The sequence below is a fragment of the Gobio gobio genome, assembly GCF_949357685.1.
Source record: "Gobio gobio genome assembly, chromosome: 14".
NCBI classification, from domain to species: domain Eukaryota; kingdom Metazoa; phylum Chordata; class Actinopteri; order Cypriniformes; family Gobionidae; genus Gobio; species Gobio gobio.
Genome location: NC_137107.1, coordinates 23856889 through 23914966, shown reverse-complemented (window position 1 = coordinate 23914966; position 58078 = coordinate 23856889). Strand labels below are relative to the sequence as shown.

The following is a 58078-nucleotide window of genomic DNA, read 5'->3' as shown; positions in this document are numbered from 1 at the left end:
CACTTAAGGAGGTTATATTATTAGTATTATTTCTTATCATATACGTTATAGAAAAGATGAGAATTGCGTTTTTTTCTATTGAGCTTGATTTCTCAAAATGGTTATGTGTGTGTGTGTGTGTGTGCTTATCGTGGGTGCAATGACAACAGTGCAAGTTATTATAGTAGGCATGAGCACCGTCGCCTACTGACAGCTCATAGTGCACACAGAGGAGCGCGCTCAGAAAAACGGCCGAGCTCAGTGTTTTGACTGAATAATACGGTTTCTTTCTGGCAAAACCTTATAGTGTGCCCCTGAACACTTTCCATATGGCGCGCGTCTCCCTGTATCGTTGCGTGATACATTTGTTTGTTTTGTGTAATGTTTTAGCTGATCGCCATTCACTGCCATAGGAGCGTGTGCAGGAACAGTATTTTAAATGTCATAGGACATAGGGCACTGGGACAACATCAGGGTAAGTAAAAGAAGGCTTTATTTTCATTTCAGGGTGAACTATCCCTTTAATAACGTTGGTTAGCACAGGGTTGCCCGAGGAGGACAGACCTGCGCAGCATATCAAACACGCTACACTCATATTTGTAGTGCATCCTCCCGTGCAAGAAATAAGTTTGTCATATGTGTTGCACTGTGCCGACCCAGGCTTTTTTTTTTTTAAAGTGATATAAAGCCACACTTTTGAGCGCCGCTTACCGTGCTCCATGGCTGCAACAGAACAAACGGGCGCGGCAAGCACTTCCGAAAACTTGCGCGTTTGGAACCGATGATCGGAATCGAAAACAAAATTTCTAAACGATTCCAATGGCATCGTTATTTTTTAAACGGTTCCAAGTTGGAACCGGTTCTCGATGCCCAACCCTAATTATGAGTACCTGTATATTGATGAAGCGGGCTTCAATCTTCAAAAAAAAGGAGAAGAGGGAGAAATGTGATTGGCCATCATGCTACAGTCAATGTCCCTGGACAACGAGGAGGCAACATCACTCTCTGTGCAGCAATTTCTACAACTGGTGTTGTGGCACACAATGCTGTCTTTGGACCATACAACACAGCAAGGCTCCTACATATATATATATATATTTTTAAACCTCCTCAATGAAATCCTCTTTCCGCAGGGTGATCAGGAGCAAATGGTGTGGAATTTTGTAGTTGTTTGGGACAATGTCCAATTCCACCATTCAGCACTAGTGCGAGTGGTTTGAGAATCACCCACAATTCAGGATGGTGTTTCTTCCACCATATTCTCCTTTCCTGAATCCAATTGAGGAATTCTTCTCCTCTTGGAGATGGAAAGTACATGATCGAAACCCTTACAACCAAGTAAGTCTTCTTCAAGCGATGGAAGAGGCCTGTGGAGCTATTGGGGCACAAGCATGTCAAGGATGTATACAGCATTCAAGGCGTTTTTTCCCACGATGCATTACTCTTGAAAATATTTTCTGTGATGTTGATGAAATTCTCTGGCCAGATGTAATTGAGAGGCATGATCAATAAAATAATTGATTCAATGAATGCAGTACATTTATCACTTTTTTTATTTACTTATGTACTTATTTGCTATATATATGTGGTGACAACTTATTGTTATACACCTGAACTCCTCATTAAAGAATTTAATGAAAAACATGTATTTTCATTTCTTTGTGTATCTTCAGCTGAATTTGTTATAAAATCCGAGAACACACTTTTAGTTTTGATGTTAATATTGAATTTTAATAAATGCATTACTAGAATAAAATGCTGTTTCATTGTGCAGTGAATACTTAACGGTTACGCCAGCATAAGAGTGTGTTTAGTTTGCTGTGTTCACTGTTTTGAGAGCTGTTACCTGAGTTTGGAGAAATGTACCAAATCGATTGAGAAAAACTGTAAATGTTTTTGGTGAGTAACTACATTTTGCAGACATGCTAGAGAGTTCTGATGTTCAAGCAAACCGTTGTGACAATTGAGATTACAGTGTAGAGAATGTTAAGACTTTTGAAAAATGTGCCAAAGCGATTGAGAAACTGTAGCTTCAAAATTTTGATGTAACTAAATTTTTTTGCGTTTACAGTGTGTCTTTCCTCTTGCTACTACATCCTGTTCTCTTCCCAACACCCACCTCTCAAGGGTTTGTGTTTGTCCCTCAGTAATCTATTTCCTCTGTGTGTGGGGACACAGTTTTTGGCACATGGTCATGACTCATATCTCCAGCAAGGGCCTGCAGACAGAACCTCTCTCCACTCTCCAGGCATGCTAGGCTGATAAAGGAGGTTGCTGTAGGAGCCCTGGGCACTCTGACTGTATACGACGTCAATGAAGCTATTAGAAGTGCCCTTTGCGGTGCTAATCCATCTAGAACAGAGTTCTCTTACAGTATTCTCCTTTTAGGTTCACTGGCTTAGATTAAACACAGACCATCATCTCGGATCAAAACAGAGTGTCTTATGTCATTTCAGACAACCCATTGATTTGGTGATGCTCTTTTGTGTTTTTTCTTCTTTTTGTTGTGATCTCAATGGCTTTGTGCAAATCGACAACAGAATGTATCTTTTTCGAACACAACAGAACAGATTTATGGCTAGATTCATAATCTCACAATAACTGTCAAAGCAGGTTTTACGTAGCAGCTGTGAGCCTGTTATCAGCCTGGTCCAGGTTGTCCATGTGTCCAAGTTCAGCCGCAGCCAGTTATCCATTGAGACATTATGAAACATGCAGGAAGTGATAATTGGCTTCTTGTTATGTGAATGCTATAGTCACAATTTCAACACCTAATTCTAGGATCCAGAATGCTAAAAGAAATGGCAGCAAAAAAGCCCCAAAAAATGTAGTCTCATGCATTCCACCGATTTAAAAGCCAACGTTTAACTCCTTATTGTATAATCGATTTAACCATGGCAGAGGTATTTAATTTCAACATAAAAATCTGTGTTGTATTTACTATCCACCCCAATCCAGTTAAACCATGCAAGGCATGGTGATTCTTAACTGGTGGATACTGTTAACAGAGCTGTCAACCCTCCCGTTTTTTCCGGGTTTCTCACGTATTTTAGCTCTTTTCCCGCTGTCTTCCCGATTTAGTATTTTCCCGTAAAATATCCCGTATTTTTACGTTCTGATTGTGTTAACTCAGAACACGCAACTATCTCTGTCTGGGAAGTGGCTTGCTCTTGGGTTGATAGACCTCCAGTCAAGCAGGTGGCAGTACACAGACAGTAGCTTAAGCCAGTGTTTCCCAACCGGGGTGCCGTCTGACGAGAGCAGGGATGCCGTGTAAAAAAATGTTTTAGTTTTTTTTTGTTCAAATTTTTCAAATAATTCTCTCTTTGTAAACTTTGTTCATTGCATGCCGTATGTTCGAATATGACCAGTCATTTTCGGCGTCATCACCCGGGTTTAGTGCCAGAAGACGCAAATGAGAAGTCGCGCGCGCTGTGAGAAAATTTGTCTCTGTGCACTCATCCGAAAGCGCGCACACGTCTCACAGCGCGCAAATATTGAGTTCTCTTTCAAATCTTACTTTTTGCGTGAGTTTGTCCATTCAAGAGCATGTCAACATGTCCATCTTGATGAGTATTCTAGCAGACATAGTCTGTATATGCCTAAAGTAAACTTTATACAGTCGAGAAAGACGACACATATCCGTGCATTAGGTCTTAAAGGGGCAGTAGCCTTTACTGCTGTCTGTTTAATGTCAAACAACAAAAGACAAGGACATCACTCACTGCTCTTGATTGAATAGCTTTTGTAAGTTTAATAGAATTAATATTTAATTTATACAGTCAAATATGCAATGTTATTTTACATTTGATCAGTTTCTGTACCTGAAAACTAATGTTAGACGTACCTGAAAAACCTGAAAAGCATAGTTTATTTTATTAGTATCTTTGCTCGATAGCATTTATTTGTGCTGCTGCTTGTATTTAAATGATTTGTTCTTATTATTTTCTTTATTTTTATTTGACAGTAGTCCTTTTTTCCCTGAACATAGCAAATACTGAACCGTACCGAAACGGTGAACCTAAAACCGTGATACAAACCAAACCGTGAGCAATCTGTACCATTACACCCCTAGCGTAATGTATGATAGGGGGTGCCACAAAATGGAGAACATTTTCAAAGGGTGCCATGACTGAAAAAAGTTTGGGAAACACTGGCTTAGGCTTCTATCGAAGAAGACAGTTGCAGCAGCGGGCGGGAGGAAGAGGGAAAAAGTAGCGGGAAGTAAACTTCAAGGAGAGTAAAGTAGATGAGTGTGATGTGTGATGATGGATCAGGACGCTGACGGCCAAAGTCAAAATGTGTAGTTATAAACTCTTTTTTTTTTTTTAAGTTTGTGGGTAAGAATCGTGTAAAAAAAAAAAAAAAAAACATATTTTGTGGATGGATTCCGGGAAATCTCCCTTATTTTCAATGTTCAATGTTGACAGCTATGACTGTTAATGAAAAAAATATTGAATAACTGAAAAAAAATGTATATTAATATGAATGAATTAAATTAATATTAATAATACAATGCAACTAACCATATAATGGAATAGTGTATATGATGGTAAAATAAACAGGCCTATCGAACTTTACAAGGGAGGGAAAAATGTTTCCTGTATCTTTTATTATTGACACCAAAAGCAGATTTTCTGACTTTTAATTAAATCAAACTTTAATTAATTAAACAATTTTGGCACATATTTATCTGTCACTTGGTATAAGCTAGTAATACTTCATGAAGCATACACACAGGATCAACATGATTTATGCCAAGAACAATGTGTTTTTGAGCAGGTAATGGTGAGATAAAATGTATGAATTATATGTTATAAATAGTAAATCTTTATGTCTCAATGAGTGAATACATTTGGAATTATGAGAAATAAAGTCAACATTTTCAAAATGTTGTTTGTTTTTGTACAATAAACAATTTTGGTTCTGTGTTGAGTCAACACTTGGGGCCATTTAATAAACGGGGCAAATTGGCGTGAGAGCGCAGTTAAAAAGCTCAGATGGGAGTGGAAATTTTTGTGCGTGATCTACTAATTATATGCAAAGTAAAGAAAACAGACGCAGCCGGATCATTTCCATAATGTCCAACGCAATCTACCCGTTAGCGTCTAGTTAAAGACGTGCTTTTTTTGGTAAATAATGGCGCAAATACCAGTAAATTGACAAGCACAAACCTTAGTAAATCAACTTGCATGATTCATTTAAATACTCTCCTCACATAAATTTTGCGTATGAAAGGAAAACTCCTACAAATGCATATATGCAATAAGGTCAGCAGCAAAAAAAAAAACCTCTATCCACGCCTTTTCAGCGCTAATTTTTCACTGTGTGTCTTTAGTAAATCCTGACTGTAGTTTTTAACGCCAAAAGAGGGTTTGCGCTGAAGCAAGCTGTTAGTAGACCTACATCTTGGCCCATAAAGTCTGATGTAAAATTTGGGTCCCAAAAGAAAATCCAAAAAAAGGACCACTGCCCTATAGGCTATATACTCCCTCCAGGATATGTATAGTAAATTGAATTATGAGGTCATGAGTGTAATGTTCAGAGCAATCAATAGCCTATGTAACCAGGCAGATTAGAAGCATATGTTATATGTAAGATAATCTGCATACTTTTATTTGTCACATATGCTTTTGATTCAATGGCTTTCGATTCAGTCCCCTGCAACTTTAAATACAGGTATAAGAACATATCAACATGATACCACGGTCACAAAAGGTCAAAATTTGTAGAAGTCTAAAATAAAAGAGTAGGGACCGTTGTGCAAGTAGGAAGCGAAACTGATGGTGCAGAGTTCAAAATGTGTTGCTGTGTCAGATGTATTTTTGCCCTTAAATGTGTTTCTAACGGGTCTTTTTGATCCAAATCAATGGATAAACTACCTCTGCACTGCATGGTGCTGCTCCTCTGGCAAAACACAGTGAGAGCTAATTCCCAGGAACAGCATAATTAATTCAGGAGCATGGCATCATTTAGGAATACACAATGTTCAAGATTAAGGACAAGAACAGCCTGTTAAATTGAGCTCAATGTTTCATTTAGGATTCTGTTTGGTGAAGCGTATAAGACACGATTGGACAACAACAGGTTTGCTTCAACCAAAATAATTACTCACATTGAGCATACAGAGAATCTGTACAGAGGCCTGTTAAATGAGAAAAATGCACACTGCTCCGGATGGTAGCATCTGTGTCAATTATATCCATTAAAAAATGTGGCAGAGTTTCAATATCCAGCACCAATCTGTGTCGTAAAATATGGATATCCACGCCTGACATTCTTACAAGATGCTGACAGGGCACAGAACACTGTAATCTTTGAACTAAACTCCCACAGATTTATAATCGGATGAAAAAAGTAAAAGTATTAAGTGCACTGCAAATTTGTATCAATATTGTCTGCCATGTTTGTAATAATGATGACTTGTGATAGCCTTGAAAGCATCAGTAAGAATGTGCACAACACTACAAACCGATCAGTAATGTTTTATGTCATTGTTTTCCAGTAATGAATGCATGGAGTTACACATTATCCACCTTATCTTGCAAAGCAGAAGTAAGCTGTTTTCTTATGTGAATGTGTGGGCACGGATTCATTAGCCACTATAGGTAAATAACTGAAGAATAACAAAATGCAGTAAATGGTCAAATAATTTGCGCTACAAACCAGTGTATTTATAGCCTGGATGCCAGCCGAACTTAGCCCCGCCCTGCCGCCCACAACATTTGAGGTCGGGAAGTTCGGTCTGGACTTGATCCGTTGTGGGGCAACTATGCTCGAACCAGAGCTGTTCGGACCAATCAAATTGTCAGGGCGGGCTTTATACGATGATGGACAGATGCTCAACAGTAACGTAATCATCCACGTCACCAAAGAGCGCTTGGGTTGAATTCGTTCAAATCCTAAACGGAGAACTTGTTCGTATATTCATTCACCTTTACTATTTCTCTCAGAAATGATGATTGTGTTGGTAAGTACTGCGTGTATCCTTAAATTCTTTTTTACAACACTGGCAAAGATCATTTACACTCATCTTCTTCATCTACTTCTTCCAGCATGCGTGTAGTTGAGTTCTGTTGATAACTATGCGTCGCTCCGTTGCTCTGATTGGTTGTAGGTTGAGTGCAGAGGCATTTTCTTTCCTGGTTCGGTTGAAACACGCCCCCATAATCACAGCCCAATGGAGCAGTATCAGACTCTTATTCTGACTAGAATTGAGTATGACGACGTCAGGCTAGTGTCTTTATGATTACGATAATAAAATAATATTATAACAAATAACAAATTGCAATATCAAGCAACATAACAAACTGTTTTTGTACAGCTAAAATAACTGGAAGTGGAAGAGCCTGCATGGAATCCTCGACCCATTCAAGTTACAAATGGCCGCACCTGCTCCTATGTTAAAAATAAAGGGAATAATGTTAATTTACAGCTTGCTGCATATTTTCTTTCACGTTGCTAAAACAAAAATCTTTTTCTCAGATTTTTTGTGTGGGTAAAGTGAAAATTCAGGTCTCCAATTGAACATTTTCTAGTGACCGATCACATCTAAATTTTTCAGTTGGCCAAATTGAATTTCTGTCAATTGATGCAATTTAATTCAATTAAAATTCAAGAAATTCAATTTGCAACTAAAAAATGCAGATGTGATCGGTCACTAGAAAATTTTCAATTGGAGACCTGATTTTTTTTATAGTGTAATAATCGGAACTACTGGCAAGATTTGACAGTAGAAGAATCACTCCTTACTGTTTAGCCTTGCAAGTGTGTTTTTAATGGCATAAATGATGTCTACTTAGGGGACATCAAAGGGAGAATGATCATGGCATCCATGTTGAACACCAGGAATCGTTCCAAACCCAAGTTGCCAAAAATGACCACTTAATGGTGCAGTAAGCGATTTCTTACAAACACTGTTGAAAGTAGGTCAGACCAAGCACTACAACAAACTTGTAGCCAATCAGCAGTAGGGGGCGTGTCCACTCATGATGGGGGAGGAGAGAGGGTGTGCAAGAGGGAGATTTGTAGAAAGAGAGATGGCTAAGAGACATTACAAAAGAGAAAAGTTCAGTGGAATATCACTGGAAAAAGAAGGGTGATGATAAGACAAGAGCTTTATAGGACCCGCATTAATATTTGAAAAGCTTTCCAGCACTGGAGAGACCTAAGCGGGAAGATCCGTTATTTCTGCTCCATATGTGAGTACCATTGGCTTTGCTTTGTTTCACAGAACCAATATGTGCTGTTGTTGTAATGTTAGCTATAGTAACAGGACAGTTTTGAGCATCAATGCTTGTCTAGAGCTGGTATGCTGCTGGCCACTAACAACCAACTTTTTGGTTGTATATACTCCTGTGTCGTTTGTTCATCATCTTCACATTATTATTTTGCTTCACTTCAGCTATGATAAAGTGACATCCACTCTTGCATTGCGTGCGTGTTCATGCATTTTGGGGGCGGATCAATGTGTTTGTTTGGGGCCCTTGGAATATTTGAAATATTTGACATTTTTTCCGGGTTCAACTGACAGACACTCTCAGGCCGAACTAATTAAGCAATTTATTATCATAAAATATTTGCCATAATAATATATTAAGTATTCCCAGGGAAACTGTCATGAAAGTACAGATTACAAAGCTAAATACAAAAACTCACCACTAAAATCTGACAAAATTCTATAACTTTTAACTTTAAGTCTATTGAAAGGCATTAAATATTTAAAAAATGTTGTATAAGCTCCCATCCATCAGAATTACATTTTATCATTAGCACACTTGTATGTAAATATCAATCTTCCAAGGAAATTCAGCTGAAGTCTAGTTCAGCAGATTAGCTGCATATCATAAATATATGGGGCACATAACAGAGCACATTACAGGTGTAAACACCATTGATACTAATACAATTTTGTATCCCAGTATTGTATTAAACACATTGGGCTTTTAATGGAGACCTAAGTTAATGTTTAAGTATTGTTCAATCAACAAAAGAAATGTGGATGAGGTCAGTTCACATTGACTGCTCTTGATTCGTTTAAGGATCCATAGGCTAATTAAAGGGTTAGTTCACCCAAAAATGAAAATTCTGTCATTAATTACTCACCCTTATGTCGTTCGACACCTGTAAGACCTCCGTTCATATTCGGAACACAAATGAAGATATTTTTGTTGAAAGCTGATGGCTGAGAAAGGCTTCAGATAGGCCTCCATTGGCATTCAGTACATTTTCACTCCCAAGACCAATAAAAGGCACTAAAAACGTCGTTACAAAGTCCATCTCACCACAGTGACTCTACAATAATCTTACGATGCGACGACAATAGTTTTTGTGCGCAAAAAAAAAAATCAAAATAACACCTTTATCCAACTTGTTATTGCCTTCCGTGTGTGCCTCCACGGCGCATGCGCGAGAATATGACGTAGCGCCGGGGTTCGGGAATCCATGAAATGCGCACTTTAGTCCCATTTTGAGAACTATGCCGAGACCTAAAGCACGATCAATGTAGAATCCAGAAGCTTAGACACGCGCATCTTCCTCTGATTGTAAACAAATCGCTTCTGGGTCATCTGTCCGAACGCCGGATCTGCGTCATATTCTCGCGCATGCGCCGTGGAGGCACACCCGGAAGGCAATAACAAGTTGGATAAAGGTGTTATTTAGATTTTTTTTTGCGCACAAAAACTAATGTCGTCGCATCGTAAGATTATTGTAGAGTCACTGTGGTGAGATTTTTGTAACGACGTTTTAAGTGCCTTTTATCGGTCTTGGGAGTGAAAATGTACTGAATGCCAATGGAGGCCTATCTGAAGCCTTTCTCAGCATCAGCTTTCAACAAAAATATCTTCATTTGTGTTCCGAATATGAACGGAGGTCTTGTGTCGAACGACATAAGGGTGAGTAATTAATGACAGAATTTTCATTTTTGGGTGAACTAACCCTTTAACATAGATTAGAGAAGTGCTTTTTAAATGTCCAGCAGGACCAAACTGCTATAATAGGTTTGCTTTGTAATATATGTTTTCACACAGAAGTGTATACAAAAAAAAAAAAAAATTGTTTCTGTTTGGTCACACTTAACACTGATGTTACCGTTGTGACCCTGTTTCAAGTGTTTAAAATTGCAACAATATTCTAACAGTATATTTTAATCGCTGTATTGTATACCACCCTACTATAATCAGCTTACTGATTAAAATCAAATAAATTAATGAAAAAAAAGCGATAAAGTTTAAAATTACACTGAGATATTTGTATTTGTGAAATAGAAAAAAAAGTCACTATTGTGAGAAATTCAAAATGCAAAACAGTTACAAATAAAGAAACAAAGGCTCAGTTGAGAGAAACAAGAAGCCTGAGCATGAGACTGAACTCATTTTTTAAGTTCTGGACATAATTAATTAATGTAAAGTTAATTAATTGTAGAAATAAAGGAGATTTATTATTTATTATAAATATATTTATTTATTTATATTTATTATATATTTATTATTTATCTATTTATTCCTAATAGTGCTTGACAGTGTGGGATGCTGCTGTTGAATGGATGACAAGACAATAACTAAAGCCTTGAATACCAAAAACGCGAGTGTGTACAGGTGCGGAGTATCCACAAATAAGCAAATGGTGCCTCTCATTATTATTAAGATAGGATATAAAAAATGATATATGTAAAACAAGTCATATATAAGCCCATGCATCTGCTTATGTTAGATGAAAGGGAAAGAGAGATGCCTGAAGCCTTGTACAGCACATGTACCGTGTCCACTTTTATATTGCACTTACGTGCATTTACAGCCTTAAATAAACCTCCTGTCCTGTCTGCGGAATGTTCCTCTGGAAAAGTGCAATTACCCAGCAGGTGAGTGTTATTCTGGATGGTGGTCAACCTGCAGTCAACTCAGATAAGAGGTGATCTGAAATTGAATCACACGCCAGAGTGCGCCTGCATTTAAGACATATTGACTAGGTTGTTTTCTCAGAGGAAAGCAGAAGGTGCATGAAGCATTCAATGTCTACAAGATTAGAAATAAACCTGTTTACTTGCATCTGTTATTACATTAAACAATTACGACACGCTGCCCTGCGAGTCTGTGTTCAACTTTTCTTGGCACTACAGGGTTATGCCACTGGAACAATACTCTCAGAACAATAGTTGCACTGATTATGATCAGTTCATCCTGTTATATTACATAAAATGTGATTAATGACTACAACATTTAAATAGTCTGCCTCGTGGTTTTGTGGAGCACTCTCCTGATCTACTGGCAATTACAGAAAATGAAAAGAGAGCTCTTAAATGACTGGGGGTTATGCAAAATAATTACCAGCACCATGAAAAAGGATAATAATAAATGCACTCGTGGACAACCATGTGTTTACCCTTCCAGCCACCACAGTTAAACAGCTGTTTAAGTGCCTTTTTGATTATATAGGATTTTTAGATTGCATTGACCTCCAGCCAAGCGAATGGCCAAGCTGGCAGTATCATTTAGAGGAATTGTCTCCCAAGTAAAATAAAAAGAGTAGCAGCATTACAGTAATGCCCTGAAAGAGACAACCAACAGAACAAAACTGCCAACTGGGCAGGACTGCAAATAATTCGATTTTGTAAATGAGCATAGCTGATGTCTTTGTTCAAAAGTAGTTGTCTTCATTTGATAAATGGATTTGATTTGTAGAGTTAGAGAGGATTCTTTTTTGTTTTCTGCCAGATAGCATGAAAATCTTTGAATAGCAGCCATGCAATAAAACAGGACAAAAAACCCTGATTCCCTTTCGAAAGGGAACTCGCGCTGCGTCAGCTTCGACGCTACGGGGAACGCCTCCGGCGTGACAGGTGCCTGAAATCACATTGAATCACGTCAATTCCACTGACCGGCGACAGCCTCTGATGTCATCAAGGTGCGACCAGGAAGTATATAAGGGCGCCTTGCCAACATGACAGTATCTCTTCGTCTTCAGTGACTGTTTTGCCTGGATCCTGAAACGTCAAGCAATACCAAGCAATATGAAGTGTGCAGAGAAACAGCGCCACTTCCGCAGGTGCGCAGAGCCGTGTACCAGGTATCTTACACCTGACGACACTCACACGCTCTGTGTATACTGTCTGGGGGAAGAGCATGCACGGGAGGTTCTCGAGGGAGCCTCCTGTGCGAACTGCGAGCGTTTTCCGTTGAGAACGCTCCGCTCTCGTTTGGCTCTCTTCTCGAGGGGAGAGATTTCAGCAGCTGGGAGCGGTCCCGCTCGCGCCGAGGCCGAGCGGCGCCTTCAATCCTGGGGCTCCCAGCTGGATCTGGCTCGTCGTCTAGAGACTGGTGTAGTGCTTGTGGACAACGAGCCAGATCGCGAGGGGCAGACTTTGGAGGCGGAGCAGGATCTAAGCTCCTCCTCCTCGTCTGTGGCTCTTCCAGTGGAGCAGAGGATGGTTGAGGAGTCGAGTGAAGTGTTTGAGGCTTCTCAACCACCTTGTCCCATGTATGGGGAGCTGGTGGAGGTTATGGAGCGCGCCGTGGGCAGATTGCAGCTGCCTTGGCGGCGCGCTAGGGGAGATGACGTTCGTCAAAGTAGACTGGATGACCGTTATCTCCCCGCCCATGACCAGCCAGCTCTCGGGAGTCTTCCATTCTTTCATGATCTCCATTATGAGATTGCGAGAGGATGGAAGAAGCCCTATTCAGCGCGAGTCCATCGGCGTCAGCGGGCTAATTTTGCTGACGTCGAGGGATTACCGGAAGCTGGATATGTGTCGCTGCCGCCCGTTGACGAGGCGTTTGCAAACTACCTCGCTTCCGGGCGGCCATCGACACTAAGGGCTCCCACCCTGCCGTCAGATCCCCTTAGGACAACATCACGTCTGAACGGCAGGGCATACATGTCGGCGGGTCATGCTGGGGCGGCTTTACACACGATGGGAGTGTTACAAGCCTACCAGGCAGATCTGCTGAAGGACCTCGATCAGGGGGTGGGACTAACCCCTGACGCGGTGGCCGAGTTGCGTCGCACCACTGATCTCTCTCTTAGGGCCACCAAGCAAACAGCTTTCGCCATCGGTCGCTCGATGGCGGCTATGGTGGCCACGGAGAGACATCTGTGGCTGAACCTGGCGGACATCGCGGGGAAAGAGAGAGCCTTTCTCCTCGATGCCCCGGTCTCGCCCTCTGAACTGTTTGGCACCTCCGTAGAGGCGGTGGTGGATAAGTTCAGGGAGGCGAGGACGCGCTCGGCAGCATTTAAAACCTGCATCCCGCGGAGGTCCGGGACCGCGCCCAGGCAGTCGGGTGTCCCTGGTCCGTCCCAGTCTGAGGACTGGAGACAGGAACAGAGAACCAGTGTTGCCTCTCGAGCGCCCCCACGGAGGGTTATGGCGCAGAGGAGGCGGGACACCCGCTTCAAAAGGAGGAAGGAAGCTGGAGCTGGCAACCGGGACCAGCGTAGGCAGCGGACTCCGCCCCCGAGGGGACGCAGGTGAACGCTGCCTTTTTCCCTTCCTCTGGAAGAAGTTTCCCCAGGCGCTTTTAACATCAGGCCGGTGGGCCTATGATGAGCAGAAATGTAAGAATTCTGACGGCCCGCCTGGCTTGGTTGTGAGAGCGCCCCCCTCAGGATGGCGGGCGGATACTAGCCTATGGCTGGCTGGAAGCACCGCTGGGAGCGATTGGTGAGTCCCCTCGCTGAGGGTGAAACATTTTCAAAACTATGTTTTTCAGAACTCCTATACCTTCGCTCGCCTGAGAGGTTTTCTGGGGAAATTTGCATCGCCGCTGGATCTTCGCAGGGCCTGCAGCTCCCCGTGAGTAAGCTAAGAACGATCTTCTTTGCAACATTATGATGGTTGTGTGTGAATACTTCACTTTCTGCTAGAGAGTTTGTTGCCTCTCCGTGCTATATTTTTTCCCCATTGTTTGGGTAACTGAATCGCGCTCTCGCCTGAGGGCTTGTAGTGTAAGGGGTGAGCTGTGTTTTTTCCTAGCGTAAAGTGAAAAGTAGCTGAAGACCGGGTACGCGCTAATGCACGAGCTGTAGTGAGATCTGCGCCCAGCTCTGCGGAGCTTTGAAAAAGGGTTTTTTTAGAGGTGATAATATTTCTTTCCCGGGCCCTGAGTAGATCTAGTGCGGACTTATGTCGCACCACTTGGCCTAGGCTTTGTCAAGGATGGGGGCGTTTCCCTTTTAATAAAGGTGTTCGCCCCTGGCCTGTCTTTTCATTTAAAAACATGGCGTTGTTTATGCATCCTTGTTTCAGCCTCCTCTGTTACAGAGTCGTCAGGCCAAGGCCCGCCCCCTTCTCTGCGTTCTGGGGTCACGTGCAATGCAGACGAGGATGTTGCAGGAGACAGCGACTTTGTCAGTAGTCGTGGGGTGGAATTAAGCGTCTTTCGCCGGTTTGCGGTTAGACTTTATCTGCTGTTTCCGCCTTTCGGAGCTTGGTGGCCGCCATCTGCTGGCGGCCCCCGGCCTCTTCCTGGAGGATGGTACGGCCGGTGGTTTTTCACATTTCTGTGATATTGTTCCTTTGCTTTATGTCTCTGCTTCACCTCCTTTAGGGCCCGGGTTGAGCAGAACATCGGATAATCCTTCTGTCGGTATGGTTCTGGTCGGATGCTCCCCTGAGGCCCGAGCATTGCCAATGACTGACGCCCTCGCAATCAAGGTTGGCCGCTGCATGGAAAGAAAGACAGCCGCCCCGATGCAGGTGACGTAAGCTGTACTCCCCTCGCTTTAGAGGGTCTTTGCTGAGCACTTCTGCTGAGTACACTGCTGTTGGCAATGTGATTAGGTCCATGTTTGTAGGCCCTGCCCAAGAGACTGCGCCGTCCTGGGGGCCCTAGGACACGACGAAGCAGGTTGTCCCTAGCTGCCTCTGGGATGGAGCCAGCCCCAGGTGCGGGTATAGGAGCCAGCTGGCTCTGAGGGGCCAGCTTGGACGGTCTGGGCAGTTGGACTTCAGGACAGGTAGTAGGCGCTAACCGGCCTCCTTGCAGGAAAGTCCCGACACTATGGCCCACGAGTGGGCCTCGGAGGCTCTTCTCCACTGGTGTCGACGTCAGCAGTGACCCGTCATTGGCCCTGGGGATGAGTCCCCAGGTGTTAACTGGTTTTCCAGGCCTTCGTCAGCAGTAGACAGCTGCCGTCAGCCCAGGTAGCAGCAGCCAGCATTCTTAGAGTAAGGCTCCCAGTCTGGGTTTCCTTCGCTCAGGAGTTAGGCCCTGTTTGGCCTCCCTGAGAGCCTGCTGTGGTCAGCAGGCACTGTTTGGTCTCCCCTGAGGGGGCACCATAGGCATTAAGTCCCTCGACGGCTGGTACGAGCTGCTGAATAGGTGGTAGGCGCTACTGGGCCTCCCTATGGGCCTGCTGTGGGGTAAGCAGGCCCACTTGACCTCCTCTGCGGATGGCGTTCCTGGGCCTCAGTCACTGGATGGCTAGCACGAGTGTTAGCAGGTAGTAGGCCTCATCCGGCCTCCCTGAGTGACCTCCCTGGAGGCAAACTCCCGGAAATGAAGTACTATGAGTAGCAGCTTCTGCTATCAGGTGGTAGGCATGGTGGCCTCCCTGACGATGAGCTCACGGTTCCGGTTCCCAGTCACTGTGGTAATGAGCGTGATGTGCGAAGCACGACGGACGGCATGCTCTGCTACCAGGTGGAGGCATTGCGCCTCCCTGGAATCGTTCCCCGGTCCCCAGTTTTGGTAACGGATCGTAGCATGGGTTGCTATCAGGCAAAGCTGCACGGGCTTCCCTGAGGGGATTCGCTTTGGAGTAGTAGGCCCACGTGGCCTCCTCTGAGGGCACGCTCTGGTCTCGTGGTTCCTGGATAAATCCAGTCAATGAGCAGAGGCCGGCTCCCCGGCCGCTGTGGTGTGCATAAAGTGCTATAAGTGGCACTTTTTTTGCTATCAGGTGGTAGGCATGGTACCTCCCTGAAAGCGAGCTCCCGGTCCCCAGCCGCTGTGGTGAGCTTGAGGCGCTATGAGTAGCACACTCAGTTTGGCTATGAGTGCCCGATGTCTTGCAGTTGGTAGGTCCGCTTGGCCTTCCTGATTAAGCGAGTCCCTGGTCTTCCCAGCTACCTCGAGGGCTAGCACGACTGCGATCAGGTATCAGGCCCGTTGGCCTTCCTGAGGACGAGCGCTGCTTTGGATGCGCGAGCGGTCTATCAGGTTACCAGGTGGAGGCCTCTCTCGGCCTCCCTGGGGGACGAGTTCCCTAGGCGGGAACACACAACTGGCTTTTTTGCTGACAGCTAGTGGCTACCCGCTATCAGGCACCGGCCTCTGGCCGTTTGCGAGACCTGAAGGCGGTGTTCTTACCCTAGCACGACGAAGTGTCACTGCGGCTATGTGGTCCCGACAGGACGGGACCTTCATAGTAGGCCTACGGCATGGTTGCCTACCGGGCAGGCTTATGAGCTCCTCTCAAACGAGGGTCTATTGTGAGCTTACAGCCTCCTGGGGCTGTTCTATTGGTGGTAGGTCCCGAGGGGCCCCTCCCGATATATTCAGCCTATAAGGCCTTTGGCCTCCTAAGCACGTTTTAAAATAAGTGCTTGGTAGATCCGAGGATCGAGCGGCCCCTCGCTAGCAAAGGTTTGAAAAGCACTTCGCTGAGCGCTGCTCTCCGGGATAACCCGTCCCTGAGGTTCGGCTAGTCGGTGATGCTGCCCTTTCTTGCAGCACCCTAGCGGGATGTCTCTTCGGAGGCGAGTACCAGAGGCTCTGTACTGTACAGACAGGGTTGACCGTATTACGTGTCCCATACTAGACTGGGTCACCTGGTCAGGTCTCCCTGGTGGCATTCGGTGATAATCTCCCGAATAGTGACTGGCATAGGGTTCCCTCGTAGTTCCCTTGCCACGTTCCCTTAAAGGAACCCCTTCTGAGTCGAATGGGTTGGTTCCAGGCCTTTGAGCAAGGCCTGGGAAGGAACTCATACGTGTGAAGTTTTCCTTCTCAGGCGATAAGCTTGGGCTTTGACCGTAGGGAGCGCTGTCACTGACAGCCTAACGTGACCAGAAGGGGAGTGGTTCAGGCTTTTCAGCAAGATTTGCTTGTCTTGACAGTTGTCACTGCCAGTGGGCATGCACTCCCGTCGGCATGGCGGCGTTGGTATATCGTTCCCCGTAGCGTCGAAGCTGACGCAGCGCGAGTTCCCTTTCGAAAGGGAACGTCTCAGGTTACGAATGTAACCATTGTTCCCTGAGAACAGGGAACGAGACGCTGCGTCGCTGTGCCATGCCACAGGGCCTGCCTGCCGAAAACAGTCCCTTCAGACGATTAGATACTGTCATGTTGGCAAGGCGCCCTTATATACTTCCTGGTCGCACCTTGATGACATCAGAGGCTGTCGCCGGTCAGTGGAATTGACGTGATTCAATGTGATTTCAGGCACCTGTCACGCCGGAGGCGTTCCCCGTAGCGTCGAAGCTGACGCAGCGTCTCGTTCCCTGTTCTCTGGGAACAATGGTTACATTCGTAACCTGAGACGATTTTCCTAAAGCCAAGAAATGGGTTGTCAGTGAGAGTCCAGGATGTCTAAGAAGAACGGGGGATTAGCACATCTTCCCCCGGTTTTACAGACAAGGCTTAAGCAAGTCCTAGACTAAAATACATGTTTGAAATTTTTTAACTGAAAGCACTGTCACTGCCATTATTTTGTCTTAAGATGCACACCACTAATGTTTTGTTTATAAAAGCTACTTCAATGTCCTAATTGATCTAAGGCCTTATCCTGGCTTAAGGCCTGTTCACACCGGGACGATTTTCGCGCGCGTTTATCGCCGACGTTTAACGCCTCGTGACTAAACAATGGGCGCCAATGTGAGTGTTCACACCGACGCGTAAAACGCCAGGCGTAAAAGCGTCATTTAAAAAAAAAACGCCTCGGGTTTGTTTTTTTATTTTGATGCGGCGCGTTAAAAACTGGCCGACCAATGAGATCAGCGCTTTTGTTCACGTGCCTGGAGCTGCTGTAGTTACAGTAAAACGCGACTGGGTGGCGCTCAAGCACAAAATCGGTCTTGCCGAGCACACATTGATACGAAGAAGAAGTAGTAAGTAGACAAAGAAGAAGGAGCTGCTAATGCTGCTTGCCAGTTAGCAAAAAGTGTGTGAATGGTTTTGGCCATAGACATAATATATCTGTGGTTTTGGCAAGCACGTAAATACTGTCTCTCTTCTTCTTCTGTGTGACAAGCGAGTGTCAGAAGCGTAAAGTGCCGCAGCACCACCTTGTGTACCGGGAGCGCATCTACTGAATGTGCACGTTCACTCGGCGCATCGCCAGTGAAGATCGCTTGGGTGTGAACACTAAAGACGCGCCGAAAAACGTCACGAAAAACGCTGGCGATAAGCGCGTGCGATATTCGTCCCGGTGTGTACAGGCCTTTAGTCTAAGCCCTGTCTGTGAAACCCGGCCCTTGTGTAATTGAGACCCAGACTGATACTTCAATAGAACAAAGGTTAGTTAATGCTCAGTAGGATAAGAAGTTGATGTGGATGATGATTTAAAGAAACAACTTCATCCACCTCTCATATGTCTTAAAAATGTTGAATACATATATATTAAAGTGAAAGAATGGGTCGCTCTCAGGAGCTCAGTGAATTCAAGTGTGGTACCGTGATAGGTTGCCACCTGTGCAATAAATCCATTCGTGAAATTTCCTCACTACTAAATATTCCACGGTCAACAGTTAGTGTTATTATAACAAAGTGGAAGCAATTGGGAACAACAGCAACTCAGCCACGAAGTGGTAGGCCACGTAAAAAAAAAAATCACAGAACGGGGTCAGCGCATGCTGAGGCACACCTTGTGCAGAAGTCGCCAACTTTCTGCATTTAATAGCTAGACCTCTAAACTTCATGTGGCCATCATATTAGCTCAAGAACAGTGCGTAGAGAGCTTCATGGAATGGGTTTCCATGGCTGAGCAGCTGCATTCAAGCCTTACATCATCAAGTACAATGTAAAGCGTTGGATACAGCGGAGTAAAGTACACCGTCACTGGGCTCTAGAGCAGTGGAGACGTGTTTTCTGGCCTGTGATGGACGAGTCTGGGTTTGGCGGTTGCCATGAGAACGGTACTTGCCTGACTGCATTATGCCAAGTGTAAAGTTTGGTGGGGGGGGGTTATGGTGTGGGGTTTTTTTCAGGGGTTGGGCTTGGCCCCTTAATTCCAGTGAGAGGAACTCTTAATGCTTCAGGATACCAAGACATTTTGGACAATTTCATACTCCCAACTGGGAACAGTCGGATGGTGAGCCAGAGGCCAGCCAGGACGAGGCCCCAGGGCGGAGATGACTTGATGTAATGCACCCTGGGGACGAGCGACAGAGATGGAGATGGAGACTCTGGAGACAAGGAAAGGCTGATGAGCCCACGCGGCACTGGAGACCGATTTGGAGCCGCGGTGACGAGTGTCTGAGGTGGAAATGGTGAACCAGAGGACAGAGGTGGAACTGATGGGACCGAGGATGAAGACGGAGCTGTGGAGAAGGCGAAGCCAGAAGGAGCCGAAGGAGTAGGCAGGTCAACGCCTGACCAAGGCGTAGCTGGAGGAACAAGGGAGCCCGGTGGGGCCGTATGGCCGATGGTTTCCGGTGGAAGTGAGGAAAGAAGGAGCCAAGGTGGAGACAACGTGTCTACAGGCCGAGGTGGAGTGATGGGCGAAGAGGTTGGAGGCAGATCTGGACATGGTGTAGGAGATGCAGAGGGGCTGACGGATACCAGAGGAGACAGGGCCAAGGAACTGGCTGATTGTGGAGGTGGGAGAGGGAGGCTGGGCGAGGATTCAGAAGAGACAAAGGGCGCTGGAGATGCAGGGACATTGTGTTTAACTTCCCCAAACCAGTCAATAAGGTCCTCATCGAAAACCTCCATAAGTTCCTGCAAATATCCTCCAGAGATTTTATCCATGGCATCCACAGTGGCAGGGTAGCGGGTGTGTCTTCCTCCATTCCCTTAAGCTCCACTAACACTCCCTCTGCGATGCATGGTGTTGCCAGCTCACGCACCTGGTCGTCAGACTCTGTCGGTGGTCCGGGCTCTGAGGCGATGAAACTCTCCATCCTTATCCTCAGTATGGGCTCGTCTCTCACGGGTGACCAGTCTCTGTCTGTGATGGGCTCAAGCAACTCCATCATGCTGGTCACAGTCGGTGGATGGCTGGTCTGTTTGGAGTGGGGCTGGTGACGATGTTATCCTCAGCGGGGCCGATGGTGTAGGCTGATCCACAATTCACCAACACCCACTCGACAAACTCGCGAGTGATCCTCGAGAACCCACACTGTGCCTTCGTTTCCACATTCAGGCTTACATGGAAGTAGACACACAGCGATTGGTGCTGGAAGTTGGTGAGGCACGCCAGGTCTAGATATCTATTGGTGTGGGTCTTGAGGCTTTTCTGCTCCTGCTCCAGGCAAAGCAGTAGTACAGCAGGTGAGTCCATGCTGATTGGTATTGGTTCGTCCTTCTGTTACGCTTTGGTGTGGTAAGGAAAACCCACAACGAAGAGGAATACACAGGAACAGTATTTAATCATAAACTTGGATTAAAATATAGAAATACACAACCAAACTCTAATATTAACGAGGACAAACAGAAAATTGGTGAGAACTCAGGGTTCAAATGTACAGGGCAAACAAAGGAACTAATGAGGTGATTAAGGAACACAGGTGGAACAGAATGACTATCATTCTGTGTTATCAATTAACACAGGGAAAGTAGGTCATCATGGGTAGAACACAAAGCATAATGGGAAACGTAGTGAAAACAAGACAACACAGAGCATACACGTAACAACATCCAAGATATTTAATTGTTTTGTGTAAAATTCAAGAAATTCAAGTCTTAATTCGCTCAAATATACAAGAACGTCTGTTCGTTTACGGAAGAGCTGCCATTGAGTACGGTAGACACCATAAGGAGAAGAAGGCAGAAAATAAATTGCTCACAAACTGCTCGCAATGGTGAGTAACCACTCAATTTGATCTTTTTTATCAATGTGATTATTCCCAGATATGATGATGTACAGTATTCCTGTTCATCCATAAAAGGTCTGGATCCAAAGAGAGTCATCTCAGTGTGAAAAGTGAGATTTGAGAATTAGAAAAGTATATTGCACCCCTTTTTGAGAGCCAGCCACAACAACCACCAATTAATGGTGAAGTGTGTATATTTAATATTATTGGTCTAATTGTAATGATTTTAATGCTAGCCTGTGTTTTTATTGGAGGCTAATAGACTTGGACATCCAGTCTCTGTAAAAACATATGACTTTGCAGCTATGTATCTGATTGATGATGCCATGCCATGGCTTTCTTTTTTGATTTACTGCATTTGACTTTGAGTATGAAGAGGAGGGTTCTTGGAAAGATGAACATCAGAAAATGAGAACATTTTCAAGTTGAAGCTGTGTTCGTGCCTGAATTATATCATGACTATTTTGAAGTGGTGTAATGATGTATCTGTAGAAACATTAGGTGCGTTTACATGGAGCACTGTAATCGGTTTAAAAGTCCAATCCGAATGAAAATGCTCCATATAAACAGCTCAATCGGAATAAAAATGGCCAAACAGAATGAAATTGTAATCGGTTTGAGAGGGGTGGAATAAACCTTTTCATGAATCGATCAAACGAAAAATTCCACCATGTAAACGACCTGATCCGATTACTTTGAGTGCACGTCTTTCTGAGACGTGATATATAGCGCTCGCGCCTCCACAACTGAAGAGCGCGCGTTGTGCTCACACCAGGTTAATGTTGGCAAGAGAGGAAAGTAAATTTTTCTGAGGTATTAATCTTTTTATTTCGTAACATGTTATGAACTTGATGTTGGAATAATGACACAGACAGTCTGGCTACACCATCTCATCTTGACAGCGTTTGTCCTAGGCTTCAACTGCGCCTGACAGAAGAATACATTTTTCTGAGGTGATTCTTACACTTTACAACAAATAATAAATAGCTTTTATAAAACTGTTTAAGTCCTGGTGGCCGTTGAGAGTTGCCATTGCAACGGGGAACATTCAAGCTGCTGGAGAGGACGTGTCGACATTTTGTTTCTCGTAAGTTAGATATAAAAAAAAAAGTTAAACAACTGCATCAGGTTAAGTAACATTACCCACAGTCTACTTTAATTACTTTTGTTAATATTTATACCTTTGTGATTATGATATCTTTCCTTAATCATCTGAAATATATGCGTTTAGTAGGCTACTAGTACTGATGCGGAGCACGTCTTGAATGCTTTCATTCATGTTTCACCGTACATCCTATGTTTTTATTAATAATTTGGGTGCATTTTATAGTTAATTTTGTGTTTTTCAAAATAAATGAATTTAATTAATTTTGATTCCGCATTCATCATTCACAGCTGTTGAAATAGCCATTGTATAGAACAAATTAGTTTAAACTACTGCATGTCCGATAAAAAATCAAATAAAAATTACCAACACAGAACTATTGATCAACGAAACTAACGTTACGCATCTGATGCGGCAGACAAACTGTGTGCGCATGTCACAAAATGATTCCGACTGAAAGTAAGCACATGTAAACACCAGATCGGTTTAGATAACGTCTCATGTAAACTGTCCACCGAATCTTTCAATCGGAATGATTTTAATCGGAATGACAAAAAAAGTGGGCATGTAAACGTGGCTACTGACACTGAAAGACGGAAACCTTTTCGAATGCAATTTGCAATTTGCAATGAGGTTAATGACAGCCACCAGTCTCAAGGAAACATGACTGTCTAGACTTGAAATGGCCTGTCAGGAACTGTCAGCGGTCAGTGTAAAAAAAAAGAAGAAATTCCTCCTTAAAAGGAAGTTGACGAGGGTACTTTTGTGGCCATGGCATTTCTTTTAAATCTTGTTGAATTAGACACTTTATTGACCAGCAAGGGAAAATATGGGGGTTTTCTGTAACAGAATAATGCTGCTTTGTTGGAAATTGAAATATAAAGATTGCACATTTAGTCCAAGCATTGACAGCTAACAATTCATTTTCAAACCATCTTTTATTAATCATTAATAATCAATACATGCTTTTCATGCATGTACACAAACTGACACATGAGATATGTTCCCAACAGGTTTTAAATAATACTAAAGTTACAGTACATATTTTATCATTAAAGATTATCTCTTATATATTTAAAAGATTGGGGTTGGTAAGACTTTTTCTATATTTTTGAAAGAGTTCTCTTTATTTGATCAATGATTTGTTTGAAATCTTTTGTAACTTGCCTTTACTGATCAATTTAATTCTAGCTTCTTGAGTCCTTGCTGAATAAAAGTATTAATTTCTTTTAACAGGACCTTCTATCATACTGACCACAAACCTTTGAACAATATCTATTAAAATACATCACATTCACAATTACAACAAGAATACAAATACTCTGTCTGGCTTTGGAACCAATAGCATGTTGAAGTTATTCCTATTGGCAAACAGACGTCATGGAAAAGAGAAGTTCTTTTCAAGTATTTTTAGTATATGAGCCATTTACACATGGATTAGGGACTTAGTGAGTGTACTACGGCAAAGAAAATGATTGTTTTTCTATTTATCTCAACAAGTATACATGTAGCAAGTAAGTACAAATAATATTTATTTTAGTAGTGCTATAATGTATAATACTGTGTACTATATTTTATTCCTGTGCAGTGCAAAACATAGTATCAGTATTTTTTTGTCTTGTTTTACCTCTCTTTTACCAGTTTATTTTTTATTTTAAGCATAACTCTAGCAACATTTAATAAAGGTTATGCTTACAAGGAGAAAACATGCCTAAGGGATACAAAAAATAAAATGGGTCGTACACAATTTACAAGGTTTAAGATTTTCAGATATTTTACTAAATATTTTGTGTATTCTTTTGTGTGTATTATTGTATATCCTGTGCTGTTTTTCCACCAAGACAAAAATACCCCCTTTTTTTTCTCTGCCATGTTTCACTTCAACTTTATTTGATTAGTTTGATATGTAGCCCATAGTGAAAGTTGCACCTTTTTAAGGAAAAAGATGTGCAAAATGCATGTGAAATCTAATAATTTGTTGCCTTATATACGATGTTATATAATAATATAAGTGTTGATACTTCTCTGTTTTTGTGCTGTAGCCTGCAGCGAGTCATCAAATTTGGTGTTTGGACAGGTTGGGGATACAGTTACTCTCCCATGTAAATACGACATTAATGCCAATGGCCTACTGAACGTTTGTTGGGGGCGACATCAGTCATGGTTCAGCTGTGAGAACACTGTTATCTCCTCTGATGGCTTGCAAGTAAACTACAGAGAGTCACAAAGATACAGCTTGGTCAGTGGACTCGACCGAGGAGATGTTTCACTTACCATAAGGGCTGCTCAAACGAGGGATGCTGGGATGTACGTGTGCCGCATCGAGATCCCTGGACCTTTCAATGACATAAGTTACAATGTTTATCTTTTTATCAGAAATGGTGAGTAACCACTCAATTTGATCTTTTTATCAATGTGGTTATTACCAGACATGATGTATAGTATTCCTGTTCTTCCATAAAAGGTCTGGATCCAAAGAGAGTCATCTCAGGAACACAACTGGTCCCTGCAACAGCAAAGCAGGAAAAGCAAGGTATGAAAACCTTTCAGTATTTACTTTTGCAGAAGTGCTTCTCAGGTGGTCGCAGCTCTAATCTGAGCAGGGTAAAACAATGGTAAATGCTAATGCAACTAGCTGTTTAACCATGCATATTGTCTTTTATGGCTGAAGTCAGAGGCCGTACATCCAAGAACATGGTAAACACAGGTTGCCTGACGTCCTGACAAAGAACTTAATACTTTTATCCAGAAAGAATGCATTAAATGTATCAAAAGTGACAATTAAGACATGATTTCCATTTCCAATAAATGCTGTTCTTTTGAACTGTTTTACTGTATTTTAACTTCTATAAAATCCTTTTTTGTCCTTTTCCATTCAATAATTTCAATAAGGAATCAATAATTTATTATTAGCCAATACATTGATTTACTGGATTATTAACCATAATGTACTGTATATAGTATGAATTACCAGAACTAATATAATAGTTGGAACACAATGTGCTGAAAATTTCACCAGTGGTCAAAAAGCATGCATCATACGAGGTAAAATAACCCTGACTAACCATTTTTGTTTTATACACACAGTCTACTATATACCAGACCCTACCACACTCACTACTGAGCTTTATATCATATCAGAAAAGATAACTGCAGGTATGAATATATAATCATAACCACACTTAATAAACATTGAAGTGATTCAGAAATATGAGGCAATATCAGACAATAGTAAATGCAAATATTGATCCATTTCAGATATTACTGACATCTACATAGAAGAACCCATTGCAGTGGTCCATACTGAGGTATTGCAATCATCTGTCTGACAGAAACATTAACAGTTCTGCTTTTGCGGTCAGTCTATAATTTGGCTTTAATGTGTTGTTGGTGATGTGTGTATGTAAATGTATATGCATATTGATTTTATTTGAAGGTGTTTCACGCATCACATACATGTTATGTGTCATTTTAGGAAACAATGGAAACATTTGTCATAAATACTGTAAAAGTGGGAGCCATTGTCTTTATCCCGGGTTTAATCATCGCACTTCTGTTCAGTAAGTACATGGTCTAGATCTGGAGAAATATTAAATACTTGTAAGAAGCAAAAATAGGTGAATCTCATGAAACCTCTAATGAACATGTCCAGATCACATTTAATTCTAAATATCCCAACAAAAAAAAAGATAAGAAAGAAGACATTGTTTTCATAACGAAGCATATTTTAGCTTGGAATTCTTATTACTGTAATGTGTTGTAAAATATTTACCCCCGGTTTCACAGACAACGCCCAGACTAAAATGCATGTTTGAGCTGTTTTAACCATCATGTCAATGCCATTTTTTGTCTTAAGATGCACATCAGTAATGTTTTTTCTAAGGCATGTTAAATGTCCTAATTGAACTAAAGCCTAATCCTGGCTTAATCTCTAAGCCCTGTCTGTGAAACCAGGCCTTACTTTTTTATTAAGATTTGTTGTTCGGTCTCAATAGTGATTATCAATGTAATTAAAACACAACTGTAATAAAATCATTATCTTTTAATTCCACATAAACTTAAATTAGAGGCAGTGCAGCAAATCCTAGCAACAGAATTGATGAATGAATAATTCATTCATTTTCTTGTAATGTATTTTGTTAAAGGGTTAGTTCACCCCAAAAATGAATATTCTGTCATAATTACCCTCATGTCATTCCAAAACTTTCATTCATCTTTGGAAGACAAATGAATATGAGAGCTTTCTGTCCCTTCATTGATGGCTACGCAACTACTACTTTCAAGCCCTAGAAAGATAGTGAAGACATCATTAAAATAATCCATGTGGTTTAATCTCAATTTTATGAAGCAAAAAAACACAATTTACCACTTTCATTTACAAAATATTAATCTCCAATGCACGTTCACTCTGCTCTCGCATCAACACAACACGTGTGCGCCAAGGTGCTCTCATGAATGCACGTTGGAGATGAATATTTTGTAAATAAAGTGGTAAATTATGTTTTTTTTGCATAAACAAAGCTCTTGCGTCGCTTCATAAAATTGAGGTTAAACCACTGGAGTCACATGGATTACTTTAATGACGCCTTATGCTCTAAAGTGGTAGTTGCGTAGCTGTCAATGGAGGGACAAAACTCTCTGATTTTATTAAAAAGATCTTAATTTTAGTTCCGAACTAAATCTTACGGGTTTGGAACTACATGAGGGTGAGTAGTTATGAGTAGGGATGAATAACTTGTCAGGTTAAAGGGATAGTTCACCCTAAAAATGAAAGTTCTGTCACCATTTACTCACCCTCATGTTGTTCCACACCTGTTTGAGTTTCTTTCTTGTGTTGAACACAAAAAATATATATTTTAAAGAATGTTGGAAATCAAACAGTTGATTTAGTATCTTTTCCATACTATGGAAGTCAATGGGGTCCATTCTTCAAAACATCCTCTTTTGTGTTCAGCAGAAGAAAGAAATTCATACAGGTTTGGAACAACTTGAGGGTGAGAAAATGACGAATTTTCATTTTTGGGTGAACTATCCCTTTAAGTCTTATTTACCGAAATAAACCTTTACCCAACAGTATAGTCTAAATATAAGTACATTTTATTTAGTGCACGAACAAGAACCACGAAACACTTGCTGTGTGGAAACCTCTGTGAATTCTCGTGCTGCAGAGCGTTAAATTTGTCTCTCAGAATGTGTCTCCATTGCTGAGTGGAAGTGAAAGAGGTGACTCATGGTCCGTTTTGCTTACTGTGCATTAACACATCCCTTTGAATGCTCTGCCTCAGGACTGCGCTGCAGACAACGCACCAGCAAAAGGGGAAGTTAAAAATCTGCGAGCTCTCCACAGCCCAACAACAACCACATGTGGATATGGTGTGATATTCAGATCCGAGGTCACTATGACTGTATATAGACCACATGTATGGTGACGTGTTTTTTTTTTGTGGGCTTGTTCTCGGTGCCTAATATTTATAGCCTATTCTAAAATAATTGACCAATTATTAATCTAAATCTGAGATAACTTATTTACAATATGTTGTTTTTGCTGTTGTTTTACTTTTTCATTGTAATATGTTTGTAGCCTGTATCTTCATTTGCCTTACAAGTCTTTTTGTAAAAAGCTTACAAAATATAACTAATCATATGTCATGCATCTCTGTCTCAGAAATCAATTACTGAATGTTTCTTCCTAACTCCACGTGGGCTTAAAGTTTGAGCATTTGTTTGGAAACAAAATCTGATTTATCACATAACAGCATGGTACAGTAGCGGCCTCTAGTGTTCAATGCAGTCGCATCAAACAAAGTTCCAATGATCCTTAAAATATGAATAAAAAAGGTACAAACTCGCATGTGATGTTTTGTAGAAGCGTGTGTTTTCCCAGTACAAGGAGATGTTATTATGTTCTCAGTTCTAACAAATCTCTCTTTCGGTTATTTGAAGTTGACCAGAGAGTAGAAGGCCATATATGGAAGTGAAACTTTAAAAAAAAAAAAAGAAGTCTGATTGCACATTCAAGAAAAGCTGAGAATGTGTCATGTGCATGTTGACTTCCGTGAAAAGAGCAACAATGTAATAAGAGAGATGAGGTTTTCTTGATCATTGCTTTCAGGGAGAGTGAAACCTATTCATCATGACTGATCTTCACAGCTGGTTCTTTACATGCTGGATTCTTTGTTATCTGACAAGTGAGTTTAACATTTATATTGAGATTTGTGGCAAAGAGTAAAATGTAATATATATTTTTAACGTTTTTAATATTGATATTTTAAAATATTATGTTATATGTAATATTTAATTTTCCAGTAACCCTTGAGGCCACATTATCTAGAACAATTTGCACACTGTGATAAAATATGACATAATATGTATTTTTGTTTGTTAATTTAACTAAATATTTCAATATAGATTATTTGATATTATATAGATTATATTTTTATGATCTAAATTTCAAATTCAAGGGTATTTCAATAAAACCACTGTCTCTCTCTATCAGTTTGTAAATGCAGCGACGTCATCGTACAGAGTTTCGAGGGTGAGAGTGTCACTTTGCCATGCAAATATGACAGCAAATACCATGGAAAATGTGAAATATGCTGGATAAGAGGTGACATTCCCAATATGGGTTGTGGAGATGAAATTATTGGAAGTGATGGGGATAAAGTGGTGAGGAAAAAAGCATTCAGATACCAGATGGTGGGAGAAATACCGCGTGGAGACGTGTCCCTGACAATCCTTAACATTGGAAAAACAGACTCTGGCAAATATGGATGCCGCATACATGTGCCTGGATGGTTTAATGATGAGATGTATTACGTTCACTTGATTGTTGATGATGGTAAGAAAAGCCAATGTCAAAAAACTATAAATGTCACTACAAATTTTTTTTTTTTTTTTTTTTGGTTTGGGGTCAATAAGATTAAAATTTTTAAATAAAGGAATAAAAGTTAAATAAATAATAAGAAAAAAGTAAAAAACTTTTTTGATAGTAAAAACATTTTAATTTTTACAAAAAATATTGCAAAAATTTAGTGAGCAGGATCATGTGACACTGAACAATTGAGTAATGATAATTAAAATAATAATAATAATAATATTTCACTATATAACGGTCTTGAGCATATGAGACTTCTTTCAAAAACATTTTTTAAAAATCTTACGGACTCCAAACTTTTGAACGGTAGTGTAGTAGATTTAAAAAAAACATTGCGTAGAGATTTTTTTTACATTTTTTTAAAGTAGTAGTTTTACATTGAAATACACTTTCTTCAAAGCACTTATTCCAACAACATGGGAAACTACATCCCTGTCGAGCAGCACATCTGAGCATGAAATCACAGGAGTATTCACCACTGCCATGACAGAGGGTACTTGCTTGTGTTTCTATGTGAATATATATGCTTTCATACTGTCTTTGGTAATCTGTCATGGCTGAATCATGAAAACGTACCCCACAAAACCAGATCAATACTGTTAATCGAGTCTAAAAATAAGTAAGTAGTTTTGGCGGATGGCAAGTTTGACATTATTTACCATCGTTCAGTCATCACAGATTATATCCTTTCTGTGTAAAGTCAGTACTGTCAGCAGTTTTCTGATAGCCCATGCACATTAAAAAAGGAAAATTCTACATCCTGTTTCAAAGCACCTGGTCCAACCACACAAGAGCCTTTGGTAACCACTAGTTCTGGGCTTATAACCCCTGAATCACAGACCACTGAAACATCAGGAGGTATTATGATTTTAACCCTGGCAGTGAATCTATAATGACTGAAGAAAAATATTAATTTACATTAATAACCATTTCATTGTCTGCAATTTATCATTATTAATAATGATCAAGTGGTGCGATTTTGGCGTTTGCATGTTTTAAAAATATTTAGTCATTAAAGATCTCTGCTTTCTTTAAAGACATAAATTGGTAGAGTAAAAAAACATTATGTGACTTTATCCTCTCTTTTTTATTAGAAACAAACAAAACACGAGAGAATACTTCATTTGTCAGTTCTTCAAATGCTCCCCAGAGTAGCACTATTGAACCGTGGACCTCAAGCACAACATACGGTATAACACAGCACATGATCTGTGCTATTTTTAATCGTTTGTATGCATTTCCAAATATGCTGATTGATTGTGTTTTTCATTCTAAAGCAGGAACCTCAGTTAAGTATCCTAATTCGTCCTCTGTGGATAAAAGAGATGGTGTGAGTATTTCACCATAACAGAAAGCCTTACATGTATTACGGTTTGAAAAAATGACTTCATATCTTGATACTGATTTGTTCTTAAAGGTAAATGCAAATGCAGTTATCGTGCCTGTTCTCCTGTTACTGTTGGCTTTGATAGTCATTACTGGCATTCTGATTTGTGAGTCCAATATGCAAATTCACACTTTCAAATTGAACTGCAATATTTTCTCGTCGCGTTTATTTATAAAATTAAATTGTCGTTTTCTACTTTCAGGGAGGCAAAAGAAGAAAACCAGAGCTGCGTTAGACATGTAAGTCAATCCTTCAAGTGCTACTAAGGCTTAATTTAAAATAATTAAAAACATTAATTCCAAAGATTAAAAACAGATGCATAAAAAAATTGACTGAAATAGGAATTTACAGATTGTTTTATGCTGACCAAATGCTAAAATGTTCCTATTTAAAAACACAACCACTCACTTTAAACAGTAGTGTTTAAAAGTTGGGGTCATAGCACATTTATAATATTCATAAATGTTTCTTGAGCAGCAAATCAGCATATTAGAATGATTTCTGAAGGATCATGTGACACTGAAGACTGGAGTAATGATGCTGAGAATTCAGCTTTACCATCACAGGAATAAAGTGCATTTTTTAATATTCAAACATAAAAACAGTCATTTTAAATTGTAATAATATTTCATAATATTACTGTTTTTGATCAATTAAATGCAGCCTTGGTGAACATAAGAGACTTATTTCAAAAACATTAAAAACTCTTCCAACCCTAGTCTTTCGAATGATAGAGTATTTTTTTTTTCTTTAGGCAATAATATTGTGCATAATTTAAATAAAATGTAAATGATGTGAAAGATGCAACACATATCACAGGTAGCATCAAAAAACGAGCATGATCCTTCCATTAGGTCACATTTTATGTTTGTATTGAGGCCTGATCATGTCATGAGCATTCGCTGATCACTAAAAAAAATGTTTCTTATCATTTTTCCCTCGTTCAGAACCCAGAACTCAGAGAACTCGGTCATCTACAGTAACTCTGGCAGCAGTGTGGGCCTGTACAACAGAGAGATGGCTGTGGAAAACATCTATCAAATACAGACCGAAAATGAATATGAACAATGGCATTAATATCTCATCAAATTCACATTTACTATTAACGTTTAAGTTGATCAGTGTGGAGTCTGTTTTCTGTTGGATTGTTTGTAATAATGTGACAGCTATCGCTGATCAGAGAAATCAATGCTCTATCCTTTCTCTGACATCTAGAGGCTAACTGCAACACTATATCACTATTAAAACTAATCTGATAACAAAGTTTAAATGATTCATTTACCACAAATGTGTTTTTGGTAGGTACAGCTGTTTCTCATATCCTTCATATGACCAGAGTCTTTGGCAATTAGAAGTGGTAATTTGGGTTCAGAAAGATCATAAAACTTAATTAAATAGAAACTAGATTGTAAAGATTGTTCATAAAAATGTTCTGTTATCTGTAATTCATATTACCCCTCCATTGCTGGTTCACACCTCTAATAACATTCATCAGTCACACCTTGGAAACTTCCGTCCCCCATAACAAAAAAACCTCATTCTTCTGATTAACAAATGCTGCGTTTTTTTCAAAGGTATTAATGTTGTACAGAGATTTGTAAATTTTGAAATAAGCAGACTGTATGTGCTTACTTTTTTTCATAATTTTTATAATAATAAAAATGTTTATTGTTTCCAGTACATAGTCAAACATATACAGTAGGCTATACGACTCTTTATGAATTAATATCATGAAGACGGGGCAGTTTGACCAACCAGATGAATAGAGTGTTTTAGTGTCACCTATGTGCCATAAACCGCTACCATAAACAAAAAAGGTGATATCAAGCCAAAACCTCATTTTCCATTTGTTAGAACAAAACGAAACACTGTTCGTTTTTCATTTGTGAGACTGGATAGAATAATTGAATGATCGGATACGGGAAATAACTGGTAGGCTACAATCCACACTTACCTCCAAATAGCAGGATTTTATCAAGGTCAGGCTGCGATGCCACGTGATTGGACTGGTCTGAATTCCCAAGAATGAGCGATGTACTCTGCATATATTGAAAAATGGGTGTTGATGCATTAGTCATACATTTTAATATTTTCTGAAAGAAATGCCCAAGTAATGCTAATTTTGAGCATATAGGCTAGTTTAAAATATATTTTAAAGAATTTTAAATTTATTTTTTAAAATAAGAACACTTTATAAAAAAAATACACAGAACTTTAATTTCAAGTATAAGATGCTAATATACTTTTTCTATATTTAAAGGTAGCCCACAAATTTTTGTTAATGGAATTTACAATGGATAAGGGAATATATTTGAAATACAAGAAAGTACAGTTTTGATATGCTCGCAACTGCAACTAACGATTATTTTGTAATTATACATTACATTAATGGGCAATACCAACAGTGTCATTATATTTACTGCTCTCGTAAATACGATAACTTCTGTTACATATATTTTTTTAAGCCTTAATTTTTTCTAACAAAAATTATTTTAGCAAACTGTGTATTTTAGTCAGAATGATTGCGCTCCGTCTGTTTGACGCGCATGCGCTCACCGGCGCTCGTTCATTGAACTAAATTGTGCAGTTTATCAAGACTTGTTCGTTAGAATATGCTAAATGGAAATACTCGTGGGATTTTCTAGCATATAGCTACATATTACCATAAATTATGCGCTGAGGAAAACACGTCAAAGGCATTAAACAGCACACGCGTCTGTCAAAACACGGTAAATAAAGTTAACTTACTTGCTTTTGGTTGAAACGCTTAAAAATATAAAGCCCTCTCATGTTTCGAACATCTTGGATCATGTAGTTAACGTTACCTTTCCCGAAACTGCTCACTCTTGTGTCCTCCGCTGTTTTCCATATGCCATAGAAATGGCTAACGTTACTGTAAAGCGACCTGACTGGCTGATGGTTTCCCGGGCACAACGCTGTTGACAGTCGATAATCAAATTAGTTTAGATTATATTTATTATTGATTAGTTGTTGAAGCACCTTACATTTGTATAAGCAATCTTATATGGCCGCGTCCGAAACCTGGAAAATGCTGCCTTCGGCGGACACATGGTAGGAAGGCACGTCCGAATCTGATGTTAGCTTCACTTCCTGTCTCCTGAGATACCTTCATCTGATCGATTTTTGAAGGCAGCACAGATGTATCCTTCGCTGCCTTTGATATCCCACAATCCTGTATGTTCCATTCTGTGACAGTTGAACTGGGGGGAAAAGATGGCGTCCAAAAGTTGCGTTTGCTGGTCAGTTTGTGTGTAAATATACGTTTTTTTTTAACATCATTTTCCACTTCTGATGTCATTTCTAAGGAGAAATTACTAATGTAGTAATTGAATATTTGTTTAGTTCTCACCAAAGCTCTCTATTTTGCTTTAGGTCATTAAACGGTTACACTGCTGTCCGAAATTAGTTTCGTGAGGTACCTTCATACACAAACGCTCAAGTCATTGCAGAGCTGCCAACTTTTCAAAAAAACTTAGAGTGAGATTTGGTGGGGCCAACCAAAATTTTGCCGCGAACAAAGCAAAAATTGCAACAAAAAATAAAATAAATAATAATATTATAATATATATATATATATATTATATATATATATATATATATATATATATATATATATATATATATATATATATATATATATATATATATATATATATATATATATATAATAGCTATATACACACACATCACAGAAAACACTCTCTCTGCATCAGCATTTGAATGGGGTAGTATTGGTTTTTGTTGTTGATTTCTTTTTTGCCTTTGATAGATAAGGTTGATAATTAATTATTTCTATTAAGACAAAATGCATCTATATGACGCTTTGTATACAGTATATCCTATAGACACACACACACACACACACACACACACACAATTTTAAAGCACTATGTAGAGGCATGGTTTTGTCTAAATAGAACAAATTGATTATACATCAACCTACTGCATACTTTTACAGGGAAGAAAAAGGAAAATAACTGTCTGTCCTGTCTGTTGCTCTTCTGTCTGTTGTGTGGTTCTTTTTTGCTGTGGCTGATCTAAAAAAACATTGTAGTAAAAACTGAGTAGTTAAGTTATATTCAAGCTACCCTTTTGAAAATAGCTACACTACAAGTTACTATCAAAAAGTAGCTGGCTACATTGAAACCATGTTTCTTTTTCTTCTTCTTTTTTACAATGAGATTGTTACAAATAACTGAATAATTGTTCTTGAAGAATGTTATAATATTTTGGGTTTCAAGCTTCATAATGCAATGTAATTATGATTTCAAAGAGTATAGGCATTCAGGGTTATTGGGACACTTTTCCCCAGTCATTTCAATGGAAAAAACTGTCAGAATCATTACACACAATACTCAAATATAGCCTATATCTCAAACTGGCTGCCCAGTGCAAAATGGCTACACATTTAACATCAGTGCAAGAACAAAATGTATGCAAATCAACTTTGCGATGCTGTTTGCGAACGTTCGTTGGAACTATGGTTTCGGGAAACACGACTCGTTTAACTATGCTTATAATGACGGAACTTGTGACCATAGTTAGCGAACGACACTTTGGGGAAACGCACCTCTGAGCGTCACAGCGCTCCACTTCGCTCGTCAGAACCCAAAACGGAATGTAGCTTTAGGTCGCGCAACACCGTATTTATTTTCCCATTTATCTTGAACCCCCTCACCGAAAGCATGATCGGCTCAACATGTAGATATAGATATATAGATAAACTCATCTTTCAGGCATTTGACAGACAGACCGGGTTGGCACTTCAGCGTGAGAAATCGGGGGTGTGGCGTGTGAGCGTGTGAAACCAATCAAATGCGTGTGTCTCACGGCCAATGCGTGAGAGTTGGCAGCTCTGTCATTGTATGATAAGGCAGCAAGGCAACGAGTCAGCGGCCTAGGTTTTCGGTCGCAGCCTATCACTTGTTTCTGCTTCTTCACTTTGATCAGGAGATGTACTATTTTGCGCCCCCAGCCATATAATAGTGAAAACATGGCTAGTGGGGAAATTAATGGCGGGCAAAGAGTAAAGTAGATTTGAAGTAAATCCCTATGTACGCAGTGGACTAGCCAACAAAAAAATTCAGATACTCAGAATTAGGAACTTAGGCCTATCTGTTTTCTTTATAAATCAATATTTTCACAAAATAAGTTTATAAGACAGTAGGCCTATGTAAAACTATGTGGAAAAAGGATTAGGGTTACTCAATCAAAAGAGTAAACGCAACTACAAGCCAAGTATACTGAATACGTAATTATACTTTTAAGTAGGCCTATATCTCTATCAAAAGATTGAGTACAAGTATAGGCCAAACATACTTACGCTGCATCCAGGGGCGTAAATTTTATCTAACAGTTGGGGGGGGCGATAAACATGAAATTTCTCAAGAGCAATTTTGAAGGGGACACAAATAATACAGCCAAAATAGTACTTGTAAGGATATGTGTACCACAAAAAAAATTAATTAATTAAAATAAAATAAAAAACTATTTGTGCTTATTTGGCGTTTTGGTGCACTGAAAAGTTATCTAATGTCTGTTTTTCTTTTCTCTGTCATTTTATCTGACCAACAATACAAAGCAATAGTTGTTTAAATATGAGTAAGGTTCACCACACAGTCATATTATATAAAATTATCTTGCATCCTCCACATAGTATTTTATACTATGATATTCAGATCTTTAGCTATTCAACTGCAGCAAGCCCTCTGATCTGCCACTTATTATCATATTGAGCAAAACCCAACACAGATCTGACAGAGCGCCGTGCGCATATACCTTAGATTTAGAATTAGCGCCAATTCGAGGGCGGGTTGTTTGAATTATGGGTTCATTAGCCTATTATTCTTAATGAAAAACACAGCAAGAAAACAGTACAATGACACACTCCCTTAAATAGGCACTTTTACATTTCGCTTTGAAACCAAAACTTGGGACTCAAAATGTTTCTAAACTTAAACGCATTTTTTGTCCCGTTTGCTTTTGTATTGTTTTACTACTTACACATTTATTTATATATCATTATATTATTTACAATACTCAGCATGGTTTTTAGGGGGGGACAGCCCTCAGATTGGGGGGGCCCTGTCCCCCCCGTGATTTACGCCCCTTTAAATCGTGATTTAAATCGAATACTTCTCTACTATATAGTATGCGAGAAAAAAAGTACGGCAAAAAACAGTAGGCGAAAAGTCTGGATGACTTACTACTTCCGGCGAGATTCTGAAGTGCTCATTCGATGGACACTTTACTATCCCATGAGGCCATGGGAGAGGATTTATGAATGGAGGCGAAGCGACGCAACTGGCGGATGTAGTACGTACGTACTATCATACTATAGAACATACTTTTTTAATGGTTGCCAAGTAAGTTCAAATTCAAATGTAGTACATACTCAAGACAGTAGGCTACGCGATTTCGGACGCAGCTTTAGACTTTTTCTGTCAGTAGGCAATAAGTCAAGTAGCCTATAATTTAGTGTATATTGCTGAGAAGTAGAGTAGGCTGAAAGTATATCTTTTTCGAAAGGGGAGCAACATCACAAAATCATTAGGCGTATATTTTACAATTTAAGTACTACCTGTACAGTCTTCTAGCGGTTACAGCTAGTCTCACTCATAGTGTCCATGTTTGTTCAATAATAATTCAGCCAATTCCTTGACTCTGATGAAGAATTGGCTGGTTTATTTATCAGCCAGCTGTGACTGCATGAACACTGTTTACCACCAATAGCAAACACACGTGCCACCATGGACATGGCGTGTGCTGTGTGCAGGCCCACCGACTCATTCATGGAGCCTGTTTACAGACAAGATAAGATATTCAGATAAAACTCCATCACACAATTGCCCTATTATTTGCTGCATGACTCCACCTCCAGATGAGGCCTGCAGATGGGTCAGTGGCCCTGTCCTTCTTGGAGATGTCACAGGCGCAGAGCTGGAGAACACAGTCACTCTTTCACATGTCCTCCTCTGCATATCCCTGGTGCCGCCCAGCACAAGGCAGTGTCGCCTGAACAGCACACTGGAATGGCTGCTCCTCCCTGGTTATCAGTCCTTCGCTGGATCCTCCTCCTCACCATTTCAGGCAAGAAACGCACTATAAAATTAACAATTATGTAAGGCATGTGCTGTGAGAGATTTACCTTATAGTATAATTAATGATCTAAAACAACAACTGAAAATGCACTGCAAAAAATTACACTTTTTTTTTGTAAGAATATCGAAATTCTTTAGTCAAGGTAAACTTACAAAAAAGCATGAGATATGAAGATTAATTTTCAGAAAATCTGACATTTATTTTTATAATCTCATTAGCAATTTTTGACAGATTACTGCAAAACAAAACAAGATAAAAATACTTATGAAATAATGTGAGAAGTGCTGGTATGTAAGAAAAAAGTAAGGGTACACTACAGATTAAAATATAGTAGAAAAAAAGCTAAATCGAATAACGAACTGATGTGATGTCATTTCGAACAAAATCAGGCCAAAATGAACTTCGTTTGGAGTTCGTTCTGGTAGTTAGAAACAGCTTACCAAAACAAACTTTCTGGAAACGTTTGCTACGGCTGGTAAACACTTTTGTACTACCATTGGTCTGTGGCGATTACGTAATAGGTAGAGGTTCTGCCTCTTTCACATCCAAATAGTTTCATTTCTCAGTCTGTTGACGTCAGACGTCTGCGAATGAAAACATGAACACACTAGAGAGCTGATTTATAGTAGAAAATGAAGTTGTACTTCTAATGAAACGAGACACTGAAATTGTTTTTAATGTTTAATAAGGTAAAGCTGCTTGATTTAAAGCAATCTATTGTATAACATGCTATATAAATTAACATGATGGGATTTCAAATATTGTGATTTCAAATATTGTTGTGGACAATGGTTGAGATCCACTGCACTAATACATTGTATCCACGTTTATATCTAAAGAAACCTCTGAAATGTTGCTAATTTTTGTGCCTTGCAGCTGAGAGGTGCTCCGTGTTGGCGTTTCAAGTGACGGAGGGCAGCACAGTGATTTTGCCATGTCATTACTCAGTGAAACACCATGGCCTCAGCCACGTCTGCTGGGGACGGGATTGTGGAACGTTCTGGTGCAACGACATCATAGTGCAAACAGATGAGTATGGCGTCATCTCCAAAGTCTCCGACAGGTACAGGCTCATTGGAGACGTTTTGTCAGGACAAATGGACCTCGGGATCCAAAGAATACAGAAGGCGGACAGTGGGCCGTACTGCTGTAGAGTGGACATAGAAGGATATTTCAATGATAAGAAGGTGTCCTACACATTGACGGTCATGAAAGGCAAGTCATACAGATGCTTTAAAATTGGACAACATTTGGAGAGCTTCATATTTGAATAAATCTTCATGTATGTTCATTTCTGAAGCCCCAACGACCATCCCTCCAACAACCACCACCCCAATTACTACAGAACCACAGGACACACAGACAGGTAAGGGGCATTGTTCATGCAAGACACTACAGATGAACATGGTAGATATATAAATGTTTTGTATTAAAAGTATGTGAAATGTTATGCGTAAACATGAGGCATTATGTAGTTAAATATGCACTAATTTGCATAAATCTCCAGAACAGATATGAAGCCGGGATCAAAATTTGTTGGCATATTAAAGGTTTTGACATAGGTGATTTTGGATATATTTTTTGGTAACACTTTAGAATAATGGTCATTAGTTAACATTAGTTAATGTATTAACTAACCATGAGCAATACATTTGTTACTGTATTTGTTCATCTTTGTTAACTTTAGTTAATATAAATCCAGCTGTTCATCGTTTGTTCATGTTAGGTCACACTGCATTAACTAATGTTAACAAGATTTTAATAATGCATTAGTAAAAGTTGAAATTAACATTAACAAAGATAAATAAATGCTTTATAAGTGCAGTTCATTATTAGTTCATGTTAACTAATGTAGTTAACTAATGTTAACTAATGACCATTATTCTAAAGTGTTACCTATTTTTTAGTCACTCCATAAATTAGAAAATACTGCCAACAACCAGAAAAAAATTGACCCTATTTTTAGGAATCAATTGTTATAGAAATCATGATGAAAAAACCCTCTGTACAAACCTTCAGAATATAGAGAGGAATAAAACTGTAAAGTTTGGTGTATGTAAGTGCTAATAAATGGAGGTTTCTTGCTCAGAGCAAGAGAAAAAAAAAGAGAAAATGGCCTTTAAAGATATGTATTGCATTCAATTTTACAGATGTAAATAGGTCATGTGTAATTGAACAAACCCTTAAATAGCCCAAAATATTACAATTGAGCAGTGCATGAAAAAACAATGTTTTTTCCTTTGACTTGCCTTAAAAAAAAAAAAATTCTGCTGACTGCTTTTAACGGTTTTATACTTGATTTGCACAGTAAGTGTCATGCAAGTTTTTCCTTAGACAAACCACAATTATATGATGAATCACTAGTTGCATTTCAGTCCTTATATCTATTTGTGCACAACAGTTCATTAGAGACCACATAGTGCAGCAACTCAAATGTCACAGACCCTTGTGGGTAGAGATAATGTTTCTCACGCGTCAACTGGCATTAGCAGCAAAAGCAATTTCCTGTGTTTCACTCTGAATTTCATAGTGTCATCACTGTCAGATCAGTCCAGAGGAGCAGATTCATCATTACCTGACATTTCCTGGCAGAATGTCACTCGTGTGCAATCTGGGGCTATGGTGAGTTACTGGTGCTCAAACACAGTATATGAAACATGGACATTATTCTTACGGTACTCAATCTATCTAATCAATTAATCTATCTATACAAAAGTTAATCATTTTATTCAGCAAGGATGCATTAAATCAATTAAAAATTACAGTAAAGACATTTGTTGTAACTGGGGTGGCTATAATGATGAGCAAAAGAGCCATTGATGAATAAATCCACAATGGAAAACTCAGAAGATCGCAGGAGAATAAACCCAACCACATTAAGACATTGTCAATACCAGGCAGGGAACAAAGGAAATCTCAGGGCTTAAATACATGTGGAGTAATCAGGGAGAACAGAAACAAACCCGGAAAAGTGCGTTCCTAAACTGACAACAGTCCAACAGAGCAGGGAGGGTGGGGGCTCTGGAGGTGTATGAGGGGCTGGCAAAGATCATGAAACAAGTTGGTGGCAGGAGAAACCAGGGGGAGGAGCCAGGAGCAAGTGTAGTCATGCAGGGGAGGGAGGAGCCATGGTGGAGTCTTGGTTGACAACCAAGCGGCAACCTCCCGCAGTTTCTTTTGAAGCCAATATGGAAGTGGCATATACTGCAATTCATCGACTAGCCGCTAGGGACAGGCTCCAGAAGGGAGCAGAATCTCATTGAGCCCCATGTTAAAATGGCCAACTTTACAGCAGATTAAAACATGTTTTCAGCCTGGTACAAATTGTGGTTTTGGTCTATACGGCTCATTTTACCCTTCATGACAACTGTGAGGGGGGTGAATTTTTTTATAACTCATTCGTTTACATTATATAAAGCCTTAAAGTTCTGCATAATTAAGGGCGTGGCCACTTCGAGTGACAGGTGGATAGCCATTTATCTGCTGTCTGTTAGTCATCGCGTCACTTCAGCTCCGCCCACGTCCCGCCTTTTTGCCCATTTTCTGTTATCCGGGAGTGACGCGCGATGACGCGTTGCCAAGATGGCAACAGCCATCTCGTTCATACTTTACGCTTCAGAACGGCTCATCAGAATCCTATGGGTGACGTCACGGACACTACGTCGATATTTTTTTACAGTCTATGTTGACAACACAGACCCAGGTAGAGCTGAAGAGCCGATGAGCCGCTGCGACATTGATGGCCCTGGAGACCGAGGCCTAGCTGCAACGACGAGAGTCCGAGGTGGAGCCAGGGTGCCAGAGGACTGAGGCGTAGCCTGTGGGACTGAGGTGGAGCTGGAGGGAAACGGAGCAGAAGGGATAGAGAGACGAGCGCAGTGGACAGCTCAGAAAGTCTGTGGAGCTGGCAGAGAGACGTCTGACCAAGGCAGAGCCAGAGGGATGCGGGAGGCTGGCCAGATTCTACATGTAGCTCAGGTTCCGTGGGTATGGTTTGCTCAGTCCTCTTAGCTGGCTCATGAATTGCGGCAGGCTCAGGCTCACTGTCTGTTGTGGGCTCAGGCATTCGCTCCATGCAGTGGTGGGCTGGACTCTGAATCTGGAGTGGGGCTTGTGATCTGTTATTCCCCATCATCCACTCCACAAACGCGGTGGATTTCCCCCAAGGACTGACACCGGGCAGGCCTGCTTTGGTTTCTGCATTCAAGCTGGTAAAATAAAAGGTGCGGAGAGCTGTCCGGAAAATCTGTTTAGCACGGCAGTTGTAGGAATCCTCGGGTGTGGTCCTCAAGAGATTGCTGCTCTTACTCCAGGCAGAGCAGCTGGACAGCTAGTATGTCCATAACTACTCAATTTGTGGGTCTGGCATTCTGTAACAGTGGTGGCTACAAGCCTACGATGATGCGCAGAACAAAGTAGATGAAAACAAATGAGTCTTTAATTAATAAATCCACAATGGAAAACTTAGTAGATTGCAGGAAAATAAACACAACCACATTAACTAAGTCATTGTCAATACCAGACAGTGAACAAAGGAACATTTTTAACTGAATTTAAACCATGTAACTTAAAATGATGAAACCCTTCTGACTTTGTGATTTAAAGATGGAAGAGCCGATCTCTCGGATCACACTACAGATAAACATCCCGGTGCTGTCTCTGTCTCTCAGTCTGCTACTGCTCCTCTTGGGAGCACTGGCCCTTTTGACCTTCAAACGTACGTATAGCTATGAATCTACAAAACATTTGTTTAATGACATTCCTATGAAGAGTTAGTTAAATTGCGATGTACATCATACAAGGAAATATGTATTTTCTGATTCAGGTGGCGTTTATGGGAAAGCATTTGACAGTGGGTGGTAAGTATGTGATTCACTTCGAGAATACTATAATGCTCTTTGAAATGCAGTGTAATCACAATGATTGCTGTGTTTTGAACTTCAGTTTCTCAAAGGAGCCCCGACACATTATATATGAAATACGCACAAGAAGACCAGTGGAGGAGAACATCTACACCCTGGAATAGAAAACAAAAACCACCTGATTCTCGTCGTTACTCATATACAAATTGGGTTACACAGTCTTGAATATTATTCAGTTTTTGTTTTGAGAAAGGGATTGTTCAATCACAAATTAGTGGAACTGGTGGTCACATTCTCAAAATGTGTATTTTGTAAGTGCCGGTAGATAATGACAACTTTCATTTTTGTATAAAGTATCCCTTTAAGTATGAAAAATGTTTTTTGTTCCTTCACATATAACATTTCAAATAATAATAAAAAAATACATCTGGAATATTTACTAGTGATTTTGTTAATTTGTTTGTTGTTGTTGTTGTTGTCACATTGGATTTAAACTTAATGACTTTGCTCACACAGGGAGGGTATAACAACTTCCAAAAAATAATCTTTTTTAGGGTGGGGGCTGGATGGTTTGACCTTGTTACATCTGTGGTGAATAAAATTGCTTATAAATCTCTCAATATGCTATGTTATTGGCATTTTTTGGAATAAATCTTTTTATCAACTTGTTTTCTTTCAATTAGGACAGGTTTTGTATTTCTTTTTGTAACTATAGGGCTAATTGTGAACTTTTTCACTCAAACACTGAGGTGCATAAGCTCAGATCACTGAAACCTATGCTCAGTCAAAAAGAAATAGAAAATCTGTGAAGGAATCAAGTTGGCAAAAAGATTTAACCCAATATTTGGTGATAATATAATTGAGAGATTTACAAGTAAAAGGCTGGCCATTTTTGAACGGGAACACCAAATTAGGTAGCCTAATGCATTTTCAACACAGCACAAGGGTTTATTGTATTTGAGTTAGCTGCCCTTTCAACCGCTGTGCCACTGCATGCAGTTATGATCTGCATTGTAAGAGTACTTTTCACCACATGATGGCATACTTTCCTCAATTTACATTATAATGGCTTTTAGTCAGTTTTTGTAGGGGAGAGCCACAAACAGCCCGGAGGATCAATGATGAAGAGTATCCAGAAAGCTTTGAAACATTAAATGTTAATTATTTACCAAAACCAAAATGAGTAAAGATGTCGCAAGGGCAATATCTCACTAACTATAAGACTTTGAGACAAAAAGTTCAATTAGACAAATTACTTTCTTTAGTAGTGGTTTCATATGTTGGTTTCAAACACTAAAACATAAAAGGATAATAACTAACACTGGTGGTGGATGAGGGGAGACCACCGATATGATTGCAAAACACTTCTTGTATACAGTAGCCTAGTAAAAAGCGCTATAGGTTAATGCCTCATTCATTCATTCTATAATTCCAAATAGGCTATCATTATATTTTTATAATGGCTTTTGGGTAAATACATCCTGGAATGCATTCATACAAGAGTACATTTTTGTGTTTTACATGTCATTCGGTGGCCTCAAAAAGTATTTGCTGAGTTCAGCCACACTTAAAATGTATGCCATTGCATTATCTGCAAACAGATTCTCATTGTTCCCAGAAACTAACTTCACTTCTCTGAGCCATTCATTCTTGCATTTACTTTTAACCAATTAGTGAATGTGTAAAGTCAAGATCACACAAGTTTCCTATTGAGTGTCTACATCCGTGGGCAAATATTTTGGGAGCCATTGCACAAATTAAACATGCCTTAATGCTTCCTAGCTATACAAAATTATTAGGCCTACATTAAAAGTTGTGCCCTATTAAACGTTTAAAATGAAACCTGTAATAATAATATTAGGCCTAATAACAACAATAACAACATATTAATTTATGCAATAAGGCCTATTATACATTTTGAATCACACAAAGATTAATAAATAAAAAATGGTGAAACAATATATGAAAATATGAAATTTTAAAAAGTGATGTTCGGAGGCGAGAATAGAATAGAACGAATAGAACGTTGGCGCGGGACTATATAAAGCATGAAATTCACCTGTTCACTTTGTAGCGAGTAAGGAGTTGTGTTATCAGCAGTGTTCACCGTGTGTTTGCAGTTGTTGATAGCGTTTTATCGTGTTCATTATGGGACAGCGACAATTTCGTAAAGTGAACCCGGAGGGAGGAGGTGAGTGTGTGCACGGGGTAAATCCCTGTACGCCACTGACACCCACCGACCACAAGGCGGAGCACCATCCTCGTCCTGACGAGACGCCTGTGGTTACCGGTGAGGGAGACGGGCAGGAGAGAGGGGAGGACAAGACAAAGAAGAAGAGGCAGAAAAAGAGGAGGTTTCGAAAGTTTGTTGCCTCTTTATTTTGTTTGTCTCGTCCCGAATCCACCAACGCTCAGGGTGAGCAGCAGGTGGAGCAGGGTGAGGTGGAAGAGGACACTGATGAACCCCCATCCAGGAGCTGTACTGATGGTAAATGACAAGCAAAACATCAAAAAGTCTCTTTATCATTTACACACAATATTTATATATGCCTTATTACAATCATAAATACAAATGCAGATCAATGACTTATTTTCCAAGACATGTGATAAATAGATGAACCATAGTTTGAAGATTAATCTGTCAAGAAACCAAATGATTCTCCAAAATGAAAAGGGCATATGTATGTGTATCAATATTTTATTGATATTATTTGATTAAAACAAGCTTTTGGTTGATATTCCTCTTTAGGTCAGACTTCTCTAGTACAGGACGTCATATATACTGCAGAGGACAATGATCATCAGGAACCTCCTTCCAGTAGTCCTGAAGTCTCCCCTGCTACTGCCGAGGACCAGCAAGTGGAGGACCTCCGGCCTCAAGATCAGGACAGTCTAGCCGGTCTGTCAGTGGGTGAGATTTCACCACATCTGCTGAGACAGCTGGACTGTGATGAGATCATGAGGATCGAGGGTGAGTTTACTGTCATAACCCAAAATAAAACACGCACAATATATTATTTAAGGTGTGTATGTATAAACGAAAGTTTATGTTTTAAATAATGCAGCTGTAACATTTCTTTTAGTTTTTTCCCCCAAACGTACCCATTAAGCACAGCCAGACTTTTTGCATTTAATGATGTAGCCTACATCTTAATTGAAATGCTTTTGTCATTTAAAATAAATAAATAAATAAAATATTATTGTGTGAGAGATTAATATTTTATTTTAACATAACTTATTGTACTGAAACCAATACCCTGTGCACTAAAATGTCTCAATGTAGACTTTGGTGAGCTTAATAGGTACGTTTACCCTATTTCTCAATTAATATTTGATTAAAAGTCATTCAAAGTATATTAATTATATGAGAATTAGAAACAATGTTCAAATATTTTTAACAGCATTTAGAATAAATATGCCACACTGTAGCACACTGCTTTATTAAACAATACAAAAATAAAAAATAATTATAATGATTTTTTAATAGACCACATTTTCTGGAAATACACTATCGGCAAGAAGATGGGGAAAGGAGGATTCGCCACTGTTTTTAAAGGGATCCGTTGTAAGGATGGCCTTCAGGTTGCTGTGAAAGTCACAGCAAAGACAAAGAACACGCCTTACATCCACCTTGTAAGTAGACTGCGCTGTCTATATCATCTCCTCTTAATCACTGTTTGCAATTTATAATATTTTAGATGAATGTAAATCACAAATATTTCAATAGATAAACAGACTCAAAATCCTCATTTGAGAAACCACTTCCATCTGAGTATCATGAAAATTGTCTGTCTTCTAGCCTGACCATCCCAGACCAGTTCCTCTTGAGGTGGCCCTGACAGCCAAGGCCAATGAAGGCCCCAGCTGTCACCACATCATAAAGCTACTGGACTGGCAGGACCGTCCCAACGAGTACGTCATGGTCTTGGAGCGCCCATTGTCCTGCATGAACATGCACCGTTTTTGGAAGCATCACGGCAGACTCTTCAGCGAGGTGTTGGCACGTCATTTTATGTGTCAGGTGATTGGCGCTGCTGCCGTCTGCTGCTCCCGGGGGGTCTTCCACCGGGACATCAAGATGCCGAACCTCCTGGTCAACACGAAGACCCTGGAGGTCAAGTTAATTGATTTCGGCTGTGGGGACCTCCTGAAAGCCTCATCCTACGAAACTTACTCTGGTATGTATCTTTCAAACTTATAGTTAGGGACTTAAACTCAAGTGTCCAGTTACACCATGTCTTAATCAGATGAGACACAGCGAGATATTAACAATGCACTAACAACATTCTCAGCATAAAATTGTTTTTGTTGACTAAAATTAAATGCCATTTCAGTCAGAGTAAAGTAAAAAAACATGCAGTGGTAAAGCAAACTTTGACACGTGACAAACTCTTTCCTCCAGGAACCAGAAGGTACTGCCCTCCGGAGTACTTTGAGAAGGGCGAGTACCATGGGAAGGAGGCAACAGTGTGGTCGCTGGGGGTGCTGCTGTTTGCCATGATAACCAGCACATTCCCGGATAGCAGCAATATAAATCTGATGGATGCTGGTGTCTGGTTCCAGCCGGGCTTCTCAGATGGTGAGAATTTCATTACAACACAGAAGGACAATGGAACTCTTAAACATGTAAAAGAGAGAAAACAGTGGCTTTATAGAATATGTTCTTATGGATGATGCAGGATTCTCCCGCAGTTTTACAGCTTAGAGAACAAGTGTAAAGTTGAAGGTAATAATAAGACATCTCTCCATCTTTCTGCACAGATTGCTGCAGTTTTATCCGGGGTTGCCTGAAGAGCAAGCCAGAGCAGAGGCTTCATCTGGACGAGATGCTCTCCCAGAACTGGTTCAAGGTACTGAGTCTAAGAGAAGTCAAATGAGTTTGAAGATATATTGACATTCTCTTGTTGTTGTTGTTGTTTTTTCTTGTCTTTTTGTTTGTTGGGATTGATTATCTGAATATAGAAATCAGCTTCCTTTCAATACCTGCTTCAACTGCTTCATATAGTCAATCCTCATCCATTGCAGATGACAAGTTGTATTTGTATACCTTATGAAAAATGTTTGTCTAATTTGTACAATTTCTAATTATGTTTCAGATCCCCGTGTAGGTCATGAAGAGGGTCAGCCTTGCGTCTGGCGGGCTGACATCAGTGGCCACTTCATCCCTCCAGCCTTAGCGCCTTGCGGGGCTGGCAGGCCTTGGTTGCGTCTGGCGCCTTGGCTTGAGGCAGTAGGTCTAGCGTCTTGCGGATCTACTCGTCTAGGGATATGTACATATTGTAAATAGTTCGTTTAGTTTAAGTTAGTCTTTCCATCCCTCCAGCCTTAGCGTCTTGCGGGGCTGGCAGGCCTTGGTTGCGTCTGGCGCCTTGGCTTGAGGCAGTAGTTCTAGCGTCTTGCGGAACTACTCGTCTAGGGATGTGTATATATTGTAAATAGTTCGTTTAGTTTAAGTTAGTTAAGTTAGCCTTTCCATCCCTCCAGCCTTAGCGTCTTGTGGGGCTGGCAGGCCTTGGTTGCGTCTGGCGCCTTGGCTTGAGGCAGTAGTCTAGCGTCTTGCGGATCTACTCGCCTAGGGATGTGTTTGGCAAATGGTTTATTTAGTTTTAGTTAAGTTAGTTATGTACTACACCATCCAATCATATTTTAGTAATGGAGTCACACTCAGCTGTCCAGAGGTCCCTGTCAAGCCGTCTCACAAGTTCCTTGCACTGCCACCTTAGAGGTTCCTGTTCCTTGCATCCGGTGTTCCAGAGATCCGTCAGGGATGCATCAGATTTCACTCATGGCCACAGAGCTCACTTTCTCCCCCGCCTTGGGCACAGAAATCCTGTCGGGCCACTCCAGAAATGCCAGTGAAGGCCATAAGGTTCCTGTCACTGCTGCTCCAGAATCTTCTGAGGCCCCACAGAGATTCCTGACTTGAAAGTCCCAGGACACCCTTTTCACCAACCAGAGCTGGTGTCTAAGGCTGCTCCAGTCCCAGAGCTCCTCTCTGAACCTCCCTGGTCACTGAGATTCCTCCCAAAGCCGCTCTGGTTAAAGAAGTTTTTGACTTGACTGCATCAGAAGATCCTTTCACGGCCCCAGTGTTTTTGTCACTGGTGTGATTGCTCCAGGAAAATAGTATACCTGTGTGCCACATTAAACCACAGTGTTTGTGAAAATAATCACAAAATGTGTTATTTTATTGGGAAAACTTATAATAATATAATAATAATGTGAATTATTCCGATTATGCTTCAGTTCTACAGAGGTTAAGTATCTAATTTTACCAGTTTGACCAGGTAAATAATAATACCAGATAAGTAACATCTCAAAGAGGAGTTATACTATGTGACCCTCCATTAACTATTTGAAGCTCAAAGTATCAGCGTGTGATAACAGTCAAATTTGAGTAAAAACAGGATTTGAAAAGGAAATAAAACTGGGTTGGTGGCCGATATGTTTATAAGAAACTACAACCAAATCAACATACAAAACGACCCAATTTTCCATATGTTGTAATCACTATGATCACAATGTGTAATTGCTTTTAAGTGCTCATTGTTTCGCTAACCGTATGATCTGTATTATCTTTGAACTGTACAGTTGTGGTAAATGGACATTACTTTGACACAGTCACCTCTGAGAACAGATTACTCTTAATTGTAACGTAGAAACATGCATTTTCTGTAAAGCTGCTTTAAAACAATTTGCATTGTAAAAAGCGCAATGTGAACTGAAAAATATGTGATATCACTGAAACTGTAGACTAAAGACTTACAAACCGTCCACTAAACAAAGGGTTTCAACTTGCATGCCATACAACGTACCTCAGTGGGAAATTTACCGTCAAAAGGCATGTGACATTCCATTTTATAACGTGATGTTTTATTAACAAAGTTCGGGAGGAGCACGTTCAGATAATTGACACAAGTGGAGAGCACTCAGCTAATCAACAAGAGGTATATATACGCAGCAGTCTTACCTCCATTCGTTGACAGTCTAACAGCATCCCTCCACCACCCTTTCTCCACACTTTTAGTTCGAACCACTTACATACACTGGGGGTACTCTAGGTTCGGGCCAAATACGCATTAAAATTTACTCTCCATAAATGATATGCAAGTGTGAACTCGTGAACCAGGAGGATATTTTCACTCAGTTGCATTTATGTTATATTGCCATTGTGCAAATAAACAGCAAAGATTAATTTTAAATGAGGGAGAATGCAACAAAATCTTGCATCTTGAAAAAAATCCTATAATTTTGCTATCGTTATGTTAATTATTCCAGTTTTACACAACTCATTCGGCTTAGTATGTCAACTCGCTGTAATTTCAAATAATTTCAATCACTGTCAGATCAGTCCAGAGGAGCAGATTCATCATTACCTGACATTTCCTGGCAGAATGTCACTCGTGTGCAATCTGGGGCTATGGTGAGTTACTGGTGCTCAAACACAGTATATGAAACATGGACATTATTCTTACGGTACTCAATCTATCTAATCAATTAATCTATCTATACAAAAGTTAATCATTTTATTCAGCAAGGATGCATTAAATCAATTAAAAATTACAGTAAAGACATTTGTTGTAACTGGGGTGGCTATAATGATGAGCAAATTGATGTTTTATAAACAAATTTCGGGAGGAACACATTCAGGAAATTAAAACTGTTAAGTGGAGCAGACCCAGATAATTAAACCTAATTGAACACAAGAGGAGCTCATTAAAAAAAAATCAACGATAGGAGGTGTATATAGACAGCCGATTTACCTTCCTGTCGTTGACTGTTTCTTAGCATGGACTTCTACAGGCGCAGAGATGTTTGGGGCTGGGCCCACAGGTCTCCTCTCAGCCTCTGAGCTCATTCCTCCTCCAGTTCCTAATCCTTTGCATTTTCAGTGGCCTCCAGCTCCCACCGCAGATGCTAGCGCGAGCTTGCTAGCGGTCCAAGCTCCAAGTTATCAACAATTTACTAACACTCATTCTTTTCAGTGGCCTGCAGCTCCAGCAAACGCAGGGCTACCTCTACCAGCAGCACAAGAGCATACGTCTCAGATGCATCCTTCTCTTTCTCATGCCCCTAACATTTTTTCCTTCCAAGCTCCAGACGCAGCCCCGGTTCCTCTCTCTTCCAACCGCCAACTGCAAACTAAATCTTCATTCTCTCTCCTCACAGCAACACCGATGCCTGTCCCAGCTAACGCTGTTTCCTCTGAGCTGCCTCCAGTGGCCCAAAACAGGGCACAGATCCTGGCAGGTTTGGACATTGATTTGTCATCACTCTCTCTGTTTCCTGTGTCAGACATAAACCGTCAAATAGACTGCGGGGACTTTTCAGTCACTTTAAAAAAAAACCAACCCACATTCATCCCGCTTACTTTCTTTTCCTGAATTTTCGATTGCTTTTTTCCGTTTCACGGACATCATATGTTCAGTTTTCCCCCAAAGGCGCCGCGAGCTGAATGATTATCTGGCAATCATAGCCGAGCTCGCGCTGTCCTATGGAGGAGGTCATTTTTACACATACCACAAACTCTTCTCTGAGAAGTGTGCCGTGCGGCTAACCCAGTGGAACCAGTGCGCTTACTGGGTCGCTCTCGACACGGACCTCCACAGCAGGATGTTCTAGGCTGCAGGAATATTTCGCGTGCAGTCGGCAGGTCTATAGCACATGCTACTGTGTTATGTTCTAAGATTAACCCTTCCCTTCCCTGCCCGGTTGTGATAGGAAGTTTGGTTCTTTTCCGCGAACCGGTTCTTTCGGACAGTTCGTCCAATGAACCGGATCAAAATCGGTTCACCAGTTCTTTTGCGCTCAAACGTAATGACGTCATTTCACAAGGACGTAATTACGTCATGTCTATTGCGGGCTGGATAAACACACTTTACACATTAAAATATATAAAGTCAGTAATCATAACATCAGTCAGATAAAATATCATCATAATCTGATAGTTTATTACAAAGTTTTACACCTAAAGCATCCAAACAAATGCAGTGTTGCAAACGATCTTTACAGTTATAAAATCAATAAATCAGTTTTCATCAGTGCAGAAACCACGATCCACTTACTATGTTTTTGTAATTAAATAAATACGGTTCGCCAGATTTTCTTCTCATTCATGTCGGAGTCGTTTCACAGACACGCGCTCATATCAGCTGATGTTCGTTCGGTTCAGAGAGACTCGCCGTGCAGTCAGTCGCTCAGTATCATCAGCTCATTGGTTCTCAATCGGACATGTCCGAAATAAACAGTTCTCGGTTCAGTGTACTGCTGATCCGAAAACCGCAGCAACCGATTCTTGACTCAACAACGAGAACGAAATTGAGATTCGAGAACCGCTAGAGCGATTCAAAAGGAGTCGCTTGCTTCACCTTTGCTGTAGTTTGATTAGGCTCCATCATTTTTATCTTTATCACCTTGTTTACAAATTAAATACAATGGAGTCCTAACAAAGTTAGGCAGAGTGTTCTTCTAAATTAAAACCTATTATAAGAGACAGTCAAGCTGCATATGGTAACTTAACCTCTGTCTAAAACTGCTTTGCACCTTGTTTTTGCTATCATTATTTAATTATTTTGGATAAAGCACTATAACTTTTTCATTTACAAACAACAGGCAATACCTGTTAAATATAGTGTGTAAGACAATTACAGTGTGTAAGTGCACTTTTCCAGCAATTGTTCTTTTTAATATGTGTGTATTATTTGAACTGTGAATGTGTCCTCAATAAATAAATAAAAATAAAATAAATAAATACTTCAATCATAAATAGTCAATCACATCCTCATACAGTGATAAGATGAACTTGAAATGATGAAAACATATTTCCACAATGTGTTAGAAATTCTACTTCGCCGTTCGGTTGTAAAAGCAGCCCCAAGATTTTCGACATACTATCGAGAAAATGGATCGGATAATTCTCATCGCACCTACTTTTCTAGGTGACTCCCACCGTTCTAAACACAAACTCCTATCACTGCTAGGTCACTTAAATTTCGCAATGCGCATCATTCCGCAAGGCCGCCCTTTCATCTCACATCTTCTCTCACTTGCATCTTCGGTTCACGCGCTGGAGGACCAAATTCCAATAACCACGGCGTGTCGCGACAAACTTAGGCTATGGATAACATTCCTAAACCAGTGGAACGGCTTGTCTTTTCTATAACAATCTCGTTTCTTCCCCTGTTGACATCCAACTTTTCACAGACGCAGCCTCTTCAATCGGCTTTGGGGGATTCTATCAAGGACGCTGGTTCGCGTCTCCATGGCCACCACAGTTCCAAGATATGCTACAGTCCTCAGCTCTGTTTGAGCTTTACCCTCTTGTAGTCGCGGCTTTTTGTGGGGGAAAGAATGGATGGCTAGTAGCATATTTGTGCACTGCGATAACGAGGCAACAGTCCAGTGCATTAATAAAGGCCGCTCTCATTCACCTGCTCTAATGCCCTTTCTAAGACGTCTCATCTGGATCTCTGCTTGTGATCAATTTATTATTACTGCAAAACATGTCCCAGGGTCCGAAAACCTAATTGCTGACTCTCTGTCTCGTTTTCTGTTTCAGAAATTCAGGACATTGGCTCCAGAGGCGGATATTTTCCCAACTCCAGTACCTCACTATTCAGAACTGATATTTCCATAAATCACCCGCTAAAACCCCTCTTGGATGCATCACTCAACAGTATCCTCCAAGCAGTTTCCCCCAGAACAATCCAATCATATGTGACAGCTTGGAGATGTTTTAAAGCTTTCCACTTCTCATATAGCTTGCAGTTCCCTGATTTTTCTCTCCTCTCAATTACCTCTTTTATCTCCTATCTCAACAATATTAAGAGTTTCCAAGTTGAGTCCATCAAAGGCTACCTGAGCGGTGTTCAATTTTTCCACAAATTAATTTATGGCACTTCATCTCCGGAGATCAAAAACTCCCAAACCTCCCTCCTGATCAAAGGAATTCAGCGATCACAACCCACCCGCCCTGACAGTAGACAACCCATAACTCTAGATTTACTCACAAAATGCATTCATACCCTTCGTACAGGATATCAACCCCTTGACACAGCCCGCACTCTGGATACCATGTTTATCTTGGCTTTCTTAGGCTTTCTTAGATGCTCAGAAATCGCAATCACCTCCAAATTCGACCACAAAGTCCACCCCACTGTTTCAGACTTATCAGTACTTGACGATGAAACCATATCATACTTAATCAAGCGAAGCAAGACTGACCAAGTTAAAAAAGGCCATTTAGTCTACATTTTCAACATCTCCTCCCCAATTCAACCATTCCAAACTGTTCTTGCATACCTCCAAATGAGGAGATTTCAGGCTAAATCTCTGTCTGAACCCCTCTTTGTAGACTCCTCTAACAAACCCATCACACGATTCTGGTTCCAAAAGCAGCTCAAATCTGTTCTCCAGCAAACAGGCATCTCAGCGCAAAACTTTTCTAGCCACTCCTTCCGCATTGGGGCGGCAACAACTGCAGCGCAAAAAGGACTCTCCCAGCAGCAGATCCAAGCTCTCGGGAGATGGTCTTCTCACGCTTTTCAAAGCTACATTAGGACCGACCGATACCACACCAAGAAAGCTTACCAAACCCTTATTAAATAACAACCCTTATAAAAACCCTATCCTATCTTTCTCTTTTTTCCATCTAGCGAGGCTCACCTGTTCAACACAGCGAGTCTTGATCTCCTGTCGAACACTGCAAGAGTTCTCCTGGATAGTGGCTATTTCCTTTTCCCTATTTTTCATCTGGCGAGGCTCACTCATCCGACACTTTGAGCTGATTTCCGTCGGATGCGTGGAAGCCTTCCAGGCCAGCTTCCATCTTTTTCTTTCCCTGACTAGCGAGGATGCCTTTCCGATGCCTTGAGAATTGTTCTCCCATCGGATGCCGCGAGGACCCTCCAAGTCGCTATCAATCTTTTTCTCTTTCTATCCAACGAGGCTTGCTTGTCCGATACCGTGAGTATTGATCTCCTTTCGGACACCACAGAGCTCTCCAGGTCTATGTCTATCCATTTTGCCTTCCGCCGCCCAGCGAGGCTACCCGAAACCGCGAGTATTGATAACCTTTCGGATGCTGCAAAAGCTCTCCTGGGCGAACTTGCATGCTTTACCCTCCACCTGTCCGCCAGCGAAGCTTACCCATCTGATACAGCGAGTATTGAGCTCCCATCTGATGTCGGCGAGAGCTTTCTGGCCGGGTGTTCCAATTCTCCTTTACCGTGCCGTCAGCCGATAGGACCCACTCCCCTGAAGCCAGAAAATGCTCCTGGTGGAGGCTGGGTGGGCCCCCTCGGTCAGTCGTTTCTTTTTAAATTGTGTCGCCCCGTCTATCGGTCAGTAGGGCTCACCTGTCTGTCGTCACGAGTATTGATCTCCCCGCCAGATGCGGCCTGAGCCTTCCCGACCGGCCGTTTCAAACAACGCGCCCTCCGTTTACAGCCAGTAGGGTGTCCCTCTGGTTGGGCGGAATAAATCATGTGCTCCTCTTTTTCGACCGGTAGGGCTTTTATTCCCCGTCCAATACAGCGAGCATTGGCCTCCCATTGGATGACGCAAAGGCCTTCCCGATCGGTCACCCCAAATTCTGTCTGCTCCACACTTACCAGCCAGTAGGGCCCGTTCCGCCAGGTGCTATGAGCTCCCGTCAGAGGCAACACGGGTCCTCACGGCCAGGTAGTTCCTGACCATGCTGCTTCTCATTTGTTGGCCGGTAGGGTTTTTCCATCTGATACAGCGAGCATTGGCCTCCCATTGGATGTTGTAAAAGCCTTCCCGACCAGTTGCCGCTCCTCATTATCGGCCGGTAGGGTTTTTCCATCTGATACAGTGAGCATTGGCCTCCCATTGGATGTTGTAAAAGCCTTCCCGACCAGTCGTTCCAAACCATGCTGCTCCTCATTTTCGGCCGGTAGGTTTTTTTTTCATCTGATACAGTGAGCATTGGCCTCCCATTGGATGTCGTAAAAGCGGGGGGGGGGGGGGGGGGGTTGGTTGGTGGCTGTCCTCTGTTTTTGCATTTTGGGGGGTACTCTGGGTTCGGGCAAAATTCCGAGCCCGGAGCCCTCCCCCGGACAGCACGCCAAATACGCATTATATTTACTCTATTTAATTTGATGTAAGTGTGAACTCGTGAAAGAGCCTTTGATGAATAAATCCACAATGGAAAACTCAGAAGATCGCAGGAGAATAAACCCAACCACATTAAGACATTGTCAATACCAGGCAGGGAACAAAGGAAATCTCAGGGCTTAAAAACATGTGGAGTAATCAGGGAGAACAGAAACAAACCCGGAAAAGTGCGTTCCTAAACTGACAACAGTCCAACAGAGCAGGGAGGGTGGGGGCTCTGGAGGTGTATGAGGGGCTGGCAAAGATCATGAAACAAGTTGGTGGCAGGAGAAACCAGGGGGAGGAGCCAGGAGCAAGTGTAGTCATGCAGGGGAGGGAGGAGCCATGGTGGAGTCTTGGTTGACAAACAAGCGGCAACCTCCCGCAGTTTCTTTTGAAGCCAATATGGAAGTGGCATATACTGCAATTCATCGACTAGCCGCTAGGGACAGGCTCCAGAAGGGAGCAGAATCTCATTGAGCCCCATGTTAAAATGGCCAACTTTACAGCAGATTAAAACATGTTTTCAGCCTGGTACAAATTGTGGTTTTGGTCTATACGGCTCATTTTGCCCTTCATGACAACTGTGAGGGGGGTGAATTTTTTTATAACTCATTCGTTTACATTATATAAAGCCTTAAAGTTCTGCATAATTAAGGGCGTGGCCACTTCGAGTGACAGGTGGATAGCCATTTATCTGCTGTCTGTTAGTCATCGCGTCACTTCAGCTCCGCCCACGTCCCGCCCTTTTGCCCATTTTCTGTTATCCGGGAGTGACGCGCGATGACGCGTTGTCAAGATGGCAACAGCCATCTCGTTCATACTTTACGCTTCAGAACGGCTCATCAGAATCCTATGGGTGACGTCACGGACACTACGTCCATATTTTTTTACAGTCTATGTTGACAACACAGACCCAGGTAGAGCTGAAGAGCCGATGAGCCGCTGCGACATTGATGGCCCTGGAGACCGAGGCCTAGCTGCAACGACGAGAGTCCGAGGTGGAGCCAGGGTGCCAGAGGACTGAGGCGTAGCCTGTGGGACTGAGGTGGAGCTGGAGGGAAACGGAGCAGAAGGGATAGAGAGACGAGCGCAGTGGACAGCTCAGAAAGTCTGTGGAGCTGGCAGAGAGACGTCTGACCAAGGCAGAGCCAGAGGGATGCGGGAGCCTGGCCAGATTCTACATGTAGCTCAGGTTCCGTGGGTATGGTTTGCTCAGTCCTCTTAGCTGGCTCATGAATTGCGGCAGGCTCAGGCTCACTGTCTGTTGTGGGCTCAGGCATTCGCTCCATGCAGTGGTGGGCTGGACTCTGAATCTGGAGTGGGGCTTGTGATCTGTTATTCCCCATCATCCACTCCACAAACGCGGTGGATTTCCCCCAAGGACTGACACCGGGCAGGCCTGCTTTGGTTTCTGCATTCAAGCTGGTAAAATAAAAGGTGCGGAGAGCTGTCCGGAAAATCTGTTTAGCACGGCAGTTGTAGGAATCCTCGGGTGTGGTCCTCAAGAGATTGCTGCTCTTACTCCAGGCAGAGCAGCTGGACAGCTAGTATGTCCATAACTACTCAATTTGTGGGTCTGGCATTCTGTAACAGTGGTGGCTACAAGCCTACGATGATGCGCAGAACAAAGTAGATGAAAACAAATGAGTCTTTAATTAATAAATCCACAATGGAAAACTTAGTAGATTGCAGGAAAATAAACACAACCACATTAACTAAGTCATTGTCAATACCAGACAGGGAACAAAGGAACATTTTTAACTGAATTTAAACCATGTAACTTAAAATGATGAAACCCTTCTGACTTTGTGATTTAAAGATGGAAGAGCCGATCTCTCGGATCACACTACAGATAAACATCCCGGTGCTGTCTCTGTCTCTCAGTCTGCTACTGCTCCTCTTGGGAGCACTGGCCCTTTTGACCTTCAAACGTACGTATAGCTATGAATCTACAAAACATTTGTTTAATGACATTCCTATGAAGAGTTAGTTAAATTGCGATGTACATCATACAAGGAAATATGTATTTTCTGATTCAGGTGGCGTTTATGGGAAAGCATTTGAAAGTGGGTGGTAAGTATGTGATTCACTTCGAGAATACTATAATGCTCTTTGAAATGCAGTGTAATCACAATGATTGCTGTGTTTTGAACTTCAGTTTCTCAAAGGAGCCCCGACACATTATATATGAAATACGCACAAGAAGACCAGTGGAGGAGAACATCTACACCCTGGAATAGAAAACAAAAACCACCTGATTCTCGTCGTTACTCATATACAAATTGGGTTACACAGTCTTGAATATTATTCAGTTTTTGTTTTGAGAAAGGGATTGTTCAATCACAAATTAGTGGAACTGGTGGTCACATTCTCAAAATGTGTATTTTGTAAGTGCCGGTAGATAATGACAACTTTCATTTTTGTATAAAGTATCCCTTTAAGTATGAAAAATGTTTTTTGTTCCTTCACATATAACATTTCAAATAATAATAAAAAAATACATCTGGAATATTTACTAGTGATTTTGTTCATTTGTTTGTTGTTGTTGTCACATTGGATTTAAACTTAATGACTTTGCTCACACAGGGAGGGTATAACAACTTCCAAAAAATAATCTTTTTTAGGGTGGGGGCTTGGATGGTTTGACCTTGTTACA

General features: G+C 41.0%; 4 protein-coding genes across 10 annotated transcripts; all 4 read left to right on the top strand.

Moving 5' to 3' along the window:
* The first annotated feature begins 23470 nt into the window (after window positions 1-23470).
* Window positions 23471-28222, top strand: havcr2 (hepatitis A virus cellular receptor 2). Of its 2 annotated transcripts, XR_013817948.1 has the most exons (8): window positions 23471-23572; window positions 24101-24439; window positions 24523-24591; window positions 25146-25214; window positions 25317-25366; window positions 25534-25618; window positions 27344-27451; window positions 28171-28222. XR_013817948.1 is itself a non-coding variant. In XM_079835612.1 (7 exons), exons 1-7 carry the CDS (start codon window positions 23530-23532, stop codon window positions 27382-27384), a joined length of 696 nt encoding a protein of 231 aa, XP_079691738.1. In that variant the 5' UTR covers window positions 23471-23529; the 3' UTR covers window positions 27385-27525. The 2 variants fall into 2 exon arrangements, 1 of the variants encoding a protein (XP_079691738.1); XM_079835612.1 differs by lacking the exon at window positions 28171-28222 and having other exon boundaries at window positions 27344-27525.
* Window positions 28096-31999, top strand: havcr1 (hepatitis A virus cellular receptor 1). Of its 6 annotated transcripts, none has more exons than XM_079835606.1 (9): window positions 28096-28246; window positions 28555-28896; window positions 29333-29425; window positions 29704-29790; window positions 30027-30122; window positions 30210-30262; window positions 30350-30425; window positions 30522-30558; window positions 31267-31999. In XM_079835606.1, exons 1-9 carry the CDS (start codon window positions 28192-28194, stop codon window positions 31394-31396), a joined length of 969 nt encoding a protein of 322 aa, XP_079691732.1. In that variant the 5' UTR covers window positions 28096-28191; the 3' UTR covers window positions 31397-31999. The 6 variants fall into 6 exon arrangements, with proteins under 6 accessions (XP_079691732.1, XP_079691734.1, XP_079691733.1 ...); XM_079835607.1 differs by having other exon boundaries at window positions 28160-28246; window positions 30213-30262; XM_079835608.1 differs by lacking the exon at window positions 29704-29790 and having other exon boundaries at window positions 28102-28246.
* A 5265-nt stretch (window positions 32000-37264) lies between these two features.
* Window positions 37265-42734, top strand: LOC307137040 (hepatitis A virus cellular receptor 2 homolog). The gene is made up of 7 exons (XM_079834520.1): window positions 37265-37429; window positions 38318-38656; window positions 38742-38807; window positions 39972-40063; window positions 42047-42158; window positions 42267-42300; window positions 42386-42734. The coding sequence occupies exons 1-7, from the start codon at window positions 37372-37374 to the stop codon at window positions 42465-42467; spliced, it is 783 nt and encodes a 260-aa protein (XP_079690646.1). The 5' UTR covers window positions 37265-37371; the 3' UTR covers window positions 42468-42734.
* A 1717-nt stretch (window positions 42735-44451) lies between these two features.
* On the top strand, window positions 44452-48924 carry LOC307137080 (serine/threonine-protein kinase pim-2-like; the record flags this gene model as incomplete). Its single annotated transcript, XM_079834560.1, has 7 exons — window positions 44452-44791; window positions 45053-45274; window positions 45791-45936; window positions 46103-46481; window positions 46706-46882; window positions 47065-47153; window positions 47400-48924. The coding sequence occupies 7 exons, from the start codon at window positions 44452-44454 to the stop codon at window positions 47409-47411; spliced, it is 1365 nt and encodes a 454-aa protein (XP_079690686.1). The 3' UTR covers window positions 47412-48924.
* Between the last annotated feature and the right edge of the window lie 9154 nt (window positions 48925-58078).

Bases quoted from the DNA above. Each gene is read 5' to 3' on its own strand.
- havcr2 (XM_079835612.1), top strand. From the start codon at position 23,530: ATGATTGTTTTTCTATTTATCTCAACAAGTATACATGTAGCAA. The intron at 23,573-24,100 runs GTAAGTACAAAT...TTTGTGCTGTAG, and splicing joins AACAAGTATACATGTAGCAA to CCTGCAGCGAGTCATCAAAT. The intron at 24,440-24,522 runs GTGAGTAACCAC...CTTCCATAAAAG, and splicing joins TTATCTTTTTATCAGAAATG to GTCTGGATCCAAAGAGAGTC.
- havcr1 (XM_079835606.1), top strand. From the start codon at position 28,192: ATGACTGATCTTCACAGCTGGTTCTTTACATGCTGGATTCTTTGTTAT. The intron at 28,897-29,332 runs GTAAGAAAAGCC...CTTTCTTCAAAG, and splicing joins TCACTTGATTGTTGATGATG to CACTTATTCCAACAACATGG. The intron at 29,791-30,026 runs GTATTATGATTT...CTTTTTTATTAG, and splicing joins GACCACTGAAACATCAGGAG to AAACAAACAAAACACGAGAG.
- LOC307137040 (XM_079834520.1), top strand. From the start codon at position 37,372: ATGGCTGCTCCTCCCTGGTTATCAGTCCTTCGCTGGATCCTCCTCCTC. The intron at 38,657-38,741 runs GCAAGTCATACA...TCATTTCTGAAG, and splicing joins CACATTGACGGTCATGAAAG to CCCCAACGACCATCCCTCCA. The intron at 40,064-42,046 runs GTGAGTTACTGG...TGTGATTTAAAG, and splicing joins GTGTGCAATCTGGGGCTATG to ATGGAAGAGCCGATCTCTCG.